Genomic DNA, 65,018 nt, shown 5'->3' on the forward strand with positions numbered 1-65,018 from the left:
TGTGTGAAGATATGGTGACGGTGTGAAGTTATGTATACCCAGCATTTCAACATGTGTGAGGGTGATAACTTCTGGGACTACTCTTCCCAGGTAACACAAACCTTCGGAACTCGGGGAGAGCCATTTATACGCTTTTCTTCCACAGATGAAATATACATTATCAGGGAGAACATAAGGAATGGTATGCATCATTATCATTAAGCACATTTCCCTTGCAAACAATCCTATTTCTGGTTATTTCATCTGGTACATGCAAGTTTCTGGCTGTATTATTTTAGCACAATAACCATTTGGCACCTCACCAATAATTTCTTTGGTGGAACTCAATGTATACCGATACCTAAAATGTTTCCCACCAGACTTAATGGAGTGCAGCAGGTCATGGTTTATGGACTCATTATCAGCTCTTTGTCAGAAGGTCATCATCTGATTATTCCCCGTCACTTCCCAACTCCCGGGTTTATTGGGGTTGGTTATGTTTAGACACAAAAGTGATCTATCTACTTGGAATTGATGGAGTTTGAAATGAGGTGGTTTGGATGAGAGGAATTTTCCATCCAATGTTTTCCCTTTTTGCAATTCAAAAATTTCCGTGATATTCAGCGGAAATGGCACCAACCCTACATTATGCTGTCCCTGTGGCACATGTGAACACACCCAGCAATCAGTTTGATTTAACACTTTGCCTATCATGCTATGATAATCCTCTAGAGGATACCCACCCCAGTACGGATTATATTTAGGTTGGCACCGTTGGATACAGTTCTCGTCAACTAGGGACCCACAAAGCTTACAAATACAGGAATCTTCAGACAATAAACCTCCACACCTTCCCCGAGTATCCGAAATAACAGCTCTCTTAACAATAACAGTACTAAGATTGGTCAGACACTCCCCTGATTGGCATTGCACTCCTCCTGATTCCACTCCATCAGCACTGCCATCAGCTCCCGTTTCCTCAATCGGTCCCCCATCACAGACACTGGATATCCCCGGACTGACCAGGATGGTGAACACTCTAAAAGAGAAGATGAAAATGAACACAGCAGGCCCGTCCATTGTCACAACAAGACCTGCAAATTTCTCTCAGTTCAGGTATCTCACTACAACCTGTTCAATCCTCCCGGAACAAGCTCGCGATCGACAGGTCCACGCTATCAGCTTTGTCTCCGACTTGTTTCTCCACCAGCTGATTGACCTTTTGCAGTGAGTGGAATGGGCCCAGGTATCTCTCTCGGCCACTTTCAAAGATGTAGTACTTGTCAGCAGCACCTGGTATGGACCTTCCCACCGATTAGTCAAACAACCTGAACGCAAGAAATTTCTGATCATTACATATTCTCCTGGTTCAACATCATGACAGTTCGTTCCAGGCACATCATTAGACAACAATTTCAGTTTCTGCTGCTGTTGCTTTAACTGCTTACTCATTGATATAAGATACTTCACAGTTACCTCGTTGTTACCCTTTAGATCTTCCTGTGGACTTATAATCAAATGAGGTTGTCTACCGAACAATATTTCAAATGGGGACAGATTCAAAGGAGGTCTAGGAGTGGTCCTTATGCTATGTAGGACCAAAGGTAACGCTTCTGGCCATCCTAGTCCAGTCTCTGTCATGATTTTACTTAACATATTTTTAATAGTCCCGTTCATCCTCTCTACCTTGGCACTGGCTTGCGGTCGGTAGGGGGTGTGAAGTCGGCTATTAATACCCATCAGCTTACACATATTTTGAAAAACATCACCTGTGAAATGGGTACCCCTATCACTCTCGATGATTTTTGGGATACCGTACCAGCATACAAATTCCTGAACTATTTTCTCGGCAGTAAACGCAGCAGTATTAGTGGCCGCTGGGTAGGCCTCAACCCAGCTAGAAAATACATCTGTGCACACTAATACATACTTAAGGTTCCTGCAGGGTGGTAATTGGATGAAATCAATTTGTATCACCTGGAAAGGTCCATCAGTCAGTGGAATGTGGGACGGTTCGGTAGGGATCGCTTTCCCTATGTTCTTTCTAAAGCAGGTCAGACAGGACATTGCTATCTTCTCTGCTTGTGAAGAAAAACCTGGTGCGCACCAGTATGCCCTCACCAACTTGCACATACCCTGTTTACCCAGATGAGTCAGACCGTGTGCTGCCTCAGCCAGGTTGGGGTAATATGCCTTGGGGGCTACTGGCTTACCATGTCCATCCCTCCAGAGCCGAGAGGACTCTTGCCCACATCCCTTGGACTTCCAAATGGATTTTTCCTGAATCGAACACAAATTTTGCATCTCAATTAATTTCAGCATATCAATAGTTTGGAATGACATAATTGTTTCAGTTGGAGAAAACATTTTTAACCCTGCTGCCCATTTTGCAGCTTCATCAGCTCTGTTGTTGCCCAGTGACACTGGGTCATCCTCACATGTGTGGGCTTTGCATTTAATCACTGCCACTGCTTTGGGCAGTTGGATTGCTTCTAAAAGATGAATTAGACAGCCTGCTGCTGTCATAAAATTTCTCAGACGCCATAGAGCCCCAAAATCGTGCACCACCCCGAACGCATACCTCGAGTCAGTGTAAATGTTAGCAAATTTGCCTGCTGCCAGTTCACATGCTCTAGTCAGTGCTACTAACTCTGCCACCTGGGCTGAGTGAGGAGGACCGAGAGATTTAGCTTCTATGATGTCTGTGTCATTTACAACAGCATAACCTGTACATAATTCACCTGTGTCTGTTTGTCTATGACAACTCCCATCCGTATAAAAAGTTACATCCACATTCTCTAAAGGTGTGTCATGTATGTCAGGTCTAGCAGTAAAGGTCTGATTCAGATATGTCATACAGTCGTGCGTATCATTATGTCTGCCGAACTCACCTCCTCTCCTTCCACCCTTTGTACATCATGTTGTACATATGGTAGGTATGTTGCTGGATTCAGCGTACTGCAACATTTAACAGTAATATTTGCAGGAGTGATTAGAGCTAGTTCCCATTTGGTGAACCTAGCCGAGGAGACGTGTCTGGTTTGAGCCAAGTTCAACAGAGTAGATACAGCATGGGGAGTGTAGACAATCATATCATGGCCCAATACTACGTCCTCACTTTTACTCACCAATAGAGTGGTAGCTGCTACACTTCTCAAACAGGTGGGTAGTGATCTTGCTACCGTGTCCAATTGGGCACTGTAGTATGCTACGGGCCTACTGGCATCACCATGTTTTTGTGTAAGGACACCTGCAGCACAACCATCGGCTTCCGTACAATACAAATCAAAAGGTTTTTCATAATCAGGTATTCCCAATGCAGGAGCACTTGTCAGACTATTTTTTAAGATTAAGGAAAGCCTGTTCTGATTCCTCTGTGTGTATGACACGATCGGGCTTTGAGGAAGAGACTAATTCCTGTAAAGTTAAGGCCAAAATAGAAAAACCTGGTATCCACATTCTACAGTATCCACACATTCCCAAGAAGGTACGAATTTGCTGTTGATTCTGCGGCAGTGTCATGTTTTGTATGGCCTGGATTCTATGTGTTGTAAGGTGTCGTAACCCCTGGGTTAGGCAGTGTCCCAAATATTTTACTCTGGATTGGCAAGGCTGTAGTTTGTCCTTAGCCACCTTGTGTCCTGTTTGTGAGAGATGAAGTAACAAAAGTTTAGTATCATTCAAACATGACATAAACGAGTCAGAACATAGCAATAAATTGTCCACATATTGAATTAGAACAGATCCATTGGCAGGTTGAAAAGATTGTAAACAGTCGTGCAATGCCTGGGAGAAGATACTGGGGCTGTCTATGAAACCTTGGGGTAATCGTGTCCATGTGTATTGTAAACCTCTGTATGTAAATGCAAATAGATACTGACAGTCAGGATGGAGAGGCACAGAGAAGAAAGCAGAACAGAGGTCAATGACAGTGAAATGGGTTGCATTTGGTGGGATCTGCATCAAAATGACAGCTGGATTTGGCACTACAGGGAATTGGCTCTGTACTACCTTATTAACATCTCTAAGGTCTTGTACCAGCCTATAACCCCTCCCACCACTCTTCTTTACCGGAAAGATGGGACTGTTGGCTACACTAGCTGTACGGACTAAAATTCCCTGTTGTAATAATTGCTCAATTATTGGAAAAACCCCTAATTCTACCTCCTGTTTTTGTGGGTACTGGGGAATTTTTGGAGCTTGCCTTCCGCTTTCTAAATTTACCATTACTGGGCTTATGTTTGCCATTAATCCAGTGTCCTGTCCATCTTTAGTCCAAAGGGAATCTGGAATTAGGGACATTTCATCTACCTGTGATGGAGTTTCATTTAAAACTGTAGAGTGATACATTATCCTTTGAGGAGTGTCTAACATATCCCGCACCTCGTATACCATTCTCTCTGGGATATCTAAAAATACACCATCAGGGGTGCAATATATAACACATCCCATCTTACATAACAAGTCTCTGCCCAGTAGGTTAGTAGGAACCGCAGCAGCCAGGAGAAAAGAATGTCTGGTATGCAACGGCCCAATAGTAACCTCTGTGGACTTTGTTAAAGGATAATGTTCCACTTTACCCATTACACCCATTGTTGGTACTGTCTCGTTGGTCACCTGCAAATTAACGGGAGATTTTATCACCCACCTGGTCGCCCCTGTGTCTACAAGAAAAGGATATTCAGTACCAGCTACATCAACCATCATGACCGGTTCTTCCCTAGTACTTCCCGTTAACCTGACCATCTGTAGACTACAGGTATGACCTGACCCCTAGCGTTGGCTACCATTCTCCAATAAAGCATTTACGGCTACAATTGGAGCTGGTGCCTGCTGAACATTTGCTGGTCTCTGTGCATATCCCTTATGGGGATATCTAGGTCTTCCCTGATGTGGGATCCCTACTCCGTTTACTGTACAATTTCTACTTAAGTGTTCTGTTTGTTTAGTTAAAACATGTTCGGTGAAGACAAGTGGTGTTGTGAGGTTTGCGCAGAGGGTAAAGGTGGTGGATATGGGTAAGGATAGGGATGGTAAGGGTATTGTGGGGGATAAGAAGTTGGTGGATAGCCTGGGACCTGTGGTTGCATCGGGTTAGTGGGATAGTGTTGTGTTTGCTGTTGAGTGGGGTTAGTGAGAGCACATACTTGTTCAGACATGAGTGTGTGTGCAAGTGTGTCTGTTGGTTGTGATGTTACCGTCATTCCCTCCAGAGCTTGTATACTGACAGCCATTAGTTTTTTGCTCTGGGCTTCTCTCTTTTTGGAGATGTTTTTATCATGTTCAATGGCGGATTCTATGAGGGTATCTATTGTGAGTCCCCGCCAGCCAGGCTGTGAGGTCTGAACCCGAGTTTTTAAACTCTCTTTCAGACTGTCCACAAGTACCGTAACTATCATTCCTCTGTGGTGAGTGCTATCTTTAATATCCTCTATCCCAGTGTACTGGGTGATAGCTTGCAGAGCCCGATCGCAATAATCTTCTGCAGTCTCACTCTCGTTCTGCTTAATGGTGAAAATTTTGTTCCACTTTACTACTGGAAAATATATACCAATTGAGTTACAATGCGGGAAATGTTACATTGGTTTACTTGGTCTGTTAAGGGAACGTCACCATCCAATACACAATCTGTGATAAATGTTGTCACGTCGGTATTGTGTGGCAGGCAGGCCCTTAACACCACACGCCAATCTTTATTAGTGGGTTCATGTGAACTACCCAACATGTACACCTGTACTGTGTATAGAACAGTAAAGCTGCTTACCGAGCGGCTAAACTAACCCTTGCACCTAGCCCTTAAGGATCATACGATACCCTTAACTTTGCTCAAGAAATATTCACTGTTACACTTTTTTCCTGCGCAGAAAAATACACGTTAACCCAGATATTGGTAATAGAAAAAAATGTAAACCTCAATGGCTTTGTTCAAACACGTGGCAGCACAACCGGAAGTACGTATACGCTATTGTGCGACCAGTCGCATACACAATAATGCGACTACCACACAACCGTATAATGGCTTTTTAACTGCGTACACAAAAGTGCGTCTTTTGCTATGCGCAAACCTGCGACTTAGCCGCGTACTCAGTACTGCAACACTCCTTTAAACGTAAGGTTCTATCAACAGAGGAAAACAAACTTTTTTTTTCCTCTCTTGTCCCTGGATTCTAGTCAGCTTCCTGCACAAAGCGGTTGCAGGCAAACCCTGCATGTGGCCACTCCACCCTTTGCTGAAATATCGATAGACATATGTACCGTGTGAGCAGGTAAGTGACTTCACTACGAGCCCCCAACTAACGATACTGGATCAGAACCTCTATACACACCTTTCTATACCTTCTAATATCCTGCCTATACCTTCTAAGGATGACGCTAATTTGCGTACGCAGTCATACCGTAAATAAAGACTTAGACGTGGAATCTGTGATTCCAAAGCACAAGTGTTATTCAGGTAAAAGTTCAGACAGTTACACACAATTGATCATTGAGTTTGCATTATGCGACCTCCCCACCGATAACACCGGAATACTGTAAAAAGAATACGCATCAGTACAAAACCAAACACGACTTGTTTAGCATGTATAATACCTTAGTTATCAAATACCTTTATTTCTCAGCATTTAAACTAACTGAGCCAACTTAAATCATACACTTTAAAGCTTATTGAACCTTATGTGTGAATATGTAATGTGTGGGTATTCAGGGTTTGATATAAGGACGCTAGTTAACTTGGGGCAGATGCGTGCGCATAAAACTAATAAAACAGCGGTTTCATACAAAGTCCTATGCATTCGCTAATATGCGACTAGTTAACAGTGCAATTGTGCGTATTAATGTGTGTATGAGAAATGGTGACAAATGCAATCGTATGGTGCTAATAGTATCATCGCCACATGTACTAAAATGTGAGTTTATCTATAATGACGCTTAGGCGGCCATTCGCAAAATGGCGTCTTAAACTGAACTTGTCTCAGCCAATTATTCAGCTTCGACAGTGTATAGAGGCCCATTCCAGCAACCATCATTCCAATGTTCTAATGGTTCAATATGTTTGCTAAGTGCGTTAGAAGACTAATGGATGATTAGAAAACCCTTGTGCAATTATGTTAGCACAGCTGAAAACGGATTTGCTCGTAAGAGAAGCTATAAAACTGGCCTTCCTTTGAGCTAGTTGAGTATCTGGAACATCACATTTGTGGGTTTGATTATACTCTCCAAATGGCCAGAAAAAGAGAACTTTCATGTGAAACTCGACAGTCTATTATTGTACTTAGAAATGAAGGCTATTCCATGCGTGAAATTGCCAAGAAACTGAACATTTCCTACAATGGTGTGTACTACTCCCTTCAGAGAACAGCACAAACAGGCTCTAACCAGAGTAGAAAGAGAAGTGGGAGGCCCCGATGCACAACTGTGCAAGAAGGGTCTCTAGTTTGAGAAATTGATGCCTCACAAGTCCTCAACTGGCAGCTTCATTAAATGGTACCCGCAAAACACTAGTGTCATTGTCTACAGTGAAGAGGTGACTTCGGGATGCTGGCCTTCTAAGCAGAGTGCAAAGAAAAAGCCATATCTGAGACTAGCCAATAAAAGGAAAATATTAATATGGGCAAAAGAACACAGACATTGGACAGAGGAAGATTGGAAAAAAGTGTTATGGACAGACGAATCGAAGTTTGAGGTGTTTGGATCACACAGAACATTTGTGAGACACAGAACAAGTGAAAAGATGCTGGAAGAGTGCCTGACGCCATATGTCAAGCATGGTGGAGGTAATGTGATGGTCTGCGGCTGCTTTGGTGCTGGTAAAGTGGGAATTTGTACAAAGTAAAAGGGATTTTGAATAAGGAACGCGATCACTCCATTTTGCAACGCCATGCAATACCCTGTGGACAGCGCTTGACTGGAGCCAATTTCCTCCTCCAACAGAAAAATTACCCAAAGCACACCTCCAAATTATGCAAGAACTGTTTAGGGAAGAAGCAGGCAGCTGGTATTCTGTCCGTAATGGAGTGGCCAGCGCATTCACCAGATCTCAACCCCATTGAGCTGTTGTGGGAGCAGCTTGACCATATGGTATGCAAGAAGTGCCCATCAAGCCAATCCAACTTGTGGGAGGTGCATCAGGAAGCGTGGGGTGAAATTTCTTCAGATTACCTCAACAAATTAACAGCTAGAATGCCAAAGGTCTGCAATGCTGTAATTGCTGCAAAAGGAGCATTCTTTGACGAAAGCAAAGTTTAAAGGACAAAATTATTATTTCAAATAAAAATCATTATTTCTAACCTTGTCAATGTCTTGACTATATGATCTATTCATTTTGCAACTCATTTGATAAATAAAAGTCAGTTTTCATATAAAACACGAAATTGTCTGGGTGACCCCAAACTTTTGAACGGTAGTGTACATCTAGTGTGCAATACTGTCAATGACATGGCTATTGCTCCTATACGCCTCGTGTCCTTGGCATCAGTAGTATTACTACCACTGTCAGTCTCTATCTTTTGGAAGTGACTGAGCAGGAAGGAAGCCAAGATAATGCTTAGTTTACTTGCTGCTCAGAAGATAGAGACGAAGGGGAGATGTATCAAAGCTTAGAGAGAGATAAAGTGGAGGGTGATAAAGTACCAACCAATCAATTTCTAATACCGCTTTCACACCAAAATGCCGAGTCCCACCCAGGATGATGAACATGGTTTCAACCTGTGTTCACACTGCAGGCCGGGACTGCTTCTGTATTTTATGCTGCCAGATCTGCCGGCACTTGGAGATGACATCATCTCCAAGCGCAGCTGATCCACCTCTCTGGTCCTTTTAGCGTGACCCAAGTTGAATAACTCGGGATGCGCCTTTCACACTGGAGCCAACCCAGGAATAACCCTGATCGTGGACCCGAGACACAAAACCCAGGTCGACCCATGCATACTGAGCCCGAACCCGGGTCACAGGAGGTTGGCCCAGCAATAACCCGGGTTATCCACTCAGTGTAAAAGGAGTAAAACTGTAATTTTTCAAACCTTTTCAAACACAGCCTGCAAACCGACAGTTGGAAACTGATTGGTTGGCACTTTCTCCAGGCTTTTATACTTCTCCCCCTAATTGTGAAGTAGAGTCACTCATTCACATACTCCAGTTCTAACCAGACCTGTCCAGTAGCCCTAGCCCAAGTCAAATCCCAAACCTGACAGACGAAGCAGTGTAGAGTGGAGCCTATTCATGCATTTGTTTTACAGAGGTCTTAGGAGTCTACCTTTCCCTCTGCTGACAGCCATTTGGGGTGAAGGATTGCAGGGATTTCTTGAAGCAGAATCTTTTGTCCTAATCTGGAAATTAAAGGAACTAAACTTGGCTCTCATTATTCTGGTTGCATACAGAGGATGGAACAAATTTTTTCCTCACTGTGGCCTGATTTTCTGTCAAGTTCTGCTCCAAAAAGTACAATAGTCTCAAGAGGTAGGGATACCAAAGACTTTATATTTTACATCTGCATCACATGATCTAAGCTGAAATGCTAGTCTAGTAAGCACTGTTCCATATCCTAAAACCAGAGCCATATCCCCAGTCGCATCATTTAGGTACTCTGTTGCCTTTTGAATATATTCAATCAACCAATGACTTAGGATAGGTCAGATTATCCAACTAGATGGTCCAAGTGGTTCTTATCTGCCGTCAAATTTTATGTTTCTTTGTTGTTCAGACCATATTTCAATTGATTTGTTGTCCAATGCAGAAGGTAATATTTGCCTTAACGCAGTGCCTGCTGTCACAGAGATTATTTTATTATCATTTATTTATATGGTGACACAAGTGTCCCGCAGCACCTTACAAGGTACATAAACAAATAGGGGACCAGCGACTAACAGTACAATACAAGGACATGGATAATATACATTGCTACATTAGCGACAATATGCAGCCGTATGGGGCTGGGAACAAAACTCTGAGACCAAAGGTAGCGAAAGCGCGGCCTATAGCTGTACATAGTCATGCCCACAAGTAATTTGTGGCTAATTAAAACAACCCCATAGAATTTGCTTGAAAACACTATCCAGAGACATTAACATCACACTTACAATATTTATATAGTAATATTATGAATCTGCTGGTAGTGTTTGGGCCGGGTCTCCAAGCCAGTCACTTGCCTATGACCCAATGTAGTCTTATTTCGATACAACACAGAAAACTGGTAATACGAAAATGTACTGTTATAGCACTGATAAACAGTGCTCTACGAAAACATGAAGTGTATTGTATTGTAGAGCTACATATAACAGCCCTGCAGTACACTACAGACTCTCTCATCAGCTCACGACGCCGTTGGCGGCCACACAAGCACTGCGTAGGGATGGGAATCATTTGATGTTTCATCGGAAACATTGGTTAAATGGTTTCGATGTTTGCTGCTTAACACTGCAATGTTTTTGATTCAATGTTTCATTACGATCGCAAGATTTCTCCCCCGATGTTTTTCCCTGCTTTTCCAATGTTTTTTTTTGGTAACACTGTGTGGTGCTGTCACTGCTCTGGGCTGCCAGCTGGCTCTATCCTTGTATTATAGTCAGTTACAACTTAAGAATAGAGTACAAAACACTGACTGGGCTATGGCTGCTGTGTGCATGCTGCTGCTGGGGGAGGTGGCTGACAGAGTGAAAGACACTCTGGTCAACCAATTAGCAGCAGCACATAGGACAGTCCCACCCCTGGCTCACTGTCACTGGTGCTGCTCTCAGTGAACACTGGTTGGCTGCTTGGGGTGTCTGGTTGCTGCAGCTATTGGTAACTGAGCTGTCAGTCTCATAGTGTTACTGTCAGGCACTCACTGCATGTGCACTCTGCATGTGACAGACCTAGCGGTGCCTCAGTGTCTGGCGAGACATCATTGGTGAGGAGCTGAGAGAGCGAGAGGGAGGACTTGAGGAGACACAGAGTGTGTTTGTCATGAGACAGAGGAGCTCATCCAGATCTGCTCGCAAGATGCGATCGCTCGCTGGCAAAAAGGGGCCGGATATTTAAATTAAGCGCTCGCACTGCGGCGTGTTAGGATGCCCTCTATGTTTTAGCGAGCTATGGCAAAGTGCGCTCGCAAGTGTCTGAAAATGCCCTCTTGCCTCTCGCAACACACATCATCTCCGGGAAATGTATGATTAATCGGGACCATCGCGAGCCATCGGAGCAGCTCACAGCCCTTGGGGTTGCCTTTCCCCGCCGCAAGCACTACGATCAGTGCGGGATGAAATACATGCAGGTGACGTGTACAATGACGCTACTTTGCTAATTATGCACGCCCTTTAAATGGCGTTTTGGGGGACTGACACGCCTGCGTTCGCAATACCATTCCTCTGTTCACAAGCACCTTCCCCTGCTACCACTCACAAACGGCACGTTCTGTCACTCAAAGCAGGCAGCGACCTGATAGTGGCTTACGAGCTACCAAAATCAGATCGCAACGAATGGCTTGCACACGCGCACTGCGGATTATACGTATGCGCAGATGGGTAAAAATCACCCACAGCGAGCGATCGCGCTTTAGCGAGCGGGTCTAAATCAGGTCCAGAGACTTAAGCTGTGGGTGAAGAGACAGAAAAAAAAAAAACCAAGAGGCTCTGGTAGAGTAAAATCTGTAAAAATGGACAAGAGAAATTAAATTGAGAAGAGAGTGAGAAGGAAGTCTGGGCCTGATTCAGAGCCGCTCGTAAGCGGCCGCTCGTTCACTCTGAGCGACGTTCGCACATCTGCGCATGCATATGGGTTGTAATGCGCATGCGCCAACCAGTCAGTGCGGTCGGAAATCGTGTGCTCGCAAGATAGCGAATGCCTGCTAATTTGAGTGACAGGATGAGGTGTTTGTGGGTGGTAACAAGGGAAGGTGCTTGAAAACGGGGAGTGGAGATCCGAACGCAGGCGTGCCAAACGGTCAAAACGGGCGTTTTAAGGGTGTGCATAATTAACAAAGCAGCGTCATCGACCACGTCACTTGGTTGTCTTTTAGCCTGAACTGTTCGCAGTGATTGCGGGAAGTAAAACCTACCACAAGCACTGCGAGCAGTTCAGACGCCTTTCGATGTACTCGATTAATCTAATAAATAGCAGAGATGACGTATGATGCGAACGGCCAAGGGGCGTCTTTACAAAATAGCGAGCGCATGTTTCGGACGCTCGCTCAGACATAGAGGCGTCCACAGACCGCAAAGAGCGAGCGCTTAATTTAAATAGCCGGCCCTTTTTTCAGAACAAGCGTCTGCAAATAGCGTCCGGCTCTGAATCAGGCCCTCTGTCAGTGTTACTTGTTTGTGGAGGTCGAGGACACCAGGATCAGCCAGCTACACTGCCAGCAATAACACACAACACTTCTGCTATACTGTTTGTAACTAGTAGTGAGTACTGACAATAACAATAACATGGCACCACCCAAAAGTCATTTGTGGAAACACTTTGATAGATAGGAAAGATAATTAGCCCAAAACAGCTATTGCAGATACTACAGCAAGAAAATAAAAACATGTGCAAACACATCTAATTTGAAATGCCACCTTGAAAACAAACACCCTCTTGTGCTGCTTTGTATGTGTGTGTGTGTGTGTGTGTGTATATATATAGCCATAGCATGCTTATTTTAAAAGTTTTAGTCTATTATATATTATTTTAAATACAGTTTGCTTAAAAAAACATCTTTAAACATCGGTTCCAGAGAACCAATGTTTATATCTAAATAATGTTTTGTATTCAATGTTAAAACATCGGTACTTTCAATGTTTTCTTTCGATGTCCCATCCCTGCTGCACTGCGCGTACACCACATAATCACATGACACGAGATCAGTCACGGGGTACGGTGATTTCCCGCCTAGCTCGCTCCGGGCACATGATGATGACGTCAGGCTACGTGCCCATCTTTCCAGTCATGGCGGACGCGCGGTGACCAGGCAGTGCTGTGTGTCATGGATAAGGACCTGGTCCGGCAGAGCTTGAGCTACCACGGCCCCTCCCTGCTGTCCCTGCTAAAGTGCGAACAGCATGAACACGCGGGCTTCAAGCAGCTGCTGGGAGACCTGTCCAAGTGGCCGCAGTACAGGTGACACAAAGGGGACAGTGGCCGGATTGGGGAACCAGTGCTCACACAGGCAGGCAGGGGGATCTGACACGTGGTGCTTGGTATCCCTTTGTGGTACACATGTACAACAGGTGCTGGAAGGCGAATCTCTCCGCTTTCCTGCAGGTTATGTACGAAGCATAGACCGTATACAGCAGAGATGCTCTTGCACTCATGCAAACGTAAAAACATGCAGGTGACCGATGTACAGCCCCAGTAATCAGTCTCCCCGCCTAGAACGTTACCAACGTGTGCAAACTGCAAAGATTCAGAAAATTACCCAGAGGTGCATTGCAAAAGTTTTAACTCACCCGCCTCCTGCCTCTTTAGAACAACCCCTTTCTATAAAATAAACTGTTTAGTTTGCAAATTGAGGCATTTTTTTAAGCTGATCTTGTTCACAGTGACCTGTATTTCACAGCATCCAAGCAAATAATTGGGCTACTTTTAAGAGAACCAAACTGTACCTCAAACTAATCCAGTTTTGCTGTAAACCTGGCATCCTTTACAGAGGGGAGCTGACTTGGGCATTGTGTAGACATCTGTATGTTGTGGGATAATAAGACAAAGGATTTGTAGTTCACTAACGACTGATGGGTTTACAGGTTGTCTAGGTCTGTTAGTCTCATGCAAAGTCTTGTGAAACACACGGGAATAACTATAGCATAGCTTTTTATGTGTTTAATGAGCAAGTTGTGTTTCACTCACTAAACAGCTAGCTTTGAACCATATGAATTTGCTCAACACCTGATGTGTGTATGAGTACTGTTAGCATGTGATGACACAAGAAATAGCTGTGTTCTAACATTCTAAATGCAATCATGAAAACAATGTCATAAAATTATATTGAAGCTGCATTATCTGCATAATGTTATGAATGTGCTAATGGCCTAATGCAGGAGATTTCACAGAAGTCTCCTGCAGAAGGCTAATCAGTACTGCAGATTGCAGTTCCCATGATTGTAATCCTCATTGATAATCTGTTTCCTATGCGCCATACTCTGAAAAGTAGAGCTTTGCAAAGTTTGGCTGTTAATTTACACCATCTTCAGGTGGTATTAATCGCTGTAAGCCTATGGAGGCTTTATTTGCAGGAGAAAGATCTTTCGATCCCTCTACTGTAGCCTCTGGCTGGTTCCTGTTACTGCCACTGCGCGCATGTTATCACACTCCGTCGCCACCTAGAAACAGCAGCAGACTGACAGTCTGCTGCCAGACGGGGTGCGGGATCGCAGGCTTGTACTGCACATGCGCAGTACGGTTCAGGTGCATGCGCAGATTCCCGATTATCTGGAATCTGTGATCCTTGTTACTGCGTCCGCAGCTGAATCACACCCTGAAATTACTCTGCAGGCCAACATTGAAGACCATGTCCAGCAGGGCAGAATGCCAGGATTGGAGCCCCTTTACCCGACAGAAGGGGGCAGTCAACCCTGCTGTTTATCTCTGTATGCTAAGATTTGCCATAGTCTGAATGTATTGAGTGCTGAGCTGCTCATGAGCCTGCCAGGCACTCTGCTAGGGTCCCTGTTACAGCTTCTGTAAAAGGAGACAGTGAAATGCACACTGTTTAATGTCAAAGTTTATCATGGAAACAGAGGGCTGACTAACTCCTTTTAGATATATAACAGCACAGGAGTGGAGAGTGTGACAGTGTGTGTATGAAGCCAGCCCCAGAACTTGTGTAATTTAAGAGTGTCTCGGTTTTGTGGGATTGTGTGACAGTGTGTGGCCCTGACAAAATTCAAACCTAGGCAAAAACCTAATCCTGGTCAAACTATTACCACCATGCTAAATTTGGTGGATCTAAGTACAGAACGCTGGCCGTGCATAAAGGACAGACACACATACTTTCTTGCTTATTATATAGATAGACCTCTACATTTAAATTTGAATACAGCAATAAAAAAAACTGATGATGCGCATCCCATACAAACTGAAATTTTGTTTGCCAACTTGGTAGTTTTAGATCTAATTGGCTCCAAATTTGCTGCACATGTGGTTCCCTAATGATTGCGAATTTCTATCATTCAGCTGTTGAGAAAGAAAAAACTTTGTTTTATTTCACACACAAACAATATCTTTGATATTAACTGACAATAATTTTGATCATCGCAGGATATTACCAGTGCAAGATCACATGTGCCTAATCGGACAGATTAGTTATAGGATTATTTTGTAACAAATTTTGGAGTTGTCTGAACATCAAATTATATATTATATCATGATATAGCTGGGATCAGATTACTTTATTTTCATAAAATAAGTATGAAATTTGTGCTGGATAAAAATAAATGTACTACTAACATATAGACAAACAAAATGTTCATCTTGTCTTGGTAGTTAGAGGCTGCCATAAATTGATTCTTCAATTCACAAACTGTAATTGTTGCCTAATTAGACAAATTTGTGGTCTTTGTGTGTACGTTATTTATGAGTCTTTTCTGTTGATGGTCTGATTTTGAAAGAATTTAAAGACCTTTTTTTACACCTGTAAATGTACATTTGTGTGTGCACTGCTAATTATCAATATAATGTTTTTCTTTCATCAGGAAAGAACGAAATCTTGATAATATTGAAATTCAACAGTTTATTGCAAGAAAAGCAGATCTGCTATTTGCAGGTTCATGGAAATCTAATGTAGAAAAAAATGCAGAATCAAATGAATCAACGGAAGGTATTCCCAAACCTGTTTCTATATGGGTGTTTATAAGTGTGTGTGTGTGTGTGTGTGTGTGTGTATAATATATATATATATATATATATATATATATATATATATATATATATATATATATAATGTGTGTGTATATATTAGGGATGTGCAGGCTCGGATAGGTTCGAGTTTGCACGTTGAGTTCGGATTTTTCCCTCCAAAAAAATGGAACTCAGAGAGAGGCTAAACGTCATCTTACATGGACGAACATCATCATTCCTGGACAAAAGAACCTATCCGAGCCTGCACAATCCCTAGTGTGTGTATATATGTATGTATGTATATATATATATATGTGTGTGTGTGTATATATGTATGTGTGTATATATATATATATTTATTTATTTTAAATAAGTATAGTGTGTGTAATAAAATTTATTTTCTTTGAATTTGGTTTGTGGAGGATAGAAGGGTTGTTTCTCCAGGCCATCCCAGAATTTTATTCTTTGAGGAATCTGTTAACTGAGGCAATTGAGCTTCAGCCTGACAACCTACCATAACGTCATGCTCCTCTGGGTCTTATGCTGGGTACACACTGGCAGATATGTTGGCCAATCAATTGATCTGCCAATATATCGTTACCTGATCGGCGGATGTGTACAAACTATATGTTTGAACAACGTTGTTCAGACACATTGCGTCTGCTCTGCTGCACAGCCGATTCCCAATAGATCTGTAGATATATTGGTGCATCGTTCTGTGTGTATGGCCGACCTGCTGATGACACGATAGGTCACCCGTTATGCAGGTCATTAGGAGTGCTGGATTATTCAAATTATGGTGTTTCTCGGAGGGCTTCGGTGTGGTACTGAGCTGCACACATTGGTGCTGTGAGAATGACAGTGTGTTACAAGACTGTAAATCTGTGGCTCTCACGGTGGTTTTGCTGGCAGGAACAGGTGTGACTATGTTGAGCTCCGTACTGTGACCCTGTGCTGGTAACACCGTCTTCCGGTGTCTGCAGAAGCCTATAGAGTTAGGGGTGGGCAATAAGCGGCCACCCATCTGTTGTAGAATTACACATCCTAGCCTGCCTTGCCACAGTTTTGCTATTTGGCCATGCAAAAACTGTTGCAAGGATTTGTAGTTTAACAGCAGCTGGAGGGCTGCTTATTGCCCACCAATGGTGTAGAGCCATCCGGACTGCATCAGTGCTACCGTGTGTGTGTGTGTGTATGTATGTATGTATATATATATTATATATATATATATATATAAATATTCCCCCTGTGACGCCCTGACAGTGGCGAGTGCTATCTGGTGCCGTGCTAACCCCCCAGTGTCAGAGCGTGCACGGGCTCTACACATACATACTGCACACAAGCCCACACCACACATACATTCTGAGCACATGCCCATACCACACATACCTTCTGCACACATGCCAATTGTACACATACATAATGCACACATGCCCACACCCCACATACATACATACATACATACATACTGCACACATGCCCATTGCACACATACATACTGCTCACATCAGTGGTCAAAGTGGGAATTTTGAAGTGGGGGTATGGAAAATCTAAGGCTGTAACTATGCGCGCGGCCGTAAAGGGGGTGTGGCCACTCACAAGGGTCATACCCCTTTTAAGCAGTGTAGTCTACACACTTATACCACAAAATAGTAGTGCCCTTCATAATACATAATGCCACATAGTAATGCCCTTTACAAGTGATACCACCACGCGGACAGCGCCAGTTTTGAAATGATGGAGGCGCTGTCTCCCGCTACGCCAGTAATCAGTTGGCGGCCTGCCAGCAGATCTTTTGTATGGTGGACAAAACTAGAGCAGCTGTCACTATAGGGGATCAGCCTCTATAAATGCAGGGTACATCAGCTAAAATAATACATACTGTACATTTTAAATGTGAGAGTAAAGAGGTTGTATTACCATAGAGAGTAATGATCTTTATAGTGACAGTGGTCAATTATGGTGATGGGAGAAGTCAGCTGGCAGTATACAGCACCTTGTGCCCAGTCTCTGCGCACCCCTACCTGCTCTGCATGAGGGCTTGGTCTAACACAATACAGCAGGTCAGTGTCTGTAGTGTAGTATGTGAGTTCAATGGGGATAGAGAGCAAGGGACTGACCTGCAGCCTGATCCAGAGGTCTAGTATGGCTCCAGGATCACACACAGTCCTGTGGGGAGAAACTGGGGAGTCTGGGCCTGATTCAGACCCACTCGCGAGCGCTATGTGCTCGCATGCGGGTAGATGGTGGCCCAGTGCGCATGCGCACGACGGAGCCGGCTCCGTCGTGCGTATGCGCGAGACCCGGATGGCGACGGGCAAACCGTCGCTCCGGGTCTCGTACCAAAGTGAGCGTGCTGTCGATGTTGAGTGACATCACGCCCCCTTTGGTGGGCGGGCTGGGGGCGTGGCTGCCCAGACAGAGGCGTTCCCATGGGAACGCCTTCCGTCTGGGGCAGGCCACACTGACATCACAAGTGATGTCAGTGGGAGTGCTTTCGGCTCTGTTAGAACCGAAAGCACTCTCGGGCTTGCGGCAACGAGACCCTACCATAAGGGTCTCGTCCCAAGCCCAATGGTCGCGATGGTCTTGACCATCGCGACCATCATCATGGCCGCTCGCTATAGCTGTGGGTTGTCACCCACAGCTATGCGAGCGGTCATGAGGCCGCTCAAAAAAACCAGAGGGCCGGCCCTGATTCAGAGCGAGCGCTCTGAATCAGGCCCTCAGTCCTATCTGCAATTCTTGCCTTGTTTTCCTGTCTCCCGGTGACTGGCTTCTACCCGTCACATGAAAATTATATTGATTTCACCAGGAGCAGGCTTATCGTGCAAGCTCCTCTTATGCAAAACCCATCTTTAGAAAGCAGAGGCTGCACATCCCTGGGGACACCTCCTGGGACTTCCCCCACTACTGCCAGCACCAACAACAACCCACCCCCCAACTACTCCCAGCATCACTAACAACCCCCTACTACTCCTAGAATTACTAACAATCCCCCCTTCTCCACTACCTCCAGCATCACCAACAACCCCCACTATTCACAGCACCACCAACACCCCCCCCCCCACTACACCCAGCATCACTAACTACCCAACACTACTCCTAGCATCACTAACAACCCCCCACTACTCCTAGCACCTCTAACAATCCCCCCTTCACCACTACCTCCATCATCACTAACAACCCCCGCAATACTCCCAGCATCACTAACAAGCCCCCCCACTACTCCCAGCATCACTAACAAGCCCCCCACTACTCCCAGCATCACTAACAATCCCCCCCCCACTACTCCCAGCATCACTAACAATCCCCCCCACTACTCCCAGCATCACTAACAATCCCCCCCACTACTCCCAGCATCACTAACAATCCCCCCCACTACTCCCAGCATCACTAACAATCCCCCCCACTACTCCCAGCATCACTAACAATCCCCCCCACTACTCCCAGCATCACTAACAATCCCCCCCCACTACTCCCAGCATCACTAACAATCCCCCCCACTACTCCCAGCATCACTAACAATCCCCCCCACTACTCCCAGCATCACTAACAATCCCCCCCCACTACTCCCAGCACCACTAACAATCTCCCCCCACTACTCCCAGCATCACTAACAATCCCCCCCCCACTACTCCCAGCATCACTAACAATCCCCCCCCCACTACTCCCAGCATCACTAACAATCCCCCCCCCACTACTCCCAGCATCACTAACAATCCCCCCCCACTACTCCCAGCATCACTAACAATCCCCCCCCACTACTCCCAGCATCACTAACAATCCCCCCCCACTACTCCCAGCATCACTAACAATCCCCCCCCACTACTCCCAGCATCACTAACAATCCCCCCCCACTACTCCCAGCATCACTAACAATCCCCCCCCACTACTCCCAGCATCACTAACAATCCCCCCCACTACTCCCAGCATCACTAACAATCCCCCCCCACTACTCCCAGCATCACTAACAATCCCCCCCCACTACTCCCAGCATCACTAACAATCCCCCCCCACTACTCCCAGCATCACTAACAATCCCAGCATCCACTACTCCCTGCATCGATAACAATCCCCCCCCACTACTCCCTGCATCACTAACAATCCCCCCCCACTACTCCCTGCATCACTAACAATCCCCCCCCACTACTCCCAGCATCACTAACAATCCCCCCCCACTACTCCCAGCATCACTAACAATCCCAGCATCACTACCACCCCTCCCCATCCACTACTCCCAGCATCACTAACAATCCCCCCCCACTACTCCCAGCATCACTAACAATCCCCCCCCACTACTCCCAGCATCACTAACAATCCCAGCATCACTACCACCCCTCCCCATCCACTACTCCCAGCATCACTAACAATCCCCCCCCCCACTACTCCCAGCATCACTAACAATCCCCCCCCACTACTCCCAGCATCACTAACAATCCCCCCCACTACTCCCAGCATCACTAACAATCCCCCCCCACTACTCCCAGCATCACTAACAATCCCCCCCCACTACTCCCAGCATCACTAACAATCCCCCCCCACTACTCCCAGCATCACTAACAATCCCCCCCCACTACTCCCAGCATCACTAACAATCCCCCCCCTCACTACTCCCAGCATCACTAACAATCCCAGCATCACTACCACCCCTCCCCATCCACTACTCCCAGCATCAATAACAATCCCCCCCCACTACTCCCTGCATCGATAACAATCCCCCCCCCACTACTCCCTGCATCGATAACAACATGCCCCCACTACTCTCTGCATCAATAACAATCCCCCCCCACTACTCTCTGCATCAATAACAATCCCCCCCACTACACTCTGCATCAATAACAATCCCCCCCACTACTCTCTGCATCAATAACAATCCCCCCCCACTACTCTCTGCATCAATAACAATCCCCCCCCACTACTCCCTGCATCGATAACAACATGCCCCCACTACTCTCTGCATCAATAACAATCCCCCCCCACTACTCTCTGCATCAATAACAATCCCCCCCCACTACTCCCTGCATCGATAACAACACGCCCCCACTACACTCTGCATCAATAACAATCCCCCCCACTACTCTCTGCATCAATAACAATCCCCCCCCACTACTCTCTGCATCAATAACAATCCCCCCCCCCCACTACTCCCTGCATCGATAACAACCCCTAACCTCCCCCTCTACTCCCTGCTGCCTGTTAATGCTTCAATAACTAACCTTGGTCGCTCTCTGTTTTTTTCTGAGGAGGAGGCAGGAGCGGTGAATCCAGCTAGGGAGGGACATTTGAAGTGCACTGCGCCCGGTCCCAGCACTTCAGGATCCTCTACATACAGGCATCGGAGTGTGATGGTCATGCTCGGCGGCCGCGGTCATTACTGCCAGACTGCATGATGTTCATGCTCCTAGCAGGTCCCTGGAACAGTAGGAGCTGAGGTGCTGTAATGCTGTTGCATGCCACCGAGCACCATGGTCTTGCCCGGCGGCATGTGACAGCGCCTCCACTCCTACAGCGTGACAGCACCTCCACTCCTACTGTTCCAGGGACCTGTTAGGAGCATGCACATCATGCAGGCTGGACCCTTGCAGTAATGACCGCAGGCGCTACAAAGTGTGCTAGTTTAAAAAAAAAGTTTACTGCTTGAAGTGCCGGTATGCCATACCGTTGCATACCGTCACACTTCGAGCACTGGCTCACACACATTTTTCTTTCATCCACTAGGTAACACTGGGGTATAGACAGTGGTAGAGTAGAGCCTGGCACTTTAAATAATTTAGAAGTGTGACTGCTCCTCCCCCTCTATGCCCCAGTTTTAGAAATGTGCCTGAGACAGCCGGTAGCACATTAGGCTTTCTCCAGCCTATTGGTGTTTTATTTTATTATACATTTTATTTTTAATCGATTTTCCAGTTAGGACAGGCAGACTGCTTGTTGTGACAGTCTGCCTGCTACGTGGGAGCTGCTGAGATTGCACCGCCATGGCTACTGCACCCTGTATCTGGTGACCATGAGGAGGGGGCAAACAATGGAGTCATCGGACCCTGCGAGGACCAGCCACAATTGACACCAGTTCGTGTCCGGGTTTCTCGCCGCCCAGCAGCCTGTAAGTATGCACTGCTCCTGTTTGGCAGGAGCAGTGGATGTTGGAGCTGGGCTCAGTGACATGCCACTTGCTGTTACTATTAGGAGAGACCCATGCTGCTCCTCTATCCTCTTGTCCCACCTGCCCCCGCATCCCATAACCTGTACTAATGGGGGCATTTTCTCAGCAGGGGTTAATTCCCAGTTAGAGCGATCACCGCACTAAGACTGGAGCTAGGGGGATGGAGCTTAGATCGGTGGCCATAACATTATGCCGCCCATAACAACCGGTGTTTGGCGCATTCTGAACACCAGCGGCGCCATTTGTATTCGGGCTCTCCCTCTCTGATCTGCACTGCTGCAAGCGGTGCTCTCTGTAATTGATCTGCACGCATACAGTTTACCTCACTATTAGACGGTGTTGTCCCCGCCCAAAAGCACGGTTACCGCGCTGAGACTGCTGTAGTATTGGGGTAGGACTCATCACTGCACTAAGCAGTTATGATTATGCAGCTGGCACAGCGTTGACATCCTCTTCGGCCTTCAGCATATTGCCTATTTACCAGTGTTAATGACCTATAACACTTAAGACCACTATACTACTTAGCTCTAGTTCTATGATAGCCAGCATTGCGGAGCTCCCAGAACGTGGTGGGCAGCCCTGTTGGCCGCAACGCCTACATTTCTATTGCTGTCCTAGCTGGACACTGTCCCAGCGCCGTTATTTAGGTCAGCCCCCTGTCAGGTTTCACTTAGCTCTAGGGGAAGCCAGGCCTTAAACACAATGCATGATACCGGGACTTAGCGGCGACATGGCTTATCCCGTCAGTCTGCTGGTGGATGGGGGGGGTGGGTCTTGCTCTTCTCAAGTTAGTTTGTGGTAGAACTGCGCTCACACCTTCCCCAGATAACTCCCTTTTCTACTTCAGGGTCCATAGGGGGTCCACAGGGTTGACCTTGGGGTATAGGTTGGGAACCAAATCCGGGCACCACGCAGTTAAAGCTTTTAGCTCCCAGGATGCACTGGGTCCACTCTCCCTATAACCCCACCCCCAAGCCAGAGGCACCTCAGTTTAAGTTGGTGCCCGGCCGGAGTCGGGTCACCGTTAGCGCAGGGGGAGCTGATTAGCAGCCCCTAAGCTTATTTTATTTTTTTAGGGACAAAGTTTTTTTTTTGGACTCTTCAGAGCGGCAGCGTCGGACTGTCCATAGGACGTCTAAGCTGCCGCTCCGTCACCCCGCTGGCGCTGAGACGCCAGTACAGATCTGGGGATCTCAGCGGGACCCCAGAGTCTGTACTAGCCGGACTCTGCGGGCGCCCAGGACTGCTGCCGGATCCACGGGGAGCAGGTAAGGTCGCGGATCACCGCTTGCGGTGATCCGCGCATTTCAAATGCAGTCCTGTGCCTCCGGTCTCAGGGGACAGACCGGAGGCGCCGGCAGTGGCGGCGGGCCCCCCATACCCCGTGTGTCCACTAGACCACCAGGGACTTAACGATCGGTGCAGGGAGCCGGCGTCCCGGGGGTTAATAGCCGGCCAGGGGAGGCAGCCTTCCCTGTTACAGCGGCTCCTCCCCTCAGCTCAGCGCGCCTTTCAGTATCCATAGTCTGGCGTCGCTGAGCTGCTTCCTCCGCGGGCCACGCTTCCTCTGAGGTCTCCAGCGGCCATTTTATCTCTGTGGTGCAGCAGAAATCTCTCAGGATGGCAGTGAGTCCAGTCCCCCTGCGTACCTCACCATCAGGTCAGTGTACACAGCGCTGTAGCCTTCCCAGACACTGAATCTGGGCAGTTGAATGCAGTGTAATAGTGCAGTATATTATATGACATGCTTATGTATATATGTATATATCTGCATTGTATGTGACTTATGCTAGTGCTGACTGTACTTTATTCTCTCACCTGTCAGTGTATATCTATCCCTTTTCTTTATCTGCCCTAATACAGCTGTACTTAGGGTGGTTCTGAGACCTCACATTTATATACTTGTTAATATTTGTGTGGTTTGTCACATACTGTTGCGTGCTGCACGTTGCCATATTTTAGATGGACCTGTGTGTTGCATACGCTGAAAATGGGTCCCTGCAGCTAATTTTTGGCATCAGTCAGGACCAGTATAGTGCTGCTTTATATTTCCGCCAAGATTGGTCAGATATGTCTGACCAGGAGATAGAGCGTTATACTGCACCCATTTTTACTATCCTGCAAGTCATGTGCTGCAGGTGTTAGTGCGGAGGATTTGACTCATAAAGGGTTCTGTATGTGGCGTCATCTGGTGCCGGCCTCTTTCACGACCCCCTTGGGCGGTTTGTTTTCTCGGGATCCTCTCAATTGCGGATCGCCGGGCGGGCCCCATTGTTGTACCTCACTTGGGGTTACTTCACCATACTGCCCTTTTCATCTCAGGGTATCTCGCAGCTTCTTGCTCTCTTCCCCTGTGACACAGACTACCGCTCCCTGCAGGGGTTTTTCGCAGTATATGAATTCCCCCTGGTGCCACAATAGTCTGTCATTCCCCTTGCAGGGATTACCACAACAGCCACCCTGGGTGGATGTCGTTTTCTACGAAACGCTAATTGGCGTGGTTGACGCCCTGTGGTTACTTCCCAGTTGGCTCTGCCGTGAACTGGGTACTGTTCGGGGCTCTTTCCCTCTTACACGGGGGGAAGCCTATTTCAGGTATTATTATCCCTGCTTTAGGGCTGGTAGCAGGTCCATTCTGGTTAGAGTGAATGTTGACCTGCACCTGTATCATACACCCTCAGTATTGCGTGCCTTCGGGTTACCTGTTGCTGACTAGCGGGTGGATCGCATAGCGGGACTCTGGCTGTTGCCAGATAGGAGGTGTTACAACAGTGTTTGGCCTCCTGTCCCAAATTCCCTGAGGGTCATCACGAGCCCCTCCTGGGGGGGATGGGCGTGTTGCTCGTCTGATTACAGACGTTACTACGCCTCCCATTCCTGCGTGGTCGGATTCTTCGGATCCGTAGGTGGTAACTCTGCCTGAAATCAGTATACTTGCTTTCAGGAGTTGTTACCCATCCTACCATGGCTATAGCATGGTTGGTTAATACTATTGCATATTGGGTTGATGCATTTGTAACGTTTTTTCCCCTCCAACACGTCGGGGGTTCAAATGTATTTGGTCGCTCACGTAATATATGCTGTTGTCATAGGTGGAAATGCCTATATTGGATACCAGTCTCCTAACTTTCAGAGTTCCGGCTGCGACTGTATCCTCCGTAATACCCTATGGCTGCGCTCTGGGAATGCAGAGGTGCAGATACCATCTTTAGGGTTGATATTGTTTGGTCCTGACCTTGACAAGATTGTAGTAACATTGGCAGTATTACTAACGACAAGTTTACCGCTTTCAGCTATGCCCACTACAAGGCCTCAGACTAAGTCTGTTAAGTCTTTTTTGTCCTCTGGGTCAGCCTAAAGGTCTGTTTCTTCGTAGACTGTCGGCATCTACAAGGGCCGACATATCCAGTACCGAGCAGGCCTGGACTGCCAGCCGATCCTGCTTCTGAACCTACGGATATCTCTTCAGTCTGACGGGACAGGCCTACAACTGGGAGATACCGATTTTCTCAGTTCGCCCGGTATTAGTGTCAAGTTGCCGCGGCTACGTGGGTAGGAGGGTACGCCCTCTTTACAAGGGCCTTACAGATCCAGAAAGCTATGCAGTTGTTGCGGTAAGCGGAGCTAATTAGGCCATCCCCACTATCTCAGTGAGGGACTGGTTGTTCTGCTTTCTTTCTGGTGCGGTGGCTGAATGGTCCTCTTTGGCCTATTCTCTGTCTCAATTCCCTGAACCAGTTCCTAAAGCTACCTGGGCTCAGGAGGAAATCCCTATGCTCCATCATACGATGTTTGGAACCTGGGGACTTTAGGGTATCACTGGATATACAGGACGCGTGCCTACGGGTACTTACAGAGACCTTTCCTCAGCATGGGCTGAGGTTTGCTGTATCACAGCAACACTTACAATTTTTCGGGCTCTGCCTGTTGGGACTGTCCTCAGCCCCACAGGGGTTTACCAGCGTTTTGGATTTTCTGACAGTTCTTCTGTTCAGTATATCCCAATGCTCCTGTACCTGGACGGCCTCCTGCTCTTAGCGGGATCACCGGGGTACTTTACGGCCAGGTCAGGATGACTGTGGCTTCTTCAGGGTGCAGACGTTTAATCAACGGGGAAAAGGTCCTCCCTGCATCCCTCTCTGGGTATTCTTCATCTAGGATCCCTGCTGGATTCTCAGAATCTGAGAATTCTTCTGGCGTAAGACGGAATCTCCTCTCTTCCATTAGGAGTACATGGTTGTCTGCGCAGTCGACAGATGTCTTTACACTCTGGGATGCATGGTGGAATGGGCTCAGTTCCATTCCAGGCCTTTCCATAATTGGCTCATCTCCAGATGGAATGAGTTTTTTCTGTCGGATAACTGTTCAAACGATGATGCTCTCTCCGGAGGCAAGTCGGTCCCTGTCCGGGTGGCTATGGCCATCTCGTCCAGGGTTTTCTTTGCTAGGGACAGTGTCTGGATCGAATCCTTTTCAGTGCAGTTGGACGTCTGTCGATTCCACCGTCAATTAACTTACTCTGGCATAACTCTTGTTTCCCGGTGAACCTGAAAAGGTTCAGTCCGACAGGGTCAGGACAGTGGCTTCCTTTTTAGCAACACTGTTCGTTGGGTGGCAGTGACAGGTATGTCACATATTCTGACATAGTCCGAGGGTCTCCTCCCGACCATCTCGGCAGCGTTCATTTCAGGAGCTCTCCATTGGGAAGCGGGAGTCCTCAGCCGTCACGACGTGCATCCCGGGGACTAGTCTCTTCCCCAAGAGAGGTTTCATCTCCTGGTGAGCAGGGGGGGCTCCCCTGAGGTGACCCTCATGGCCTTCTGACTTTATCACACTATGGTGTTACAGTTCAGCTCTGGGGATTCTGAAGCAAACTTCAGCGACTCTTTGTAGGTGAAGTGGTCCTTCCAGTTTGTGTACCTGTGTTCTCCGGTCTCCCTTCTTCCTCGGGGTCTTTGGAAGTGTTTTCAATCGAGACGGAGATGCTTTCCTGCTGGTGGCTCCTGATTGCCCCAGATGTCAGGGGTACTTGGATCTTCGGAGTCTCTACATCGATACTCCATCCCTGATGCTTCACTGCCCGGACCTGTTGTCTCAGGGTCCTTGGTTTGCCTTGGACCTGGGTCGTTTGTCTTTGACTGTGTCCTTACAGTGGTCTTACGGCTTCCCTGGCTTTGTCATCGTTGGAATGATTAGAGCACATGGATCAGCTTTTGCTGGGACCTACCACAAACTGTGGCAGCCATAAATCTTATGGTATTGTACCTGTCGATACAATCCTCCGGTGTCCAGGATTTCCAGATATTCTGGCATTCCTTCCGGCTGACTTGGGTTTCACACTTGGCCTGGTCTTCCTGACAGTGCGGATCTCTACACTGTCAGTATGGTTAAGATATGGAATTGCTTCACTCTGGTATCCAGTTCATCCTTTGGAGTGTTTTCTTGATTATGCCTCCATTTGTCCTCCCTAGGGACTCCTTGGGAGTAAGTAGTGGTTCTTCGTTACCTCCGGGGACAGTCAATGGAACCGCTGGTTGTGATAGCCATTACATGGTCTATTGCTTAGGCTCTCTCTTTCTCTCAGGGTGTTTATATCAACCAGGAGAGTGTCTGAATTGGGAGCGTTCTCATGTGGCTCCCTCTTCTGGAGGGCATCATGTCAGGGTGGGAGTTGCTCTCGCCCTGTGTTTCTTCTTAGTGGTTTTCAGGTTCCATATTATTCTGGAACTTATGGTGAGGCCATTCAGTCCCCAGTCCTCTCGGCTGGTGTGGCCTCATTGACTGTGGTCTGGCCTCTTTGGATTTATGTGATCCGTTCAGGTTCCTTACAGAAATCGGACTCCTTATTGGTGGTCTGAGATTTCTGGTTTTCACAGGAAAGGATGGCCGGCCTATAACCAAATGTTGGCTTGGATGGCCTCGTAGGTCTTCCTCAGGGGCCTACTCATGGGTAGGCCTTCCTGTTGTTGATGCTTGTTTTTTCTCGGGCCATGTGACCCTCGTGTGCGGCTCGCTGTGGCGCCTCGGCTGTTTTGCCTTACTAGGTGGCCACGTGGTCTTCTGTCCACACCTTTTTAAGGTTCTAGACATTGGTTTCCTTTGCCTCTCAGGATGCTTCCTTTTTGGCGACGGATTCTCCTCTCAGCACAGGAGCGTCCCCACCCTTGGTTGAACTGCTTTGGGACATCCCCAAGGTCAACCCTGTGGACCCCCTATGGACCCTGAAGTAGAAAACAAGAGATATGGTAAGAACTTACCTTTGTTATCTCTGTTTCTACGAAGTCCATAGGGTCCACAGGGCGCCCGCCCTGACGCACCTGGCTTCATATGGGCTGTGTGGCTGGTCACCGGTTTTCCGTCTCCCATTTCGGTGAGTATGGTTATTGAGTGTTCCAGTTTTCTCTCTCTTTTTCTCTCCTCCGGCCTTTGGCTACTTACAAACTGAGGTGCCTCTGGCTTGGGGGTGGGGTTATAGGGAGAGTGGACCCAGTGCATCCTGGGAGCTAAAAGCTTTAACTGCGTGGTGCCCGGATTTGGTTCCCAACCTATACCCCAAGGTCAACCCTGTGGACCCTATGGACTTCGTAGAAACAGAGATAACAAAGGTAAGTTCTTACCATATCTCTTGTTATGATATGCCAGTATCGCTCTATCAGTTGAGAGGATTAGCATGGCACTTGCGGAAGTTGACACAAAAATTAATTACAAAATAAGTGTTGTGCGGTGTGCCCCACATGCACAGATGGTGTAATGTTAAGCATTACTGCCTCACAGCGCAGAGGTCGTGGGTTCAATTCCCACCACTGCCCTAACTGCGGAGTTTGTATATTATCCCTGTGCTTGCGTGGGTTTCCTCTGGGTACTCAGGTTTCCTCCCACACTCAAAAAATATACGGGTAGGTTAATTGGCTCCCAACAAAAATCAAAAACCCTAGTTTGTATGTGTGTGCGTTTATATGTGGTAGGGATTATAGATTGTAAGATCCACTGGGGGCAGGGACTGATGTGAATGGCCAAATATGCTCTGTAAAGCTCTGCGGAATATGTGTGCACTATATAAATAACTGGTAATAATATATGTTTTATTTTTGCTGCCCAGAATGGGATTCTACTGTCAGTGAAGGTTGCATCTTCCTGTTTTTACAATCTGGTACGGTTTTCTCATTGGGGACTCTCTACTACCAACAGTCAGGGTTGGTCTGTTTTCAGCTGAACTTATGGTCTTCTGACGATTCTCTTCTGCTGTTGCCCACTAGCTAGCCATTCTCCTGTCCCATTCGACTTACCCTTTACTTGGGTGTAATTAACTGTCTAGCGTGGAGTCTCATTGTCTCCTATGCTCTGTCGTTGGGCCTCAGCTCTTGCTTTTCAATCGGTCCTATAGTTCTTGGCAGTCACTGTTTAGCTTGACTGTGGGGTCAGCAACTTCTCAGCGCTTCACACTCAGGGGGTTCGCCTTGGGACGTCCCCAGTGTCTTCAGTACCAGTGTCCACTAGTGGATGAAGGAGAAAACAGGATTTTGGTACTTACCGGTAAATCCATTTCTCTGATTCCAAAGGGGACACTAGACGCCCTCCTAGCGCTGTTTACCTGCCTTCTACTGTGGTTCATTTATTATCGTTCTATTGCAATTGTCTGCATTATATGGTTGTTCCTTGCAGTGGGTTTCTCTGGTCTCCTTCAGTCGATCTTGTTCCGTTCTGTGGACTTCTCCTTCTCTTTTTCCTGTTGTCGTGCGTCTCCTCTCGGGCTCAGTTTCTTAACTGGGTCTGATTGGGCATAGAGGGGTAGGAGCCAGTCACACTTCTAAATTTTTTAAAGTGCCAAGCTATACTCTATCACCTTCTATACCCCAGTGTCTTCAGCTCCAGTGTCCCCTGTGGAATCAGAGAAATGGATTTACTGGTAAGTACCAAAATCCTGTTTTCTTCTTCAGGGTCCACAGGAACTACTGTGGGGTATGTAGTTGGAGAGATCCAGGCAGCATCCAGTCAAAGCTTTAGCTCCCAGAATGCACTAGTCCTCCTCCTTATATACCCCAGCCACAGGCATTCAGTTTTTTGTGTGCTCAGCAGCAGTTCAGATGTACCTTTTTGAACAGGGGACTGCTCTGGCAGTCCCAATCTTTAATTTTATGATTTGTTTTAGTTGTTATTTTACTGGGTTGCTGAGCGTCCTAATAAGACCCATGTACTGTGACTCCTTCTACCTCTGCTTAGCTAGCAAGTCCGCTAGTGGTCCGTGCAGCAGCTTTGGTACTGCCTCCCACTATGGGGTTCCCGCAGCTTTTACATCCTGTGTATATGCCCCTTTCCGGATGGATGCTTATGCTCACTCAAATCAGAGTATGGTTCAACCATCTACCATTGCTCAGCAACTAGTGCAAACTGATAGACCAGTTACTGTTAAGCATAGGCATAAGAGAGTATCCCATCAGACGCAGCCTGGGGATTCTAACACATCCGATGATGATGCACATGGTTCATCTTCCGAGTCTTTCGGCTGGGGAAGACCCAATCCTCTGTGGATGTCCCCTCTCTGGTGAGAGAGGTTAGATCCATCCTTAGTATAGAGGAAGGGGAGGTTCCGCCTAGATCTAAGACTTCGGTCTTTAGGTGTCAGAAAGTTGTAAAGGATTACTTTCCTCAGTCTGAGCGGTTTACGGGCCTCATGGCTGAATCATGGAGCACTCCTGATAGACGTTTTCATGCTACAAGGAAGTTAACATCTTAGTACATTCACCAGGTGAAAACAGGTACAAAGTGGGAAGTCCGTCCCCCGGCTGTAGATGCTTATGTGACGCAATTAAGCAGGAGCTCCACATTACCTATTTCATCTGCATCCTCACTCAAGGATGTTACAGATAGGAAACTTGAAACAAAACATGTTTGAAATTAGTTTTCTCATTGTCTGGAGCTATTACCCGGCCGTCTATGGCTGTAGTCTGGGTAGCCAAGGGGATGGAGGAATGGGCAAAAGCTTTGAAAGACAATATGCCACAGACTACCAGAAAACAACTGTACTATCTCTCCCAAATGCAAGACGTGGCTGCTTATGTGGGAGAAGCGGGACTTCTGGCTTCTAGAGCACAGGTTCTCAAACTCTGTCCTCAGGACCCCGAACAGTGCATGTTTTCCAGGTCTCAAAACATCACAAGTGAAATAATTAGCTCCACCTGTGGATCTTTTAAAATGTGTCAGTGAGTAATGAATACACCTGTGCACCTGCCGGGTGACCTGGAAAACGTGAACTCTGTGGGGTCCTGAGGACCGAGTTTGAGAACCACTGTTCTACAGTATCGGCAACTTCGGTTGTGGCTCGCAGAACCCGTTGGTTAAGGTCCTGGAAGGCAGATACGGGATCTAAGAGAGCCCTTCAATCTCTGCATTTTGCTGGAAAAATGTTGTTTGGTCCAGAATTGGATAACATAGTGGCTACCTAGGCGGCAGCTGCAAAATCTGCCGGATTGCCATCTGAGACTACATCTAAATATAGGCAGTTTTTGTTTCGGATCTTTCGGACGCAAGGAAGGGAAAAGGGACAGTCCTTTTCCAGACAAGATAATTCCCGCAGGAAAGTCAGACCGCAGACCAAGAAATCGTGGTCGGCCAGACGTCCAGCTTCCAGACCGGGCGATAAGCCATCTGCCTGATGGGGCGGGCCTCCCCCTGGGGGCTCTCAGGGTGGGAGGCCGACTTCTCCAGTTTTCCTACGCCTGGCATCAGACAACTGATGCTTGGGTTCGAGAAGTGGTCCCCCAAGGATATGCCCTCACGTTTCACAGGCATCCCCCTCAGAAGTTTTTTTGTTCAACTTCTCCATCAGACCCCGTCAAGGCCCTGACCCTTCAGGAGGCTATTTGTGCTCTGCTAGTTTCAGGGGTAAAAATCCCCATTCCTCTGGCCCAACAGGCAATGGGTTATTATTCAAATTTAATTTTTGATTCAGAAGCCAAATGGGTCCCATCGCCCTATTCTGAATCTGAAATCTCTCAACAGGTTTATCCATGTACCCACGTTCCGTATGGAAACCCTACGGTCAATTATGCTGGCAATGGAGCCTGGGCATTTCATGGTTTCCCTGGACATACAGGATGCGTATCTGCATGTGCCCATGGTTTCTGAGGTTTGCTGTTCATCAGCAACATTACCAGTTTCAGGCTCTGCCCTTTGGTTTGTCCACAGCCCCTCGGGTGTTTACCAAGATAATGGCAGTCATGACGGCTCATCTCAGACGACAAGGAGTCAGGAATACTGCCTTAGTCGGACGATCTCCTGATATTGGCGCAGTCTTCGGAGACGTTACAACGTCATCTCCAGCTGTCCATTGATTGTCTACAAAACCACGGCTGGATAGTCAATTGGAAAAAGTATTTTATTTCTCCAACTCAACAGATGGTACATCTGGAGGCGCTACTGGATTCTATTGCACAAAGGTTCTTTCTACCAGGAGACAAGATTTCTGCTGTATAATTGTGGGTACGCAAATTGCTCCGCAATCAAAGAGTATCAGTTCACTCAGCAATGCAGGTCCTGGGGTCCATGGTATCCACCTTCTACATGGTGGCATATTCAGCAGTTCCATTCCAGGCCCCTGCAGCGATGGATTCTGTCTTAGTGGGACGGTCAGTTTAATCTGATAGTCTCAAAACATTCCTCATCTCGCCAGACGTTCGTCTCTCCCTCTCATGGTGGCTGCAGACAGCTCATCTGAACAAGGGTCGCCCATTATGGATTACAAATTGGGCTCTCCTCACCACAGACGCAAGTCTTCGAGTATGGGGCGTGGTGACAGACAATCACACCTTTCAGGGAAGATGGATGGCTCAGGAAAGTCACCTGCCCATAAACATTATGGAGCTTCATGCAATGCACAAGGCGCTCATTCTGGCACAAGACCTACCTCAGGGCAGGCCGGTCCAGATTCAGTCCGACAACGCGACCACAGTGGCCTACATCAACCATCAGGGAGGCACACGAAGTCCGGCAGCCATGAGGGAAGTGGCGAACATTCTGGCTTGGGCATAACACCATCTTCCAGCAATCTCTGCAATATTCATTCCAGGAGTCCTGAACTGGGAAGCGGATTTCCTAAGTCGTCAGGACATACACGCCGGAGAATGGGCTCTCCACCCAGACGTCTTTCAACTCCTGGTGGGCATGTGGGGACTACTGGATGTAGACCTCACGGCATCACGTCACAACCACAAAGTCCCCAGGTACGGGTCCAGGAAAAGAGACCCCCTCAGCCGCCTCAGTTGCCATACCTGTTTACTTCAATCTCCCTCCTACCAAGGGTCCTCAGAAAATTCAAGCACGAAGGCAGCAGGGTGATACCAGTAGCCCCGGCTTGGCCCAGGCGACATTAGTTCACCGATCTGACCTGTCTGTCCTAGCTGATTGTCTACGGATAGAGGGCAAGACTTGGTGGACATTATGAGACTCTAACTTCCAAACAAGTACCGCAATTCAGACGCCCAAACTTCATAGTGCTTGTGATAGGACAGCTCTCCCACGCGGGACCCGTACACAGCAGTGTTTTAATTTGTAATAATGGCTGCTGAAATATATTAAGATTAATACATTGCAAATATCAATGTGTCTGCAGCAATAAAGGATATTTACATTTGATCTTTTAAATGGGAAAGCAATGTGTGTGTATGTGTTGAATTGAACTTAATTAATTTTTTATTTTCTGTTTACTGTTCTGTCCTGGTGTAATCCAGGCGCATATACTACTACTCTCTTTGTGTAACCCAGGTTGCATATACTACTTATACTATACAATATATCATTTCCAGCTTCATGTGGACAGCGGGGAAGAAATTTTAAAAAACTGCAAAGTAGAGCTGCACTAATTGGGTCCCAAAGCCACACACCTGACCCATCTAATCCTCTTGTAATGTATATCTAATCATGGATTGTGTTTTTTTTATTTTTGCAATATGACACGAGTTACTGTGACACAGATGACTGTATAGTTGCAGAGCATCACAGGAGACTAGTGGGCCTATTTCCTGTACCTGTGTGCTCTTTAGAAGGCCAGCCCATTATGTAAATTGCAGGAAGATTTGCCACATTCACGACTATCTGCCAGTGTGTACAGAGTAAAAGATTAATTGGCCAATTTCCTCACAACAGATATATGAACAACCCCCATGTGCAGATCAGTTGATCTGCAGATAAATCTTTCAGGTGTGTACCCAGCTAATGACAATTTGCAACATAACTTTTTTTTTTTTTTTTATTTGTGATGATGCACTGTTTTTTTTTCTAGAGATGAGTGGTTAGGTTTTGGTTCGGATCTTCCTGCCAAGTTCAGATCTCGGAACAAGGCAAAAAGTAATCTTTCATTGACACAGCAATTTGCCTCTTTGAGATCCTAAATTGGTGGGAAGATACGAGCCTAGATCACACAGCTCCTGTCTACTTTTTTCCTCAGGGCAGACTGTTATTAGCCGTACACAACCCTTTTTTTTTTTTCTTTTAATTGGTTTTGCCATCATGTAATTCACATCCCTGTTATTTTCATGTTAATAAAGGAAGACACTATCTACCAATATTATGTATTCTGAGTGCCAGGAAAAACTCCATAATCTGGGGTTGGCGAAAACTTAGGGCCTGATTCAGAGCCTCAAAAATTTCTAAGAACTCATGTTGCGCATGCATTACAGAGCATACGCATAAAGGCACTGTTGTGATTGTGATGCACAGTATCAGAAATGTTATGGGAAAGTAATGGGTGATCCTAAGAAGTAGCTAGAAACGCACGCATTCAGTTGGTGTGTTGTCATGGGGTTGTCAGTGAAAGCCGCTGTGTACACAGATGCGCAGCCACAGACATAGGAGGCCATAGTCAGACTGGGAAACTGAACATACCATAGGGCTGGTGCACATTTAGATGGTGCGACCGATTGTGGCGTCTAAAGACGTACCAATCAGTATTACTACATGTGCAGACGCTGAAAGTGGGCATCTCAGTCCTTTCACGGACACAAGGGAAGGAGTTTGTAGCTGCATTTGCATAAAATTGCAGGCTGGCAATCTCCAATAGACACTGTTGCATGTGTTTTGCGTCCGACTCGGAATCAGCCCCTATAACTTCTACAGGTATGTAATTACCCCAAGGTCACTGGGCTTTTGCACTAGGACTTCAAACTGCTTAGTGGCTGATGCCACCTTTTGAAGGATAATGTACAAATATAAATTCTTTATTTTCACACCATAGGTTGCTATGCTGTTATGCCCCCTTTGGAGCAGTTCATGGAGGTCCCTAATGGACAGAAGAGAGAACTGTTTTTTCGAGATGTTGAACGTGGTGATGTTGTAATTGGAAGAATCTCTTCCATTCGGGAGTTTGGATTTTTCATGGTTCTAATATCAATGGGCAGCGGCATTTTAAGAGATGTAGCATCATTAGAAATAAGTGTAAGCATTTAAATTACTGTCATTCTAATTAAAGGAAACTGTATTCTCCGGAGCAATTTTTAAAAAGTTTAAATTTATTGCTTTTTCTCCCCTTTAGGCATTGTGTCCTTTAAGAGATATGCCTTCTCAAAGTAGCCATGGTGATCCTTTATCATATTATCAAATTGGAGATCTAATTCAAGGTAATGCCAGATGTGCAGATAATCTTTAAAATGTACTAAAGTATAGTGCTAAAGAAAATCTTAATATTTATACATAACGTGTAGATTGTGGTTTGAATTCTACAATTTCTACTTCAGGGTCCATAGGAGGACCACAGGGTTGACCTTGGGGTATAGCTGGATCTGGATCCACGGGCACCACGCAGTTAAAGCTTTGCTGCTCCCAGGATGCACTTGGGTCCGTCCTCCTCTATATCCCGCCCCCGAGCCACAGCACCTCAGTTTTAGTTGGTGCCCGGCCGGAGTCGGGTCACCCTGCGCAGTGGGGCTGCATAAGCAGCCCCTAAGCTTTATTTTTTTTAAAAAGAAGATTTTATTATTTTATTTTTACTATCTTCAGAGCGGCAGCATCAGACTGTCCATCTGGACGTCCACGCTGCCGCTCCAACAGCCCCGCTGGCGCTGCGACGCCGGTACTGATATGGGGATCGCAGCGGGACCCCGGAGTAAGTACTAGCGTGGCTCCGGGACCTCCCAAGGACTGCTGCCGGACTCAAGGGGCCAGGTAAGCCGCGTGCAGCGCTGTCAGCGCTGCGCGCGGGGATAATGCAGTCTTGTAGCCGCCGGTCTCTGGGGACAGACCTGCGGCGCTTGTAGCGGCGGCGGGCTCCCCCACTATGTGGAATACTCCGCGTGTCTGCTGACCTCCAGGGTGTAAGACCGGCGGGGAACCTGCTTCCCTGGGGGTTTCATACTAGCAGGGAAGGCAGCCTTCCCTGCTTCAGTGCTCCTCCCCTCAGCCACAGCGTGCCTTCTCTCAAGCGTGCTGGCGTCGCTGGGCTGTTATCTCCTGGCCACTCCTCTGTGCTCTCCGGCGGCCATCTTCAGGCAGCATTGCAGAGCTCCCAGGCAGGCTTACAGTGGACCAGTCCACCTGCGTACCTCTCCCCTGATCAGGACGGTGTTCGCAGCGCTATAGCCCTCCCAGACACTGAATCTGGGAGGTTGATTGTAGCGGAAGGTGCAGTGAGTAATACTTCTCTGCATGGTATGTGACTTTTGCTAGGGCTGCTGTCTGTGCTTTTTTTTTTTTCCACTTACTGTCAGCTTTTTACCTATCCCTTTCCTTCTCCTACGGCCCGCAGGTGCGTGGGGGAGGGGTGTTCTTTCTGTGTAACCTCACTTATATAAATCTACGTATTTGTGAGGTCCGTCACATACTGCGGTGTGCTCCTCAGTACCATATTGTGGGCTGTTTGGGTTGCATACTTGGGAGTGCGTGGGTGTTATACGCCTTACCTCGTTTCGGTGAGACACTTTTACTGCAAAAAAGTTTGTCTCATGTCTGATGAGGAGAATGAGCGCTCCGAGGCTCCTGTGTTTTCCTGCCGACGCTGTTCGGCAAGGGGTTGACGGGGCAGATTTGTCTCAGGACGGTCTGTGCGGGCGGTGCCAGTTGGTACCTGGACCCTCTAAACCCCCGGTGGCGCAGGATCCTCCGTGGGCGATGTTTACGCAAGTGCTGGCGTCAATTGCGGACCTTCTAGGGCGTTGCCCCAGCCTACCATCCCCCGTTCCCCGGGTGTGACTCGTCTGGTGCAGTCTCCTCCCGGGTCTCAGACTGTGGGTCCTTATGCGGGTTTGCCGGTATACGTGCAACCCCCCATGGTGCCGCAGCAGTCGATGGTACCTTTTTCAGGGGTATCCTCAGGCAGTACCCCTGCCTTGGGTGGACGTCCTCTCCAGCTCTGTTCAGAGTCTGGCGGCTTCGTCATCAGCTTTTCAAAATATGTTGCACAGTGATTTGCCCCCACGGGCGTCCAAGCGTTCCGTTCCGGCTTCACTGGCGGCTCAGTTCACGGACACGGACGTGTCTTCGGATAACGGGGAGATCCATGAAGACTCTGACTCGGATGCCGGGGCCCAGGAGGTGGAGGCTAAGTCTTCCATTAATGTGCCGGCATTGGTTAGGGCGGTGCGGGCCATCCTTCACATTGAGGAGGATGTGCCCGCCCCCAGGTCAAAATACCCAAATTTTAAAAAGGCCAAGGTAGCTTCGACGGTTTTCCCCTGTCCGATCAATTGACGGATCATATGGCAGGGGCCTGGCAGTTGCCCAGCAAGAGGTTCCAACCACAGAAGCGGTTGGCTTCGAACTATCCGTTTCCGGAGGCTCATTGCAGGAAGTGGGAAACTCCTCCAGCGGTGGATTCCCACGTTACCCGCTTAATTAAAATCGCTACGCTGCCTTTGCCGTCGATCTCCTCCCTGAAAGATCCCACGGACAGGAAGGTGGAGACTTGTTTGAAGACTATCTACTCTCTCTCGGGGGCGGTGGCCCGTCCGTCCATGGCCATCTCTTGGGTGGCTAAGGCCATCGAGAGCTGGGCCAATGCTTTGGTGGATACCTTTCCGGAAGATGCTCCGGAGATCCAGAGAGCGTTGATAGGTCAAATGAGGGATGCGGCTTCCTACATTGGGGAAGCATCGTTAGATGCAAGCCTGCTAACCTCTCGGGTGTCGGCTGCAGCTGTGTCGGCGCGTCGGTCCTTGTGGCTGAGGTCTTGGAGAGCTGACGCTGACTCCAAAAAGGGGCTGGAGGCCTTACCTTTTAATGGGGAGTTGCTTTTTGGTCCAGACTTGGACAAAATTGTGGACACTCTGGCGAAGTCTAAATCAGCCTTCCTCCCTTCGGCTTCTGCTCCTACCAAGGTACGGAGCTCTGCTTTTCGGGTTCAGGGCAAGGCCAAAGGTCAGTCCTTCCCGAGGCAGTCGACGACCAAGGCCGCTTCTAAGCCCAAGAGTGCCAGGCGCCCTTCTTCCAAGGCCTGGAGTGCCAGGAGTGCCAGGCGCCCTGGCACTCCTGGCACGCCTGGAGTGCCAGGCGCCCTTCTTCCAAGCAGGAAGATAAACCTTCTGCCTGATGGGACGGGCTTCCCTCTGGGGGACCCCAGAGTGGGAGGCCGACTTCTTCTATTTGCCCAGTTCTGGCACAATACCACCACGGATGCCTTGGTTCGAGAAGTGGTCTCCCAGGGGTACGCTCTGTCTTTTCGGCACAGACCGCCCCACCAGTTTTTCTGCACGAGTCCTTCTCAGGATACGACCAAGTCCTTACAGATTCAGGAAGCTATATAGAGTCCTTGCTGACAGCAGGGGTCATTGTCCCCGTTCCTCAATTACAACGAGGGACGGGGTACTATTCTTCTCTGTTTCTGGTGCGGAAACCCAATGGTTCTCAAGGCCCTATCCTCAACTTGAAGTCTCTGAACAAATTCCTCAGAGTTCCCAAGTTCAGGATGGAAACGTTACGTTCCATCATTCTGGCGATGGAACCGGGGGATTACATGGTGTCCCTGGATATCCAGGACGCCTACCTTCATGTTCCGATAGCACCTTCGCACCAGCGGTATCTGAGGTTCGCTATCCTTCAACACCATTACCAGTTCCGGGCGCTACCCTTTGGTCTCCACGGCACCGAGGGTGTTCACGAAGATTATGGCGGTCATGGCCGCACATCTTCGGATCCAGAATGTACGGCTGCTACCGTATCTGGACGACCTCCTGTTGCTGGCGAGCTCCCCGGAGGTAGTGCTTCAACATCTCCACTTGATAGCTTGCCTGCAAGCGCACGGGTGGCTGATAAATTGGAAAAAGTCCCCCTGATTCCATCTCAGCGGATGGTTCATTTGGGAGCCCTGCTGGATTCTCGTCAGCAAAGGATCTTCCTGACCCCGGAGAAGGTCTCCTCCCTGCAGCTGAGGATACACAGTTGCCTGAGCAGTTGCCGCCTGTCGGTCCATTCGGCTATGAGGGTTCTGGGCTCCATGGTGTCAACATTCGACATGGTGGAATTTGCCCAATTCCATTCCCGGCCCCTGCAGGGGCTGATTCTATCGGAATGGAACGGGTTACCTCACCGGATCCGCTCTCAGTTGCTGGTGTTGTCCCCGGAGGTTCGGCAGTCTTTGGCTTGGTGGCTTCAGACAGCTCATCTGGTCGAGGGGCGCCCCTTTTGGATCCCGGACTGGGTCCTGCTCACGACGGATGCCAGTCTTCGGGGTTGGGGGGCAGTGACCGGCTCGTTGTCACTTCAGGGTCGTTAGTCTGCGAAAGAAGCTCTTCTTCCCATCAACATTCTGGAACTGCGGGCAGTTTATCGGGCCCTGCAGTCGTCCGGTCCCGCTCTTCACGGAAGGGCGGTTCAGGTGCGGTCCGACAACGCCACCATGGTGGCGTATATCAACCACCAAGGAGGAACTCGCAGTCGGGCAGCGATGTCGGAGTTGTCTCGCATCCTTGCTTGGGCGGAGTGTCACATTCCAGCGATCTCGGCAGTCTTCATTCCCGGAGTCCTCAATTGGGAGGCGGACTTCCTCAGCCGTCACGACGTGCATCCTGGGGAATGGTCGCTTCACCCAGAGGTGTTTTCAGCTACTCGTGGACAGATGGGGGCTGCCGGAGCTGGACTTGATGGCCTCCCGTCACAATCACAAGTTGCCCGTTTACGGGTCAAGGACAAGAGACGCAGGCGCCAGTCTGGTAGACGCGCTGTCGGTGAAATGGACGTTTCACCTGGCGTATCTGTTTCCTCCGATATCCTTACTTCCTCGGGTTCTGCGGAAATTCAAGCAGGACGGCGGCACGCTCGTGCTGGTAGCTCCGGCGTGGCCCAGACGTCCTTGGTACTCCGATCTGAGGTGTCTCTCCATCGACGCTCCGTACCTTCTTCCTCAGCGTCGGGATCTGCCTTTACCCGGATCTGGGTCGGCTGTCTTTGACGGTGTGGCTCTTGAGACAGCCGTCTTGAGGTCTAGGGGTTTCTCCAGTTCGGTCACGGATTTACCACAGGGTGTGGCGCACTTACTTTCAGTGGTGTGAATCCAGAAACTATGATCCTCAGGTGTTCCGGGTTTCCAGAATCTTGGAGTTCCTTCAATCAGGTTTGGACCTCGGCTTACGCCTGGCCTCTCTGAAGGTTCATGTGTCTGCTTTGTCCGTGTGGTTTCAGCGAAGGATTGCTACACTACTGGATGTTCACACCTTTTTCCAGGGTGTTCTCAGGATACAGCCTCCCTTCGTGCCTCCTGTGGCTCCTTGGGACTTGGCGGTGGTGCTACGGGTCTTGCAGGGTCCTCATTTTGAGCCTCTTGAGGCGGTGGACCTCAAGTGGCTGACGTTCAATACCGTTTTTCTCCTAGCAATTGCTTCTGCCAGGAGGGTGTCAGAGTTGGGGGCGCTTTCCTGTCGCCCCCCCTTTTCTGATTTTTCACCAGGACAGAGCGGTGCTCCGCACTCGTCCTGAATTTTTGCCCAAAGTGGTCTCCAAGTTCCACATTAATCAGGAGCTTGTCGTGCCAGCTTTTCAGTCACCTGATCTTTCAGCTGGTGAGGCTTCCTTGGATGTAGTCCGGGCATTTAGAATCTATGTGGACCGGACTGCTTCGGTTAGGAAGTCGGATTCGTTGTTTGTCCTCTTCGGTTTTCACAAGAGGGGTTGGCCTGCCAACAAGCAAACGTTAGCCCGTTGGCTTCGTTCAGTTATTTGTGAGGCTTATGCACAGGAGGGTTTACCTGTGCCAGCCTCTGTTAAGGCTCATTCCACTCGTTCTGTGGGTCCCTCTTGGGCTGCTAGACGTGGCGCCTCCGCTGTTCAGCTGTGTAAGGCGGCCACTTGGTCTTCCATTCAAACGTTTTTGAGGTTCTATGCGTTTGACACCTTCGCCTCTCAGGATGCATCCTTCTGGCGCCGGGTACTCCTTTCAGCACAGGAGCGTCCCCGCCCTTAGTTGAACTGCTTCGGGACATCCCCAAGGTCAACCCTGTGGACCCCCTATGGACCCTGAAGTAGAAAACAGGAGATATGGTAAGAACTTACCTTTGTTATCTCTGTTTCTACGAAGTCCATAGGGTCCACAGGGCGCCCGCCCTGACGCACCTGGCTTCATATGGGCTGTGTGGCTGGTCACCGGTTTTCCGTCTCCCATTTCTGTGAGTATGGTTTCTTGTGTGTTCCAGTCTTCCTTCTCTCTGTTTAGTCTCCTCCTCCGGCCTTAGCTGCTTACCAACTGAGGTGCTGTGGTTCGGGGGCGGGGTATAGAGGAGGACGGACCTAAGTGCATCCTGGGAGCAGCAAAGCTTTAACTGCGTGGTGCCTGTGGATCCAGATCCAGCTATACCCCAAGGTCAACCCTGTGGACCCTATGGACTTCGTAGAAACAGAGATAACAATGGTAAGTTCTTACCATATCTCCTGTTATTGATCAGCATTTTCAGCCTTCAAATTTCTGTTGTCGACGTAAGCAGGGAACTCGAGGTGAAATTTCATAAGTGACTCTGTAAATACTTATAATAGTATTTGGTCTGGAAATTATAAATCTAGTTAGTAGTGATCAGCATTCATGTGCTGTATGTTTGTAAGATTTAGTCAGGATTGTCAGGTGATAGGGGTGTGTGGATGCATCACCATCGCTGTTCCACATCAAGATTAGTGGCAAAACACTATGGCGCTCATTCTGAGTTGTTAGCAAAGCAAAAAAATAGCAGGTAACTTTGTATCTTGAACTTACTATTCTACAATACAAGGGGTACAAATATGTTTATTTTTTTGCATGCAGGGTAAATACTGTCTGCTTATGCATGTAGCCCACAAACACTGGACTTTTTTATTTTTTACTGTCATTTAGATTTGGGTATGGTCATGCCCCAACTGCAGTGCAACATGGTATTGCCAGGGTGCAGTTACTTAACTTTTTTTTTTTTTTGCATTTTTCCCAACTCATTCGGCCCCTGTGTGCACACGCATTCAATGCAGTGCTTACATGCTGTATTTCCTAATCATAGCTGATGCTTCCAGTAGATGGCATGCAAAGGAAATGAGGATTGTCTACTTTTAAAAAGATCTATTGAATATAATTGGCGTAATATACCTACATATATGTTGATAAGAATGATTATCAGTTATCTACTGTGTAGGATTAAAAAATTGAGTCTGAGGTAAAATTAATGAGTGAATATAAGGTATTATATATAAGCAATCATGGATCTGTATTTTATGTGACAGTATTGATCTATATACTATGTGAACAAATAGGCTGCGATTTAATTGTTTTAGACCCCACCTGCTGGGCGTCTATACGAATAGGCGCCCAACAGAGCAGTTCAATTGTTTCTCCGTTCGGGTGGCATTTACTACTTATCGCGGCTAAACCCATCTTAAGAAATGGTAGCCACATTTAGGGCACCTAAACCCCCCCCCCTCCCCCCACAGCTTTAGGCATTCGAAAGGAGCAACAATTAAATTGCTCCGGTGGGCACCTATTTGTATAGAAGCCCAGCGGGGGCCATCTAAAACAATTGAATCGCACCCATAGGGAGTATATTACGTAAAAGTCTTAAGAGGCTTTTATCGGTCGCCTTAACTAATGGGCTACTTTGTTGCTCAGTTCGGGTGCCCGTACCGCTGTGTGTGTGTGTTGGTTTCAATTGTGCTGCATTTGTTGTGTTCTTTCTGAAGAAATATCCCAGGTGGTTTGATAAATTGTAGACTTTGGGGTCTATGTACTAAGCCTTGGAGAGAAAAAGTGGATCAAAATAAAGTACCGACCAATCGGTTAACTATCCCTACAAGCTGTGTTTGAAAAAATTAGTTAGGAGCTAATTGGTTGGTACTTTATCTCAATTCACCTTGTCTCTCGCCAAGGCTTAGTACATAGACCCTTAACTTCTCTTGCCCTTCCCTGCTTTTTTGGTTACGCTGTCACTGTTTTCTGCTCTGTCTTGTTTGTCTGGAATTCCCCAGACTGCTTTTGCCCGTGTTGTGGTTACTAAAAGACTGGCCAGCTTGTCAGATTAATGACCTGTATTGGACTGTTGAAATGGTCTTGTGTTGGGTCTGGGACTTTTTATAGTAACATCTGCATGGTTGTAGTTTATGATAATTGTTTGTTTTCATTGGTAGTCAGCCATTTATATATGCAATGTTCTGCGTAATCTTGGCGCACGTCATGAAATTTATCTTGTTTTGGAGACAGTTAATTAATTTTTTTCAATCTGGTTGGTAAGTTTGGTGTGCCAGTCAGCAAACTGTTCTGCAGGATTGGTTGTAGAAATTGTTTCCAAAGTATTCATGTCTGTCTTGGCTTACTTTACTACTTTATTTGATTCATTTATCACCAAGTGCATATTATCCAATGAGCACTTGTTTAATTTGCATCTCCACTTTCTGCAGAAATCTGCAGTCAATTTCCCAATTGTGGGAAATTTCTGATTTTGCAAACCCCAAGGAATGAGGCATGCTTTATAGAGGGCAATGCAGGTCATAGTCTCTCTTCTTAAGCTGGATAAGGTCCAGATATGGACATTTGAATCCCAGAGTAGTCACAGAATTGATTGGCGCTCTACATCGCAAGATAGTTTCTGCTGGATCAAAGGGCAGAGTATCTGCTCTCTCTGCTGTCACTGATGTTAGGACAAAGTCTTCCATACCATAAAAGGTTGTTGAAAAGTGATATAAAAATGGGGGTGCTCTGCTATTCTAACAAAGACAACAAAAAGTCACTTACACACACACACATGCGCGCGCGCGCGCGCACACACACACACACTTTATAAAGTCAAAGTGCCAGATTCCAGCTTTATGCCGCGTATCCACTTGCCGATTAAACAGAGCGATTTAACGATTACGACATCGTAATCTGGAATGAAAATGTCAAACTACCAGCGATACACGCTCCCGCTTGTCGTTTTCGACATCAATCCTCGCCTGAACGTGCCAGTCAATCTGCTGATAATGACTGATTTGGCATGTTCGGGGATGAGGGAGGGTACGATTACAATGTTGTAATTATACTGTCGTCACCCCAGCGCCTAATGGATACGCACCTTTAGTAAGGAATGAATTAACAGCACTCGATTGGTTGCAATAATGTGTTTATTGTGTAAGAAGTAGAGTTTCAAATCGGTGTAATTCTTTTTCAAACTCAACAAGGAATATTACCTATTGACCTACATTTAAACCGTGAAATTGTGTGTGTGCAATTGTTACTTTTTTCCTTTATGCAAAAGTTTGTGTGTTTTTTGCCAGTCTGATAATTGAGCTGCTTAAGAAAATGTTTGGGATGCTGTTGTGAAAATATTTAGGGGTGGTTTGTGATTAATTTACAATTCTTGAAATCCTAGCTGCCATAAAGGATATTGACCGTTATCATGAAAAGATCACTCTGTCTTTGCATAAATCTTCACTTCCAACACACTTGTCTTATGTTAAGCTGGGAGTTATAAACTCTGAAGATATGCCAGAATACCACAGGTAAGAGCATCTTGACAAACTTTTGAGCTGGTTTTTGTTTCTTCATAGACTTGTCACTTGTATATTCTGATACATAAAGCTAATTGGGATTGTACTAAAATGATTTTATATTAATCTATAGGTATTTGTTCAGATAAGATGATTTATGAAAATGTAGCATTACTGGAGTACAATGGGGCTTTCTGTAACATTTATTAGTAAAAGCTGTAGCTAGTTAGTCTATCTGTAAAGGTTGCTGATACTACTGTTGTCTACAGCATGCAAAGTGCCAAAAATATAGTGATAATTTTCTTCTTGAATATATGAAGTTAACTTTGTATTTTGGGATGTAAAACGTTTTACGATGTGAACTCTATAGTAGATTCCATAGAGATCAGTTAACCCTAAGAGCAACATCTGCAGGTTCATTGGCAGTAATGTGATGGTTATGTATGTAAAAAATTTATACAAAGATCATAGTCTAAGCAAGTGCTCAAATTAATTTGGAGAGAATTGTGATAAATGTAACTAGTAATATATATTTCCTCCAAGGCAAAGTGCTGCTCTCTTGAGCAACAGTGACACCTACGAAAAGGTCTTGAGGCAATCCTTAGCATTTTCTAACCCATCTACTGTTGAATTTCTCTTGAATACACTTGGATTTGATGAGACTAAGCCGCCATCATTAATACGAGGCCTTCAAAGGTAATATTGCATCACAGGTTCTAAACCTTCAGTATGTATATTACAAGTGGTTGTATAGATTAAAAGAATACTTTAATAGTAATATTTTATTAGTAAATAACACTAACTAGGTTTGTATATTATCAGCCCACCAGAGCAAACACCCCATCTCTATATGTTGTTGTTATGTTTGTTATATAAAGCATCATATTCCTTTGCGCTTTATAATAATAGAACAAGACTAGGTGATAACAGACAGACATAAAAGTAAGAAGGCCCTGCTCGCAAGCTTACATTAAATTCAAATGTTGGTGCTCCTGGCACCATTTTATTTATGGTGGGAAGGGGGGTAGCGGTCTCTAAGCTGGAGCTGTGGGCTTCCACCCTGTCCCTGGCAATGTTGAAACTGGCCAAGTATTTGACTCTATCTAGAACGTCTTCAGATCCCAATGTTGTGAAACCTTCCATTTCTCAGCCACAGCCTGCTGTTAAGCCTTCCTGGTTACAGGGTCGGTCTTGCTCAGTTCAGGGCCTAGTTCAAGTTTCCCAGTCCTTAAAATAGATGTTTAGTGCTAGATTGCAAGCAGGGCGCTGAGGGAGCTGCTTGGGAGTCTGTGTGCATGCTCCTTGTAACACTCCTTCAATTTCTCACACTTGGGGGCTTCCCTCAAGCTCTCCCCTCATGGTGATTGGTCACTGCAACTTTTCCCACCCAGGGACCACTGCTGTCCCCGGGTGGGGAAGTTTCCGAGCAGGCTGTTTTAGCAGGGCGCCGCTAAAAGGGCAGGGTGCATTTTGCCCTTTTAAAATCGCGCAGGGTGCAGCACCCCGCTAAAACAGCCTAGTGGGAACACTAGATGTTTGGACTCCCACCTCGGAGGCTCCAATGGTTGGAGGCTGTCTTCAGTTGATATGCAAGGAATGGTGGACTATGACCATGGTGGGAGGTATTGTAATAATGAATATGCTCTTGACATTCAGGGAGCTTTCTCCCAACCAGTTTTTCACCACACGTCTGTCTCTCGACCCCCTCCCAACACTGTGGCCTTACAAGATTGTGTCCAGTCCCTTCTAGGCTCGTGAATAATTTCCCCTGGTTATTACTTTAACGTATGCGTCGTAGGGAAGCCAGATGGCTCCTTCTGTCCTACCTAAAATCACTGAATATTTATCTCTGGGTTTCCAAGATTCAAGATGGGTTCCGCACTATAGACTGACAGTAAAAACGTTGACAATGTCTAGATAGACACCAGATGTTAGACAGTCAATAGGTCGACGGGGACAAAAGATAGACATGTAAGAATGTTGACAGGCACAAACAAATGGTCGACACGTACATTTTGTTTTTAGGGTTAGGCACCAGGAGGGAGGGTTAGGGTTAGACACTTACTCGAGGGTTAGGCACTAGAAGGTTCGGTTAGGGTCAGGCACCTACCACGACTGTTAGGCACCAAGGGGAGGGTTAGGGTGAAGATTAGGGCTAGAAAACTAAATCATGTCGACCTTTTGACACTGTCGACCATTTGTACATGTCAACATTTAGTGTGTTGACATATGTCCTTGTTGACCTTTTGACCCAGTCGACCTATTGACTGTCTAACATCTGGTGTCTGTCTAGACAGTCGTCCTTTTTACTGCCTCTCTTAATCCACACCCATTCAAGATGAAGACCCTCAGGTCCATTATGTCTGCTCTGGAACCTAAGGATTTTCTGGTATCTCTACATGTAAAGGATGTTTAATTACACATTCCAGCCTGGGAAGGGCATCAGTGTTTCCTATGCTTTGCGGTCGTCTCGGACCGCTGCCAATTTTGGGGCTGCCGTCTGGTTATCAACAGCTCCTCGAGTTTTCACTGAAATAATGTCTGTGATGGTGGCCGCTCTGTGGTTTTGAGGGATCCAAATAATATCTCATCTGGATGATGTGACTGCCTGATCTGCAGACGTCCTGCAGGAACACCTGACCCTGACTGTTCAGGCTCATGGGTGGATCCTCAATTGTTGCAAGTCAAGTTTTGTACCTTTGCATAGACTGGTACACTTGGGGGGGTCCTCTTAGGCACAGAGGGGTTTTTTTTTTCCCTCGGGACATGATTTCCCTCCAGACCTTGATTCGGTCTTTGTTTCAGTTACTTTGGGCGTCTGTCTCTGCATGAGGGTCCTCAGTAGAATGGTCTCCACATTTTGGTGGAGTTTCTGCAGTTTCATTCTGGAACTCTCCAGTTGAAATTTCTGGCCAGGTGGAACGTAGCCCATGATCAAACAGTCTCGGTTTCCTCATTTGGCACCACAGACTTTTCTATCCCTCCTATAGTGGATAAACCATTTAATAAATTGACCCACCTTACGACTGACTCCAGCTTTGGAATGGGGTGCCGTTACTCTTGCGACTACCTTCCAAGCCTGCTGGATGTTGTGGGAATCACAGCTTCCCTTGGAACTCTGGATGATTTTGCAAGGCTTTTTGTCTGTCAGTGCACCTTCTGAAAGATCGTCTAGCCAAGGTTCGATCAGACAGTGCCAGTGCCATCTTCTACAACATCGAGGCGGCACCAGAAGTCTGTCATGTGTGAAGTGCACAGCATTCTTCAATGGGTGGAACAGTTTCATACCACCACTGTCGGCAGTCTACATTCCAGTGGTCGACATCTGGGAGGCCGACTACCTATCTGAACACTCATGCAGGTGAATGATCTTGTTACGGCTCCATATGTCAGGATTTGGGAGCTTTTTGGTGGATGCTTTGTCTATTCCTTGCCTTTCCTCTCGTATCTTTTTCCCCCAATGTCTCTTCTGCCTAGAGTCATACGCAAGCTAAAATAAAAAGGCTGAATGGTTATCCTGCTTGCCGCGGATTGGCCACGCAGGGCATGATATGCTGACTTTAAGGGCATGTCTGATGGCTATGCCTTACCACCTGCCTCTCCAACCAGATCTTCTCTCGCATGGAGCGTTCCTCCACCAGGATCTTCCATATCTGGTTTTGACAGGGTTTCCTTTGAAACAGCCCTCTTAAAGGCCCAAGGGTTCTCAGATGCTGTAGTCCAGACTATGCTCATTGCCGGGAAGCCGGTTTTGACTAAGGTTTACCACAGCGTGTCCTACTTCGCCAGGTGTTCTCTTCAGAGACGCAAGCTGGAAGCGTTTTGCCTCACCAAGATTGTCTTTTATTACAAGCAGGGTTAGATATGGGCTCTTCAAAGACCACTGTTTCATCACTGGACTCTGCCTTCCACGTGAGCCATTTAAGATCCAATCTTCCTTTTGGCCATATCTTTCGCCCGACGGGTCTCGGAATTAAGTTTGTTGTCTCACAGATATCCTTTCCTGAAAGCTCGCCAGGATCGGGGGGTTCTGCGTACTACTCCGATTTTTCTTCCTAAAGTTGTCAAGATTGTGGTACAGTCTTTTCCTGAGGAAGACCATTGGGATCCTCAGTCATTCTTACGATCTTTGGACCTTGTACGGGCACTACTCATTTATGTAAACAGGTCTCAGGAACTTAGTTGCACAAACTATTTGTACTGTATTCTGTTGATAGATGGGGTAGACAGATAACTGCTGCCAGCGTTGTTCTGACAACCGGTCCCCTAGAGCCTGATCCCTTAAGGGGATTCAAGCAACCTAGTATACAAAAAAAAAAAAAAGCTTAGACTACAAATAAATTAAAGTCCACGTTCTGATTCTTCGTGCCTCTCCTACAGGCACTAAATAAAAGAAACTGAGTTGCTGTAGCAGATGAGAGGGTTTAGTGCATACTCCCCAGCCTCCCCTCTTAACACAGTCTGAGCAGTGTCCCACAGATCAGATGAAAAGGGAATACATTTAATAGGAAACACAAACAATTTTGTTTATTTAATGTTCTCACATGTCAGGGGTTCAGGTACTTGTTTTACCTCATAAGGTTATTCTGCTCCGTTTTTCCTTAAATTTGAGCTCAGACCTTTTTTCCTGCAATATATTGATAGGCCTACTGACAGGAAGTTATTGTACAGCGGAAAAAAGTTCTCTGGTGATCATGTCTCTCATTCAAGTATCGCTAATCTATGTGTACCGTATATCAGGGTTGGGTGTTTTAAACCAAATGGTTTTTAAAAAAAATAAATAAATAATTTTGTGCATGGTGCCGTGACTTCTTTAAAAAAATAAAAAGCCTATTATAACTGAATCCCCCTGGTAGTATTCCATATTTTTGTTGCTTTTATTCTTCATTTGAGAGAGCTGGACCATTACAGTTTACAGTAAACTCACACACGTAACAGAGAAATAGGGTGAGTGGGAGGGTGAACCAGATCAGAGGTACTAAATCTGCCTAGCATCAGCGAATACTCCACAAACTCCTCCCCTAATAATCCTATAGGACAGGAAAAAACAACTAACATTCTTAATTTTAAAGGGTAAATAACTCCAACACATTAAGAGGCAATACACCGAGAAACACCTCAGTTTGGTCTCCATGTTTATTTCAAATCAAAACCTTCACTCATACTGAGTTGAGTGGAAGGAAGAAAGTCTAGCTCTCTTTTGATGAGATAAAAAAAAATCCTAATTTTGGATTATTAGGGGGAATTCAATTGTTTTTTTGGGCGTCTATCAGAGCACTTCAATTGTTTGTCTGATAGACGCCCATTATCTGCGGCAGACACATTATTTTTCCCACAGCCTCCTGAGATGCGACAAAAAATGTGGGCGCCCAAACCAGGAGTTTAGTAAGGTTTAGCCATTTTAAGCGTCTAAACCTGATGCTTCTGGGCACATTAAACACTAATGCGCATATATTGGAGAAACAATTGAATCGCTCTGAAAGACGCCCATTATATAAGACGCCTAAATAAACAATTTAATTCCACCCCTAAATGTTAACTTTAAAACATGGTTAAGCAAGGTTTCTAATACATAGCAATGTTTCACAGTATTAATATAATAAGCAGGATTAATTTTTTTTTTTTTTTTTCATTAAAACATTAATAAAAAGTTTAAAAGAAATTTTCCAACCCTAGAGTGTTTGTGTTTGTTTTCAGTCACTGCCTGATATGGAACTGTGATTTTCAGAATCCACCCTCCATCATTTTTTTGATTAAATGAAGTTGTTGCTGGCTAAACAACTGTAAAAGGACTTAAATCAAAATAAAAAGAAGGCAAAGCATCGGAGCCTATATAGGGGAGCAGAAGGGATACACTATCATATCCTGCATAAGTGTTAAATGAAGATCACTGAAAAGATTGACTGTAAACAGTGACATCATTTAGACATTGGTGCCAAAATTGTATATCACCTGTATTAATGTCTCATTAACCAGCTATTGTAATAATGGATCATTAACATTTTGCTCTTGTAACAATAAGTTGCATGTAATTCTACAATTAATTTGAAAAATATTTTACTATTTGCAGGGAAAATTTTTCTGATCAAGATTATGCTCCCTCCTTAAGAAGAAAGCAGTCTTCATCATGGGCATTAAAATGGTATGTTCCTTATGTTTTGTGTAAAAAGATCTGCTAAGTATGGCCAACTAACGGTCATCATACTTCACTCTCACAGTGTGAAAACAGGTGTTGATTACTTTAAGCTGGGTCGTCACGTAGATGCCATGAACGAATACAACAAAGCTTTGGAAATTGATCACAAGAATGTTGAAGCTTTGGTAGCACGAGGTGCCCTGTGAGTATTTAATCTTTAAACTTGAAATAATATCTATCACCTCTGCATAATGCCACCTGTGGTATATCCGTACATGAAAACAAGCATGTTAATTCTTTGCTATCTTTCCCCTACTCTTAAGCTGGGTACACACTGACAGATCAATTGATCGACCAATATATCTGCTTCATGCCGGCCAGTGTGTACCAGCGATATGTCTGTGAATGACGTCGTTCAGACATATCGCGTCTACTGTGCAGCAGAGCCAATGACTGAAATATCTCGCCATTGGCCACTGTGTATGGGCGGTCTGCAGACCGCCCATAAACATGCAGCAGAGGCCGCGGGGAGGGGTTCGGACATGCCCCTGACCTGCCCCCCGGACGCCGGGACCCGTGGCCAGAAGCAGATGATGGTCGTTCATACACACTGAATGGCCATCATCTGCAGATATATCTGTATAGTGTGTACTCAGCATTAGTAAGAGTTATACCTGCTGAACCTGTATTGTGATGGCCTTCTCGTTTACATATAATAGCAGAGAAGGTAAAGAAGCTAGATAAAAATGGAAATGGAGAAAAAAATGTTTTCTGGTTGTCTGCAATATTTATTAATGAAATATAAAATGTAAATTTATGTTAAATAAACTTTAAGGGACCATGACACCCAAAGCTAGAAAATAAGGATTTTAATTTCGTATTAAATGTACTTTACCAGTGTTTTTTTACATGGTCTACACTAAATATTACATATTATTCTTAATTTACATGTGTAAATAATGTATAAAGCCCTCAACTAATTTCTTTTCACACTCTGCTCCTCCACTGACTGCTTCCTCACCTCTACTCTGGTTGCCTCCTCTCATCCCCGCATCCAGGGTCCGTCCCGTGCTGCCCCTCTGCTTTGGAAAGCCCCCTCACCCTATAGGACTCTCACCCAATATCAACACATTCAAACGAGCCCTTAAGACCTAGCTTTTTAGAAAAGCTATCATTCCTCCTCATTACTTAGCCCCTCTGATCTCCCACCTACTCTTTCCCAGGTCACCCTCCTAGTTACACCCCTCCCTCTAGATTGTAAGCCCTCATGGGCCGGATCCTCTTTCCTTATTCTCTCCTACTTGCACTAGCCATCAATGTGCCTTCATTCTCCTTCCCCCGTTATCCACCAGCGACTCTGATTTTGTGCATCTGTCCACTTGTTGAGTACAGATTCATCGAATGACGCTTTACTTTCTTTCCATCCCCCTCCTCCTCATGAGTTTTCATTACTTGCTTATGCTAGCAATAAGCAGTTGCTCTACCCATCTCCCCCCAGTTAATACCCCTTTCACATCGCAAATGGCGGGTTGCACCTGGGATTTGTACGGTACACGCGTCCATTTCGGGTTTGACCCACTTGAGATCCCTTTCAGACCTGCACCCCGACCCGGCAATCACAGCCATCACTGCTGAGCCGGCACGGAGATGAGATCTCCAAGCGCCGGCTCACCATATGCAGTGAACGGAACCTGGGTCACCTCGACCCGGGTTACCCGTTCACACTGCTCCACGAGCCGAGTTGAACTCTTGTTCAACCCTGCTCGTTACCCGAGTTGAAATGCCGAGTCGCTCGACGTGGGTTATTTCAACTGGGCCCTTTCACACTGTATAGTAACCCGGGTTGCTTGCGCGACCATGTGCAATAACCTGAGTTATTTGATGGCAGTGTGAAAGGGGTATAACTCTACCCTGCTTTTGGTTGAGTGTATTGGTTTATTACAGTTCTGCTATATTATCCTCTATATTTATGTACAGTTGTATTTCTACTCCCTGTATGGTGCTGCCTTGTGCCACCATATAAATAAAAATAGTAGGCGTTAGATTGTTTATCTGAAATATAAAGCTGATGCTCACTGGTGTAATTATGGCCAGAATACAGGTCCGTGCATTGTGGAGCTCAGACACACTGGGAAGGATGGTGGAGAGTAGCACAAAAACTGACCAATATGGCTTGAAGATTGTTGGATGACATAAATCTCAATCACTCAACACCACTTTTTTTTTTTTCCTTCCTTTGGTCTGTTAATAGTGGCCTATGAATGTTAACTTGAAGTAGATATGTAATGCTGTACTGTCTTCTTTCTATCCAGTGTATTGCTTTCCCTTTCTGACATCCTAATCTACCTTTACTACAGCATGTCCTTTTACATGTGAAACACTTGTTGCAAGATGCTTAAACAGATCCATAGCACTGGCGTTTATAAAAAAAAAAAAAACCCTCTAGATTTTATACAAAAAACTGTCAAGAGATGGTTATATTATATACGTTTTTATCTTGTCTTTAGTGCCTGGGCTTCACACCTACTACTTTTCTGGTGTGTATATTTAATTCCTTTTAAGGGAAGATGCCTAACATTGACTTGATTATGCTCATTACTTCATTTAGAGATTAATTTGGTCCTTGGCTTATGACCAAAATCAAATATGACTACAGTTTCTGTAGCATAACTTGTATGAAAATGCTCTATGCATGCTCCCAAGTGCGTATCGTACACTTGTGAATTCATAAAACTGGAGAGGTGGAACAGAGAAGGAAAGGAGTCGTCTGACATATGTTTACATTTATGCAGCTCATGCAGAAACAAGTAAAAGTGCAAATACTCATTATAGATGGTAATGCGTCTTTGTTAAAGATTTTTTTCACATCTGGAACTGTCACTTCAGGCCAGGGCTCGACAAATCCCGGGGGCCAGCTTGCCGTGGCTACCAGATTTTGCTGCCTGCATACTAGATTTTGCAGTGAGGGAGAAAGCAGATCCTCATCAGTTCCAGCGGAGATTCGTGCCTATAGTATTGCGGTGTTCATATCATGCACAGAAGTGCTTGTGTTGAGTGTTGCCTGCTGGGACTGCTGTGCATCTGTCTGTCCCGACCTGCACTGACGACTCCTCTCCATCCTGGCCTGCTCTGATCCCTGCTGTCTGTCCCAGTCTACGCTGATCCTCCTGTAGGCGTCCCAGTTGTCTACTGTCTCCTATCTCCGGCTGCATAGAGCTCTCCGGTTGTAGGGTCTATGGTGTTGACCACGAGGGGAGGGGGGGTTTTGTTGTACTATCTGGCACCATCATTTTATGTGAAATGCGGTCCGTTATTACTGGAGGGTGGGGGGTGGAGCAGGGTAGCTGTGCAGAGCAGTGAGGGGGCCTCCATTTTATTGTATCCATTCAACTGTGACCATTTTTTGTGTACTACTATAGTGTGTATAACAGTTGCATAACACACAGAGCTGTGCTCCTCACTCTCTCCTGTAATTTTTTTTGGGGGGGATGGTGGTCTGGCTCCTACACTTTCATCCTGGCTCCTAAAAAATGTGTCAAGCCCTGACTTCAGGCTATCTCCTGGGAGATATACAGATAGAACATGTGACCAGAACCGCTGCTTGTATCTGAAGGGTAGTAAGGTAGAGGGACAGCTATGTTGCACAATCTCTTAGAAGTGGGAGTGAATCTGTAGACTTATAAAAAAAACAAAAAAAAAAAACGTGAGAACCAAAAGTCTACTTGTCCACCGAAATGCAGTCTGACAGAAGAGCACATATATGGTGACAGACCACTATAAAATGGATGTGAAGCACAATATTACAGCGAACATATAAAGACTTTTCTCAAACACTTCACTATGTGGAGATATAGAAATTTAGTAGTACAAGTAGTTATTTTGATTGGGCATAATACATTGATCTTCTTTATTGACTGAGTTACTGCCCAGGAGCAGGGAGACTTTTCTACAAGTAACCTTCCAAAAATAAATTTATATATGTGCAGAATTTGTATTGGGATACATTCTTTTGATACCATTTTTCTAATCTAATTTTTATATGTATATTTTTTTCTTTATATGTATCTTAATAAATTGTTTGTTATTTTTTTTTTTTTTTATATCTGTGGCTATTATTTGAATGATTTTTCCACTCTTGGGTAATTATTGTATAAATTGAATACTAAGCGCTGCTGTTTTTTCTTGAGTATCGTTCTTGTCATAGATGGTGGCAGTGTTCTCCCTAGAAAATGTTTCCAGCCAGGAGGCATCAAGAAGTAGCCGGGTGGGGGCCTTCGCAATAATAAAATGTTTTAAACCCTGACATAATTATTTAATCTTAATTAATATATAAAATGTTATTTCAACTTCTTATTAGAAACCCAGTTGTCTGATTTATGAAAAGCTGCAAAGTCTGTAGGATCTGTTCCTTTTGTACAGCTCCCAGATACTGTCCCCACTTGCAGGTTCCCAAAGTGCCGGGTGGTGGCTGATTTTTGCCGGGTGGTGCCCCCGCAAAAAACAGCCTGGGGAGAACACTGGATGGTGGCAACCATCTGGTAGCAGCTGCTGGTTAATCATTTGTATCTGGTTTGCTGTGCTCTATTTTATTCAGCGCCAAGGGTAATGCCATAGTTATTTTTCAAAAATAAATGTTCTTAGTACAGAGTCTTAGCGAAAGACCTACAGTGGATGAATCAGAGGACTCCCTAAATAACTCCAATCTAGAAAATCTAATCTGTGAGTATTTTTTTTTTTTGGCCTGGTACCCTTTTATTCCTGTAAAAGGGTAAATATTAATCCAACAGCATACAAAGCCCTTTCCTGTATCAGCATGATTATGTCCCCAAAGCAAAGATCCACTAAAGTGGTTTGCCACGTTTGGTGTGTAAGAACTAGTCTGGTCTGCATAGAGCACTGACCTCAAACCCATCAAATACCTTTGGGATGAATGGGGACAATGAGTACTAGCTAGGCCTTATCGGCTAACTTTGGAGCTTAAGCTCCTTTTTAGTATAGCAGAATAGTTGCAAATCCCCACAGCCATATTCGAAACCTAACGTAAAAGCTTTGCAGGAAAGTGGGAGCAAGAGTGTGGATCAAGTATATTTTAAAGTCCATGGTTTTGGAATGAGCTGTTTAAAAAGCACATATGGGAGAGGGGTTTGGGTGTCCTTGTACTTTTTGCCATGTAGGGTAGTGAGACAACACTTTTACAGTGAGTTTATGGTCTAATTTTGCCTGTTTATGCAACAGAATAAAAACTCTGCAAAACTAGTGTGTGTGTGTGTATGTGTGTATATATATATATGTGTACGTACGTACATACATATCCACTTAATGGACTATCCTCTCTTCCCTGTGGTAATATATTTAGTGTAATCTATGCAGTAGTAGCTGATAAACAAGCTATCTCATTAGGATTTTATAATGATTGCATGGCACTCAAATGTTAATCTGTTTGTCTTTTATAGATATGCTACTAAAGGAAGCTTGAATAAAGCAATCAATGATTTTGAAGTTGCCTTAGAAAATTGTCCGACACATAAGAATGCAAAGAAATACCTTTGTCAGACACTTGTGGAGAGAGGAGGACAGTGAGTATACACATATATATACACTTTAAAATGTCTGTAGTAAAGGTTTCCTTCCTCCTGCAAAAAACCTTTCCACTTTTTGCTCTCCTGTACCCTTCTAAAAGACCTGCCCATAACCAGGTAACAGGTGGAGTTCTGGCCTCGGACCATTTACCCCCTTCCATTATAATCACTAATGAAACCTCTGCATTTTCTGAGCCCTCTAGTCTCTGGAGGGTTATACAGGGAAGGGGCTTTGAGTGACACATTATTGGATACACTTTAAATTGTCTGTCTTCCTCTTAACTACAACTATCTGAATACAGTTATTCAGTAATATGGCAATGAACATTATTTTCAGTGTTATTTTGATTTGAGAATCAATTTCATCAACAAAAGTGTGTTGCAATTGTAGGCTTGAAGAAGAGGATAAGCTACTGAATGCCGAGAGTTATTACAATAAAGCGTTGTCTATAGACAAATTATTTTCAGAAGCTGAGGAGGCTTTGAACAAAGTGCGCCAGTGTATACAGGTGATCCTTTATTTTCTCTCAATCTGCCATATACAAAAGCAATTCTAAAGCAATGTTTGTATATTTTGTATCCTGTATTATTTTGACATGGTTGAGAAACTATCCAGACATTTAATTAAGGAGCAGTTACTGAAAGACAAACTGGCTTGGGTAACCTGCAGCTCTCCATCTGTAGTTGAGCATTCTAGCTCCAGGTCCTCTAAATCTAGTATTATAGTTGTGATTGCAATTTCGATTTTTTGTATAATACATATATTGTTTCCTGTAATACTGATGATGTCTCTTTATGTATGTGTCTCCTCCTGCTTTGAACTGTTGGTGCTCTGGCTGTGAACATCCATTATTGATCTGCCCATATTGAAAACTGACCGTGATTCCTAAACTACCATCTGTAATGGACCTGGGTCAATGTAAACTGGTTTGTATGAAATATGTACTCAATATTTACCCATGTCTATTGACCGCCATTTCACCATGGATATCATGGTTACACTGCTTTTGTCTTGCTCTTCTGCTTATCTTTGGTGTAAACATGCACATTTGCATCATTTTGTTTAAATGGTGCATTAATGGGTTATTTTTCTTAAATGTTCACTGACAAATTACTATTTTTTTAATCCATTTACACATTTTTGCTTTAAATATCTTGCATCTTCTTCTAATACTATGCTTTACACGTGGCACACTGTATTCTGTTGTGTGGGTGGTGGGGCTACTGAATATCACCCCTAAAATAAATTATGTAATAACAATATTTTTTTTGATGGCTGGGTTTAAAAAAAGAAATCTTTGGAAAAAAGAGAGAAAAATAATGAAAAGGAAGAAAAAGCCAAAGAAAAGAAAATAGAAACCAGTGCAGAGAAACTACGTAAACTCCTAAAGGAAGAGAAAAGGTATTTTACCCTGTTTGATGGGACTTGAGTGACAAACTAAAATGGAATGTCTATATTTAACTACCCCACTACCTTCCCTGTGCAGCAGTCTGATGGGGGTCCATCCTGTGGGTTAACCTTCATTGCAGCTGGGTGATAAAAGCTACAGAGAAGAATTCAAGCTTTTGGAGGAAATGTATTGATAGGCAGTGCATCTGTCCAATCACACCCTGCCTTTACAACACCGTTCCAGTGCAGTTTAAAGGTTTCCCCACTTATCACATTTTTCTGCCATTTGAAGTACTATAAATACAGCTGGTACTAATGGTAATATTACTATAACAGGGAAAAGACTTTGGGGGAATTCAATTAGCTGTGGTAATTTACAGCGGACTAATTGATCCCTTGGGGCTATTCTTTTAGCCTCAAAGTAAAGCCGCCGACAGCACTTATCTGGGAATTTTTCTCACCACTGCACAGGCAGTGGAAAAAAATCCCGGTTAATGGGTGCCACAACCCTGTTAACACACATCTGTGAACTTTTCATAGATTGTCTGTTAATGCCCTTTACCTTTTATTAATGCCTGTTAAATTGATATTATCGGGTGAAAAATGGAGCCTAATTGAATAGCCTCAGGCGATAAATCCCTAACCTACCTCCCTTTTTCACCCCCAGTTAGTTATCGGGGCTAATAGAATTCCTCTATTAGTCAGAATGTTACATAATTTGCATGTTAGGGGGAGTGCTTTACTTTAACCTTTTAGGTATTGCCAACTGTAGGGTGTCGTGTAGATTTATTGCAGATGTATTAAATGTGTTGGGCATTGCAGCTTGGTCCAGAGTAGGAAATCTCATAGCTGCCATCTAAACAATAAAAACAGAAATACTGTATAAAACTTAACATAAAAGGATTGCTTTACGTTAACAGGCTTTGAAATGTTGATTACCAACTTGCGTTTGTTAATTATTTTGTTAATTATGCTAGAAAGAAGAAACGCAAACGAAGATCTTCATCATCAAGTAGTTCTTCCTCAGACTCATCTGACTCTGTATCCTCTTCATCTTCTGCCAGTCATAAAAAACACAAAAAACAGAAGAGGCATAGAAAGCATTCTGTGTCTACAAGCCACTCTAAGAAACATTCTTATAATGAAGACGAACGGTGTAGCCCGCCTGCAGACACATCTGCCTCCTTTCTGAAACTAGACACTCGCAGAACAAATGAAGTTGAGGATAGACAAGGTCATCACAGGAGATCTATGGAGGATAAAACAAGGCATCGTTCCCTGTCTTCCTCATCCTTGGAATTCATCGACCATGTGGGAGGTAGGTCTGAAGATTCAAGAGATTCCTACAGTAGTGCAAAGACTCAGACCAGTAGTGGCCTATCGTACAGTGCAGCTATGACCAGCAAATACAGATCTAGTAGAAGGGATTCTACGGACTCCTACCAGAGAAACGCAGAGGAAAAACGGAAAGCTGATAATGCTGACCCGCATGACAAACAGAAATCATTCAGCAGAAGATCAGATTCTTATCCATGCAAGGATCGCATTTCTGATTATGGAACTACTGAGAGAAAGTCTACTGGGTTTAATAGAACACATGAACAGACTCCCCAAGGTAGTGCAAATAAATCTCACAAAGATGGAGACACCGCACAGAATGGTAATTCCACAGCCAACAACGCTTTGCCTGGGAATTTATTAAGCCTTCTAAACCAGATTGCTGAATTTGAGAAGGAAAAAGGTGTCAAGCAAAAATGTAAATAGAACAGTTTCTTGCTTCTTAAAATGGTCCATTTATTCTAAAATAAAAAATATATTTTGTGTGTTTATGACAAATACATTTGACGTCCTCCTTGAATTACTACTACTAACTACTTATTTAAATCTACATTTGCTTTTTCTTTCTGGAAGTCCTAACGTATACAAATACATTCACAGTGCTGCCACTTGTAATGATGTGTTTGGTATACTACTGTATGCATAATTCCTCTTAATTGCAATCTCTCACCTACACATAGTTGAGGCAGCCATTTTATGTAGTCACCCAAGATTCATGAGAATGCTGCTTTTGACTAAGCACCAGTGTAGCAACTAGTTCATAGTGAATTGACAGGTTGCATTCCATGAAATAGGTACTTCTGCTGTGTGTAAGATACAGATGCACCTTAATACATTACATTATATGCTGACTTGCTGCGGCTTTTCCATTCCATTAGGTTCTTTACAATTATAATGCCATCTATAAACCCCATACCTTGGCAGAGATTTGCATGTAGATATGTTATTGACACACTTTGCTAATCAAATAAATGCAGTGCAAACTCTGCTTCCACACTGCTGCTCTTGGTTGTATTTTTAATTCATAAAAAATGTTGTTTATTACTAAATACTTATATCAATATGCAGTCTTATGTTTTATGGCATTTTAATATCTACTTTATAGGCTTACCTAGAAAACAGTAAAAAATAAATAAATAATAAAAATTAAATCATTAACCTATTCAGGAAGTTGGTAATGAGACTGGCAGCATTTGCACCTGTACTGTGATGCATTAAATTGTACATTTTACAATTCTGTGCTTGTCTCTTCTATTTGTTATTCCTGAAGTTCAACACATTCTTATTCCCTTTTCATGGTAGGTAAACCCCAACCATGTGCAGGACATGAAATTATACTTTTGGCTCCCCTGTGTGAATTTTTCTTTTTTTTTTAATACATAAGTTGGGATGCTGACCTAATTATGTCCTAATCAGATTTGGTGGATAACTATAATGTGGCCAGAATCCCTCCTAAAACTAAAAGTTAATAATGACCTGTGAAATCTGTGTGCCAGCAAGCAAGAGTGTAATATATTTTTGATGTTCTACTTGGATTGTTTGTGCAGAATGTCTGGTTGTCCAGATAACGCACAGATGCTTGAAGGTTTGGGAATTCCTTTGTTGGCACAAAGGATAATTATTGTGGTTATTGTAGGGCAGACCTATCTATCATCATTCCATATTTAGGAAGATCTCTAAATTTGTAGCCATTGGAACTAGCCACACTTATTGATAACTGCCATATGAAACTGAGGAGATAATGGGTGTGATGGTGAATTGTATAAACGCTCTTCTTTATATCTTGTGTGAATTTGCACTGATCTTCTCTGAAAATGAGCGCACGCTAATACAATAAAGCAGATCACATCTACCCTTATGAAGAGATGCGGAACGGTAGGCAAAGTTCAGTAAAGTCATGTTGATGCTCAAACTGCCTCTTGCAGATCAGCATGTTGGCATATGTCAGTTGGGAAATGTAACTTGTGCACCTATCATAGGGCACATGCAAGTAATTTCCTTCCTCATGATCAAACCAGCTGCATATGTTAATGCAGGGGCGTACACATTTTGCATACAGTATGTGTGAAAATGTGCTATTTACCTTTTCAGTAATCTACGCATATTTTACTTCTAATTCTGCACGGCCCCCAATGTGCCTCCCTAAGGAATCCATATGATCCATATAATGACAGTTCATGTTTTCATTCCAATTTTATTTTAACAAAAATATATTTTGCTTTTGTATGTTCTGAATGTCAATTTGTTATTAGACAAACCTTGCCTTTTCTTCTTCAGGGTCCATAGGCTCCACAGGGAGACCTTGGGGTGTAGGTGATGGGAACCAATCTTGGAGCTTTAGCTCCCAGGATGCATTGGGTCCACTCTCCCTATTCCCCGAGCCAGAGGCACCTCAGTTTCGTAGGTGCCCGGCCGGAGTCGGGTCACCATTTTGCAGGGGGGGCTGTTAGCCCTTAAAGCTCATTTCTTTATTTTATTTATTATACAAGTGACTAGAGTGCACAGCAGCAGACTGTCCGTGGGACGTCTGCGCTTCCGCTCCGGTGCCGCGATGCCAGTACAGATCTCTCGGCAGGCGTGCTGGGGGTCAGCGCTTGCTAGGGCCCCCGGAGAGGGCCCAGACTGCACCCGGACATCAAGGGACAGGTAAGAGTGGGTCGCCACTTGTGAGTATCTAGCATACGACAAATAGTAACATGATGGAGGACACTATGTAGAGAACTTAAGTACGTTCCTTCTATGCTCCAGGAATCTCGTGTTCAAACTTATTGTCCTCCCCACATATTGTACCCCACAAACACAAGTGATTAAATCTATTACATAGGTTGATTGACAGTTATCTGCGGTTTGCTATACTGCAACAACACTTCCAGTTTCAGGCGCTGCCCTTTGGCCTATCCACGGCTCCAAGGGTATGTACCAAAATTATGGCAGCCCAATTGCGGAGTCAAGGTATCCGACTCCTACCATATCTGGACGACCTCCTCTTGTTGGTGAGTTCTCCAGAAGTGCTTCACTACACCTGCAACTGACAGTTGCTTGTCTACAAACACTCGGGTGGTTAATCAATTGGAAAAAGTCCTCCCTAATTCCCTCACAGAGGATGGTTCATTTGGGAGCCCTTCTGGACTCTCATCAGCAGAGAATCTTTCTAACTCAAGAAAAGATCACGCTGTAGCTGCGTGTACGCAGATGTCTCCGCAGTCGCTGGGTGTCAGTCCACTTGGCGATACAGGTTCTGGGAGCAATGATGTCCACATTCGACATGGTGGAGTATGATCCGTTCCATTCCAGACCCCTGCAGGGGCTGATCCTCCAGGTGGAACGGATTACCCCACCGGACCAGAGCTCAGACGATGGTACTCTCTCCGGAGGTGCGCCTGTCCCTCTCTTGGTGGCTACAGCATCTCATCTTACCAAGGGTCGCCCCTTTTGGATCCCGGACTGCATACTCCTAACAACTGTCTACGGTGATGGGGTGCAGTGACCGGCCCACCTTCTTTCAGGGCCGGTGAACAACGGTGGAGGCATCCCTGCCCATCAGCATATTGGAACTTCGGGCTGTGTACAGGGCCCTCATGATGGCAAAGCGCATTCTTCATGGAAAACCGGTGCAAGTTCAGCCCGACAACACCACCACAGTGGCTTACGTCAACCATGAAGGAGGCACTTTAAGTCGGGCAGCAATGACAGAAGTGTCACACATTCTGACATGGGCAGAATCTCAACTCCCGGCCATTTCGGAAGTGTTCATTCGGGAAGTTCTCAATTGGGAATCTGACTTAATCAGCCGTCACGACGTGCATCCAGGGGAATGGTCTCTTCACCAAGAGGGGTTTCAACTCCTAGTGGACAAATGGGGTCTCCCAGAGGTGGATCTCGTGGCCTCCCTGCACAATCACAAGTTACCAGTGTACGGGTCCAGGACAAGAGATGTCAAAGCAGGCCTGGTGGACTCTCTGTCAGTAAATTGGACCTTCACGTTTGCTTACTTATTTCCTACAGTCTCCCTGCTTCCTCGACTTCATCGGAATTTCAAACAAGACGTAGGCACTGTCCTGCTGGTGGCCCCAGCCTGGCCCAGACGTCATTGGTACTCAGATCTTCGGAGTCTCTCCACCTGTTGTCTTAGGGTCCTTGCCTTTACCCAGACCTGAATCATCTGTATTTGACAGCGTGGCTCTTGAGACATCCCACCTAAGGTCTAAGTGTTTCTCTAGCTCAGTCAATAACACGATGCTTAGAGCATGGCGGCCTGCCTCCACCAGGATCTACCAAAGAGTGTGACATATACTTATTTCCAGTGGTGTCGTACGAGAGATTACAACCCTCAGGTGTTTCGGATTTCCAGAATTCGTCGGATTAGATCTCGGCCTATGCCTGGCCTCTTTGAAAGTGCATGTCTCTGCACTGTCGGTGTGGTTCGAACGTGGAATAGCTCCGCTTCCGGATATCCACACTTTCCGCCAGGGTGTCCACCGGATTCAACCTCCCTTTGTCCCACCAGTGGCTCTTTGGGATTTGGCAGTAGTTCTTCGGGCCCTCCAGGGTCCTCCATTTGAACCACTAGATTCAGTGAATCTTAAGTGGTTAACAGATAAGACTCTCTTTTTTTTTTTTTTTCTTCTGGCTATCTGCCAGAAGGGTGTCAGAATTGGGAGCTCTCTCCTGTCGTCGTCCTTTCCTGATATTTCACCAGGACAGTGCTCCGCTCCGTACTCGCCCTAAGTTCCTTCCGAAGGTTGTTTCTAGTTTCCATATCATATCAGTAAATTATAGTACCGGCCTTTCTGTCTCTTGGCAGGAGAGGCCTCATTGGATGTGGTCCAGGTCCTCAGGATTGATGTGGACTATACCAGTTCTCTTCAGAAATCAGACTCACTGTTTGTGCTCTATGGATTTCACAAGAAGGGATGGCCAGCCAATAAGCAAATGTCTTTGTATGACTATCTCAGAAGCTTACACGCAGGCAGGCCTGCCTGTTCCATCTTCTGTTAAGGCTCATTCTACTCGGTCTGTGGGCCGCTCGCCGTGACTCTTTAGCTACTCAGCTTTGTAAGGCGGCCATATGGTCTTCTGTCTTGATGCCTTTGCCTCTCAGGATGTTGCTATGGGCGCCGGATTCTCCTCTCAGCACAGGAGCATCCCCACCCATAAAAGGACTGCTTTGGGACATCCCCAAGGTCTCCTTGTGGAGCCTATGGACCCTGAAAAAGAAAATGAGTTATGGTAAGAACTTACCTTTTGTTAACGTCAAAGTCCATAGGGTCCACAGGGCACCCGCCCTGACGCACCTGGCTACATATGGTCGATTTTTTTGCTGGTCACCGGTTTCCTGTCTTCTTTTTTGTGAGTGTTTCTTGAGTGTACCAGTCTTCTCTTATCCTCCTCCGGCCTTTGGCTTATTACCAACTGAGGTGCCTCTGGCTCAGGGGTGGGGTATATGGAGAGTGGACCCAGTGCATCATGGGAGCTAAAGCTTTAACTACGTGGTGCCTGGATTTGTTCCCATCACCCATACCCCAAGGTCTCCCTGTGGACTTCATAGAAAGAGATGTTCTTTTCTTACCATAACACTCTCATTTTTTTTGTCACTAAATGCTATTTAACCACATTTTGTCTGAAGTGTTAAAGAATTCATGTGTCAGGTAAGCTGTATTTTTTCTAAATCTATTTAAGACAGATAATTGGTTATAGTAACTGATTAAATTTAAGTTGTGATTGCAGCTTACAGAAACTCATGGAGTACTTGAAGATTTA

The 65,018-nt window shown here is 45.7% G+C and overlaps 1 protein-coding gene across 1 annotated transcript; it reads left to right on the plus strand.

Annotated features, from left to right (window-relative positions):
• Positions 1 to 12,814: 12,814 nt before the first annotated feature.
• On the plus strand, positions 12,815 to 60,488 carry TTC14 (tetratricopeptide repeat domain 14). Its single transcript, XM_088452446.1, has 12 exons — positions 12,815 to 13,050; positions 15,621 to 15,745; positions 35,157 to 35,356; positions 35,454 to 35,538; positions 44,698 to 44,827; positions 45,359 to 45,511; positions 50,886 to 50,957; positions 51,034 to 51,153; positions 56,405 to 56,527; positions 56,922 to 57,039; positions 57,823 to 57,932; positions 58,898 to 60,488. Exons 1-12 carry the CDS (start codon positions 12,917 to 12,919, stop codon positions 59,682 to 59,684), a joined length of 2,157 nt encoding a protein of 718 aa, XP_088308572.1. The 5' UTR covers positions 12,815 to 12,916; the 3' UTR covers positions 59,685 to 60,488.
• Positions 60,489 to 65,018: the final 4,530 nt, after the last annotated feature.

Source organism: Taudactylus pleione, unplaced genomic scaffold (assembly GCF_031769625.1).
Source record: "Taudactylus pleione unplaced genomic scaffold, aTauple2 ptg000037l, whole genome shotgun sequence".
NCBI lineage: Eukaryota > Metazoa > Chordata > Amphibia > Anura > Myobatrachidae > Taudactylus > Taudactylus pleione.

Excerpts from the sequence above, each read along its gene's own strand:
- TTC14 (XM_088452446.1), top strand. The coding sequence starts at position 12,917 with ATGGATAAGGACCTGGTCCGGCAGAGCTTGAGCTACCACGGCCCCTCC. Across the intron at positions 50,958-51,033 it reads TCATCATGGGCATTAAAATG|TGTGAAAACAGGTGTTGATT; the intron begins GTATGTTCCTTA and ends TCACTCTCACAG. Across the intron at positions 56,528-56,921 it reads CTTGTGGAGAGAGGAGGACA|GCTTGAAGAAGAGGATAAGC; the intron begins GTGAGTATACAC and ends TTGCAATTGTAG.